The 72089-nt window shown below is 42.1% G+C and overlaps 1 protein-coding gene across 1 annotated transcript; it reads left to right on the forward strand.

Moving 5' to 3' along the window:
- Positions 1-18865: 18865 nt before the first annotated feature.
- Positions 18866-59827, forward strand: LOC311519080 (serine/threonine-protein kinase MARK1-like). Its single transcript, XM_084625307.1, has 9 exons — positions 18866-19175; positions 20254-20546; positions 25669-25724; positions 34613-34751; positions 40019-40146; positions 43375-43510; positions 45005-45182; positions 57499-57718; positions 58642-59827. The coding sequence occupies exons 1-9, from the start codon at positions 18924-18926 to the stop codon at positions 59409-59411; spliced, it is 2172 nt and encodes a 723-aa protein (XP_084481433.1). The 5' UTR covers positions 18866-18923; the 3' UTR covers positions 59412-59827.
- The last annotated feature ends 12262 nt before the right edge of the window (positions 59828-72089 follow it).

The raw sequence follows: 72089 nt of genomic DNA on the forward strand, positions 1-72089 counted from the left end.
CTGGAGTCCAGCCTGTCATCTGACCTTGACACCTTGGTCAAGTATTTTTTGAAGCACCAAGTTAAACTAAACACACGTAAGCTAATGTCACCTTGTTTCCATCTCGCCAACCGGTGAGCTCATCGACAGCTGCAGGTCCTTCTGAACAATCAATCAGCCAATTGCTTTTAAACTGTACCCTACTTATTCGGGGGTAAATCTTGACCAGTCTCTGCCCTTTTGACAACACGTCAAGAAGACACACCCGAAAATCCTGTTGACACTCACACTCCTCTCAGACTTCCCAACATTTCACAGGGTGCTAGCGCTGCAACCTTATGAACATCTACCAATGTCCTAATTATTGCACTGCCAAATACTGTGCAGCAGCATGGGGTTCCAGTCACCACTGTGGCGAGTTGGACTCAGTGCTCAACTCTGTTCTTCATATCATCACTGGTGTGCCCCAGGCAACTCCAGTCTCCAACATTCCAGACCTGGCTGGCGTTGCTCCTCTGGCATGACGGCAGGGCCCTGGCTGTGTTGCGCTGCATAAAACAGCTTACTTCACAATTTCATCTCAAAGCCACATCAAAAATAGCAGCTAAATGCCAGCCCTTTTTCTGAAATAGCTGAGCCTCTCAGACAGTACACCAGACAACACTCTTTCTAATAAACAGTGGCAACAGGTGGGCAGGATTATGCTTTGGATTAATAGTGCATTTGTTGGCAGATAGACAATTTAGATCTGCATCCCTTAGTGTATCCAGATCAGGTCTTGCAGGCCCATCAGAACAATCATATGAACCGAAAGATCCTTCTTCATTACAACAGGATAAGCTGTGGTCACAAGCAGTTTAACTAACATCTTTACCATTAGGGCTTCTTGACCTCCCCACTCTGCCTCTGTACAACCCTAGAACAAGCAGCCTGCTATCTGGTTATGGATTGCCCTCTTTTTCATCTCGATGGTGGATGGACATGCTTAATGTCTCCAGATGATGCTGCCATGGTAGAGTGACTACATCACTTACCCAACATCTAACCCATTGTTGGTGCCATCAGAAGATGTTTTAATCAATTAATTTCATTCTCAATAATGAGATTCTATATGCTGAGGTCACACATTGCCAAGTGAAGACAGTGTAACACAATCCATTTAAAAATGCTCCAGTAATAAAAGAAGCTATAAATTAGCTGAATGTTAAATACAAAACACTATGTTCATACAGTGTTAAGATTACACAATTTTACACTCAAAAGTCAGGAAATGCCAAAGTTAAAGGCTGCATACCAACACTTAATTCTGCCCCCTTGTGTGAATGTATAAAGTGAGGTCTCTCATTGCACGATATATGTAAAAACCTTAAACCCATCCAGAAATTGAAGCTAGTGCAGAAGGTGGAAGTCTGCTTGGTAAGTGGAGTGTCTGGCCACAAACATGTTAATCCAGTGATCTGCACTGGAGGCCTATGGATTAGTGAGTGAAGAATATATTGTTGGTTATGATCTTCCATCAAAAAGGTTTTTTTTCTAAATGAAAAATGCCTTTTTGAAGGATAAGAAAATGTTCATAAAAGATATACAATAAGAAAAAAATTGTTTCCATTTGTACTGAATGGATATTAAATGAAAGTTTTTTCAGTTTTCTCCCTCATCTCCCATTTATCACTTCTTAACCAAAAAAAAACCCCAACAAAATTTTAAAAAAACAACGTTGCAGGTTCCATTCAACTTGAAGGAAAACAAAACGTATTTTATTTCCAAATATTTCTCCTAAAAAAAAATTACAAGATTTCAGGAAAAGTTACAAAGAAAACAAAAAATTCCTTTCCACAATTTTTTTTTGAAGGAAACAAATGTTTTGTTTTCTTCTAAAATGTTTGTGGAAAAGAATTCCCATTTTTTGACCAGCCCATTATAAAGCTCTAAATCAGGGATCAGCAATCTTTGGCATGCGGTCAGTCCGGGAAATCCACTGGCAGGCCAGGACGGTTTGTTTACCTGCAGCGTCTGCAGGTTCGGCTGATTGCAGCTCTCACTGACCACAGTTCACCATTCCAGGCCAATGGGGGCTGCGTGAAGCAGCATGGGCCAAGGGATGTTCTGGCCGCTGCGTCCCACAGCCCCCATTGGCCTGGAAGGGCAAACTGCAGCCAGTGGGATCTGCAATTGGCCACGCCTGCGGATGCTGCAAGTAAACAAACCGTCCGAGCCTACCAGTGGATTTCCCTGATGGGCCGTGTGCCAAAGGTTGCCGACCCCACTCTAAATCTTAGGATCTACCCACTCTGGAGCTTGCCTCTCACCCTGTGTCATGGTGTGGCAGAGGGGATCAACAGAGATGCTTGTGCTGGAGCCATGTTGCTATAAATGAGAGGAGGCTGCTGGCAGGGCATTCTCTGGGATGGCTTTGGAATTCACTCCCCTCCACTTGGTCTGAAACACTCCAAGAGAGAAATCCTGGGCCCACCCAAATCAGGGGCAAAACTCTCACTGACCTCTGTGGGGCCATGATTTCACCAGGAATCTGATGGCCTTCAAAGATACACTGTGAAGCTCATCTTTTTTTCCCAGTCATTTGAATCTATGGGAGAGTTGTGAGGGTGGGCAATTGTTGGAGAGGAAGGGGGGTTTGAGTTTGTAAATTGCCTGGCTTCCTGGTGTGGGCAATATTAAACTGTACTGCTGCTGTAGAATGTATTTTTAAGTTATGGCAAGGGAGTCTAGAGTGTATAGACAAGTGCCCTTTTTAGTATTTCTATCCTTCTGAATAGATAAAAAATAAATGTTCATACTATTATTCAAATATTACAATATAACAATATCATACCATTTTTCTGTATGCGTAACAGCATCTTGTAATATTTCTTACCTTCATATAATTTTGTCATAATTAGAGCTGTGGTCACATTTGCAAATGGGCCTAAATGATTTAGGAGCTTAAGCCCCACTGAAGAGCCAAAGTTTCACTGAAAATCAACTGGACTGAGGCCCCTAAGTGCTAAAGTCATTTCTGAAAATGGCACTTAGGCACTTGTGAAAGTTGTACCCTGGTCAAATTTATTTATGTATTTTCAAAAAATGTTGCTGTTCCTCAACTGTCTTACAGGTTTTTTAAAATTCAAATGTGATGTAAAGTTTTGAAAATTTTTCATGAACATTTTTCTGCATTTTTCAATCAGCTCTACCCATAAGTAGGCGTGGCAGAATTTTTCATTTTTGGTCATTTTGATAATATTGGATCATATGGGATACTAATGGATAATACTGATCGTTATGTTTATCCATTTAAATGTTCACAGTTGTACAAAAGTATGGGAGGTGTCAGACAATGCGGGTTTCAAATAATAATTATTTAATAACTGTAGATTTGTGATTAAAGAAATAAAGCTTTATAATTGTTAAAACACGAATTGTGAACCTCATATGTCATAATATACAAAGTAAACAGATTTGAATCAAACTCTAATAAGATCTGAAGCAGCATTTTTCTTACTTTGCCAAGCTGTACATTTTTATTATTATCGATGGAAATGTTTTTCTTTAGTTTGTGTGTGTGCAGTGAAATCAACTTTTATTGACTTTTACTGATAAAAAATCTAATCCTTCCAAGTCTGTTCATAAGGGTTCACTGTTCATTGGTTACAATAAATCCTGTAACCAAAACTATGAGGGCAGATCTTGTAACCATCTGGATCCACTGAAGCCCCGGTCCTCCCATGCAGATTCATTTGCAGGATCAGGGCTTTAGTCATTTAAAATGTCACTTAGTATTTTAATAATGTTGTCAGTATTATGTAGTATACATTCAACATCCTTTTGTTTTCCTTTGCAGAGAGATATATCTGTAGCTTTATTATGGTCTCTCACAAGCACGGTCTCAGAGAAATACACTTACAGAGTTGTAATAACAGTTATCTTAAAATGATTTATTTTTGAATATTCATCATCATATACATTTTCCCACTGACTTTCTGCACAGTTTCTAAGTTGCTTTGCTATCTCTCACAACGGTTCCTCACCCACCCACTCCTGTAATAGGCCCATAACCTCTATCTGAGTTACTGAAGTCCTCACATCTTTTGGCTATTCAACACAGTAGTTTATGTCTGCACACAGTTTTCTAACCTTGTTTAGAGAAGGAAATTGGCAATAGAAAATGCATTGTTTTACTATACTTACTTTTGGATACCTACTCCCTACTACTTTCTGTAAGCTACTAACCAGCTCTTAAATCTTCCTAGCTCTCCAGAACTGAAATATCATGTAGAGTTACTCTATCATCATCCTTTTCTAAATGAATCTTTTCTATAGCTCAGTGATTTGTAAATGTCCTGTTTCTGGTTGCTTTTTTAACAGTGTAGTAACAGATAAAATGTCTTCTCAGGTTTGTCCTGGCAACATTCATGAATCAGCTGAACTCTATTCTTTTAAAAATATAAAATGTAAGAGAATTTTTTAAACAAAAAAGTGAATTACATTAACAGAAGGGAACTTGTTGCCTCAGGGGTTTAGTAATATGCTTTGGAGCTTTGCACTTTTATCACCAATCTAAATGCAATTCACATTGCTGATTGTTTGGCTGATAAAGGCAACAGTGTTCACGTAACATACTTAAGACTTCTGCAAGGCATTTGACTTGTACAGCATGACATTTTGATTAAAAAACTAGAATGATACAAAATTAAAAAGAGAGACATAATGTAGTTGAAAAAAGAAAAGGAGTACTTGTGGCACCTTAGAGACTAACCAATTTATTTGAGCATAAGCTTTCGTGAGCTACAGCTCACTTCATCCTGTAGCTCATGAAAGCTTATGCTCAAATAAATTGGTTAGTCTCTAAGGTGCCACAAGTACTCCTTTTCTTTTTGCGAATACAGACTAACATGGCTGTTACTCTGAAACCTTTCATGATGTAGTTGAGTTACTATCTTTTAAAGGACCAACTTCTGTTGGTGGAAGATACAAGCTTTTGAGCTACACGGAGCTCTTCTTTAGGACAACAGAAGTTGTTCCAGCAAAAGATATCACCTCACCTACCTTGTCTCCCTCATATCCTGGGACCACACAGCTACAACAACACTGCAAACAAAATAAATGGATTAAAAACTGGCTAACTGACAAGTCTCAAAATGTAACTGTAAATGGGAAAGAAGAACCACAAAAATGATGAAAGGATTGGAAAATATGTCTTATAGTGAGAGACTCCAGGAGCTCAATCTATTTAGCTTAACAAAGAGAAGGTTAAGGGGTGACTTGATCATAGTTTACATACTGATCAATATTTGATAATGTGTCTCTTCAATCTACGAGACAAAGGTATAGCAAGGCCCAATGGCTGAAACTAAACAAATTCACACAGGAAATAAGGCATATGTTTTTAACACTGATGGTAGTTAACCATTGGAATAACTTACCAAGAGTTGTGGTGGATTCTCCATCACTGGCAATTTTTAAATCAAGATTGGATTTTTTTTCAAAAGAGATGCTCTAGTTAAACAGGAATTATTCTGGGGGATTTCTATGGCTCATGTTATGCAGGAGGTCAAACTAGATGATGACAATGGTCCCTTCTCGCCTTAGAATCTATGAAAGTCCTTATCTGATGGCTCTTCGGTGGCCTATATGAAATGAGCTGGTGGTCTGAGGACAGTTTCCATCAGCCAGATGTTCAGTTCATTCACTGGCACATTTGGCTGTCTCAATAGAGAAGCCAAAGGCTGAATGTGTTTGGAACCACATGTGTTTTCCCTTCCCTACAGGGGATGTCTTCAGGGCAGAACTGATGCATGCTGTTGAGGCAGGGCTGCTACTCTTTCTGTGCTGAGTCCACAGATAAAAGAAAGACTGCTGTCGCCAGGGCTGTCACGGTAACACCTTCTGTTAGAACAAATTCAATGTGAAGACAAGACTGTGGCCACTCTGAGGTTTGGAAGAAGACTATTTGAAATATATTGGATGTATAATTTTTAAGTACACGCGGCAATAGTGAAACAGAAAAAAAGTAGAAGATGACTATTTGGAAACCTCTGATGTTGATGCTGAATATCTGTCTGCTTAGTCTGTTATTGACCTGAAAGTTTCCAGGCCTTTGGCATTTGTCTGCTGATGGCCCTGCCTCAGATACTAGGGAACATTTAGGAACTGACACAACCTTCAATATGCCTTGAGAAGAGACAGTCAGACTTTCTACTTTGAGAAATGGAACAGCTGCTGCAGAACACAAGTCACCAACACTACTCGTGCTTGAGCAATAAAGAGGATCCTTCCACAAAGACACACATGGTGAACACAAGTCTGACTTCTATCAATTCAATCTAAAATAGTCACAGAAGATTGTTGGGGGTTAACAAATAGTGGAAGATTATTTTCAAAGCTGGAAAATAATCTGACACACGGAGGCCTGGGGGGAACCAATAACAAATATGCTAAACTCATGAAATGTTGCAAGAAGGCAAAGATATCAGCAAGGTAAATCTGTTCATCCTTCTTTTGGTTTAAAGGCTAATCTATGAAATCACTATAGGATTGGTCACGAGTCTAGCAATTGTATGGGTTGTGAGAGTAAAAATGGAGGTTTGCAGAGACTTTTTTGTATTATAATTATTTACAAGCAAGTTAATATTTAATATAACATCAGGGAGAACAAACTCATTATACTCTTTTAAAGCATGATCCAACTCCCTTTCAAGTTACTGGAACACTCCCATTCACTTCAGTGGGAGCTGGATCAGCTCACTGATCAGAAAAAATGGAACAGAGCAGTTAGTTGTTTATACATGGATACAGACATGGTATAAATAAAATCCCATGGTCCTGATTCTATTCTAGCAGCATTGACCTCAACAGTTACTCCTGATTTACACCCGTGCTAGAGAAGAATCAGGCATCAGAACTTTATGCCTTCTCAACTCCTTAAACACACTGCAGTAAGTAAATCCTGCAGAAAATCTGCTGAACCTGTACATACAGTGACTTCTAAAATAAAGTCTATGGCTGCCAAAAGCTGTATAAGAAGTCAGAAATAACATACAGCATGGCAGGTTGTCAAGGTTCCTCCCCCACTCTGAACTCTAGGGTACAGATGTGGGGACCTGCATGAAAAAACCTCCTAAGCTTATCTTTTACCAGCTTAGGTCAAAACTTCCCCAAGGTACAAAATATTCCACCCGTTGTCCTTGGACTGGCCGCTACCACCACCAAACTAATACTGGTTACTGGGGAAGAGCTGTTTGGACGTGTCTTTCCCCCCAAAATACTTCCCAAAACCTTGCACCCCACTTCCTGGACAAGGTTTGGTAAAAAGCCTCACCAATTTGCCTAGGTGACTACAGACCCAGACCCTTGGATCTTAAGAACAATGAACAATCCTCCCAACACTTGCACCCCCCCCCTTTCCTGGGAAATGTTGGATAAAAAGCCTCACCAATTTACATAGGTGACCACAGACCCAAACCCTTGGATCTGAGAACAATGAAAAAGCATTCAGTTTTCTTACAAGAAGACTTTTAATAAAAATAGAAGTAAATAGAAATAAAGAAATCCCCCCTGTAAAATCAGGATGGTAGATATCTTACAGGGTAATTAGATTCAAAAACATAGAGAACCCCTCTGGGCAAAACCTTAAGTTACAAAAAAGATACACAGACAGAAATAGTTATTCTATTCAGCACAATTCTTTTCTCAGCCATTTAAAGAAATCATAATCTAACACATACCTAGCTAGATTACTCACTAAAAGTTCTAAGACTCCATTCCTGGTCTATCCCCGGCAAAGAAGCATATAGACAGACACACAGACCCTTTGTTTCTCTCCCTCCTCCCAGTTTTTGAAAGTATCTTGTCTCCTCATTAGTCATTTTGGTCAGGTGCCAGCGAGGTTACCTTTAGCTTCTTAACTCTTTACAGGTGAGAGGAGCTTTCCCCTGGCCAGGAGGGATTTCAAAGGGGTTTACCCTTCCCTTTATATTTATGACACGCCCCCCAAATCTCAGCTAGGGTGAAACACTGGCTGGGATTTCTTCCTGGAGCTCTAGGAAAAACAGAGTTAATAAGACACATGCATCTCTAAATATACTACCAAGTACATAAAGACTAACAATATTTTCCACATCTCAAGGACGATTTTAACCAGTTGATTCTGGGAAACTTTCACGGGAGAGTGCATCAGCCACTTTGTTAGAAGCTCCTGAGATGTGTTGGATGTCGAAATCAAAATCTTGGAGAGCTAAACTCCACCGAAGAAGTTTTTTGTTAGTTTCCTTGACGGTGTGAAGCCACTTCAGTGCAGCATGGTCGGTTTGCAGGTGGAAACGCCGTCCCCAAACATATGGGAGTAGCTTTTCCAGAGCGTAGACAAGGGCGTAACATTCTTTTTCAGTGACTGACCAGTTGCTTTCCCTCTCAGACAGTTTTTTGCTGAGAAACACTACAGGGTGGAATTCTTGATCAGGTCCTTTCTGCATTGAAACTGCTCCCACACCACGCTCGGATGCATCTGTGGTTACTAGGAACGGTTTGTCAAAGTCTGGGGCCCTTAGTACAGGGTCAGACATGAGTGTCGCTTTAAGCTTGTTAAAGGCCTTCTGACACTTTCCGGTCCACTGAACAGCATTTGGCTGTTTCTTTTTGGTTAGGTCTGTCAGTGGGGCAGCGATTTGGCTGTAGTGCGGTACAAATCGTCTGTAATAACTGGCCAAGCCTAAGAAGGATTGAACCTGTTTCTTTGACTTTGGGACAGGCCACTTTTGGATAGCATCCACTTTGGCCTGTAGGGGGCTGATAGTTCCTTGACCCACCTGGTGTCCAAGGTAAGTCACTCTGTTTAGGCCTATTTGACACTTCTTAGCCTTAACAGTTAGTCCTGCCTCCCTTATGCGCTCAAGGACTTTTTGTAGATGTTCCAGGTGGTCTGCCCAGGAATCCGAAAATGTGGCCACATCGTCAAGGTAGGCGACTGCATATTCTCCTAATCCCGCTAGGAGACCATCTACAAGTCTTTGGAAAGTGGCGGGTGCATTTCGCAGCCCGAAAGGGAGTACATTAAATTCATACAGCCCGAGATGTGTGATGAAGGCTGACCTTTCCTTGGCAGATTCATCTAGCGGTACCTGCCAGTACCCCTTGGTTAAGTCCAAGGTAGAGATGAACTGGGCCCGTCCCAGTTTCTCTAATAGTTCATCTGTGCGTGGCATGGGATAGTTGTCTGGGCGAGTTACAGCATTTAGCTTACGGTAGTCCACGCAAAAACGTATTTCCCCATCTGGTTTGGGAACTAGAACCACTGGAGATGCCCATGCACTTTCAGAGGGGCGGATTACACCCATCTGTAACATATCCTGGATCTCCCGTTCTATAGCAGTTTTAGCTTGAGGAGACACCCGGTAAGGTTGGACCCTAATTGGGTGAGCATTACCTGTGTCAATGGAGTGGTATGCCCGTTCAGTCAGTCCTGGGGTGGCTGAGAACGTTGGCGCGTAGCTAGTGCACAGCTCCTGGATCTGCTGTCGCTGCATACGCCCAAGGGTCATGGAGAGGTTCACCTCTTCCACACCACCAGCACATTTCCCTTCGTAGTAGACACCTTCAGGCCACTCAGCGTCGTCTCCTCCCTGGGCTGTAAACTGACAAACCTTTAATTCTCTGGAATAAAAGGGCTTTAGAGAATTAATATGATACACCTTAGGCTTTCGGTTGGAGGTGGGGAATGCTATGAGATAATTAACAGCTCCCAGGCGCTCCTGGACCACGAATGGCCCTTCCCACGATGCTTCCATTTTATGGGCCTGGAGCGCCTTTAAGACCATGACCTGGTCTCCTACTTTGAAGGAACGCTCTCTGGCATGTTTATCATACCAGGCTTTTTGCTCTTTTTGAGCATCCTGTAAGTTTTCTCTAGCAAGGGCTAAAGAGGTTCGGAGGGTGTTTTGTAGGTTGGTTACAAAGTCCAGAATGTTAGTTCCTGGAGAAGGTGTAAATCCCTCCCATTGCTGCTTCACCAACTGCAATGGCCCCTTAACCTCACGGCCATATACAAGTTCAAATGGGGAAAACCCTAAACTGGGATGTGGTACAGCTCTGTAGGCAAAGAGCAACTGCTGCAATACTAGGTCCCAATCATTGGAGTGCTCATTTACGAATTTACGTATCATGGCCCCCAAAGTTCCATTAAACTTCTCCACCATGCCATTTGTTTGATGATGGTAAGGAGTGGCAACCAAGTGATTTACCCCATGAGCTTCCCAAAGGTTTTTCATAGTTCCTGCCAGGAAATTAGTCCCTGCATCTGTGAGGATGTCGGAGGGCCAACCTACCCTGGCAAAAATGTCTGCTAGTGCCTGGCACACACTTTTAGCCCTGGTGTTGCTTAGAGCTACTGCTTCCGGCCATCGGGTGGCAAAATCCATGAAAGTCAGTATGTACTGCTTTCCTCTGGGTGTCTTTTTCGGAAAAGGACCCAGAATATCCACAGCTACTCGCTGAAATGGAACTTCAATGATGGGGAGTGGCTGGAGAGGAGCTTTGACCTGGTCTTGGGGTTTTCCCACTCTTTGGCACACCTCACAAGACTGGACATAGGTAGAAACATCCTTGCCCATTTCCTCCCAGTGGAATGACCCCCCCAAACGGTCTTTGATCCTGTTCACCCCAGCATGGCCACTAGGGTGATCATGAGCTAAGCTCAAGAGCTTGGCCCAGTATTTAGTTGGAACTACCAACTGTCTCTGAGGATGCCAGTCTTCCTGGTGTCCCCCAGAAAGAGTTTCCTTGTATAAAAGTCCTCTTTCTACAACAAACCTGGATCGATTAGAAGAGCTGAGAGGCGGTGGGTTGCTCCGTGCCGCCGTCCAAGCTCTCTGGAGGCTTTCATCTGCTTCCTGTTCGGTCTGGAACTGTTCCCTTGATGCTGGAGACATCAGTTCCTCATGGGATTGTGGACCTAGGCTTGGTCCCTCTGGAAGCGATATAGGGGATGGAGCTGTTTCTGTTGACTGTGAACCGCTCTCCGCTGGTGCACTATGTTGGGATTCAGGCTCCGGCTGAGCCTCTTGTGTAGGGTTATCGGCTGCTGCCAGTTCAGGTTCGGTGGGGCCCTCTGGTGTTGAGGTTGCAAGTACTGGATTCAGTGCTGACACGGGGTCTGGTGTTGGTTGTTCGGCTGGTTCCGGTTCTGGGACTGGTTCCGTCTGGGTCTCTGGGACTGGATCCACTACTGCTGTTGCAGACATTGGCCTGGGGTCCAGGTCCATCACCTCTGACTGGGTCCTGATAGAAGTTTCCGGAACAGAGCTAGGCCTCACGGCTTGTTTAGCCTGGTTGCGGGTGACCATTCCCACCCTCTTGGCCTGCTTCACATGATTGGCCAAGTCTTCCCCCAACAGCATGGGGATGGGATAATCATCATAGACTGCAAAAGTCCACATTCCTGACCAGCCCTTGTACTGGACAGGCAACTTGGCTGTAGGCAAATTGAAAGAGTTGGACTTGAAGGGTTGAATCGTCACTTGGATCTCTGGGTTGATTAAATTGGGGTCCACTAAGGAAGCATGGATAGCTGACACTTGTGCTCCGGTGTCCCTCCACGCGGTGACCTTCTTCCCACCCACACTCACAGTTTCCCTCCGCTCCAAGGGTATCTGGGAGGTATCTGGGCCTTTGGACCTCTGGTGTGATTCCGGTGCAATGAACTGTAATCTGTTGGGGTTCTTGGGGCAGTTGGCCTTTACATGCCCCAGCTCGTTACACTTAAAACATCGTCCAGCTGACGGGTCACTGGGGCGAGGAGGGTTGCTGGAGAACGGGGTGGTGGGACGATAAGGGGTCTGGAGGGTTCTTTGGGAGGTAGGTGGGGCTTTGGGCGGCCCCCGGTAATAGGGTGTGGTCTGGGGTGGTCCCTTCTGGTCTCCGCTCCAACTGCGACCAGTTTTCTTCTTCTCTGCCACCTCCACCCATCTGGCTCCAATCTCTCCTGCCTCAATTACAGTTTTGGGTTTCCCATCTAGGATGTATCTTTCTATTTCCTCAGGAACACCCTCTAAGAATTGTTCCATTTGCATTAGGAAGGGCAAATTTACTGGAGATTCAACACTTGCTCCTGATATCCAGGCATCCCAATGTTTTACAACGTGGTAGGCATGTCGGGTAAATGACATGTCTGGTTTCCACCTTAGGGCTCTGAACCTCCGACGAGACTGCTCGGGTGTTATCCCCATTCTGACTCTCGCCTTGGATTTAAACAGTTCATACTTGTTCATGTGTTCTTTAGGCATTTCAGCTGCCACCTCAGCTAAGGGTCCACTGAGCTGCGGCCTCAGCTCTACCATGTATTGGTCAGTAGAGATGTTGTACCCAAGGCAGGCCCTTTCGAAGTTTTCTAAGAAGGCCTCAGTATCATCACCTGCCTTGTAGGTGGGGAACTTTCTGGGATGGGAAGTGGTACCTGGAGAAGGATTGCTAGGGTTTGTTGGTATATTCTGCTGGGCCTTTATCCTCTCCATCTCCTCCACATGCTTCCTCTCTTTTTCCTTCTCCTCCTCCTTCAGCCGCATGAGTTCTATCTGTCTTTCATGTTCCCTTTGTTTTTCCTCAGCCTGAAATTTGGCTAATTCCAGCTGTAGTCGAGCTGAGGATTTGGCCATTCTAACCTCTCTGTTTTTAACTAACTTTACACCCGAGGTTTAGAAATAAACAAACAAAACTTGGCTGTAAAATTTTGCTGTGCTGGAATAGAATACCTATTCTCTGATAGTGATTGTCAGCCTACAGAAAAAGACAATTCCCTTGTCTCTGCTCTGGGCCCAAATTAAAGCAAAAAACCTCCAACTACTTGGAAACCTGCTTACCCAGCCCAAAGAAGAAAAAAAATTTCTTTTCAAACCTGTGCTCCTTGTAAAACAAAAAAAAAAAATCAAAATCCTAAAAAAAACCCTGCCACTTTTGTCTCCAGGCAAATGGGTAGAGCACACACCCCCTATTTACTTTTAGGAAGAAAAGAAAAAAAAAAAAAACCTCTGGGTTGGAAGACTGTGAATTTCCCTGCAGGAGTTAAGTACCCTGCCTCCAGGCAAAGAAAACCTGCAATTCACAAGATAATCCCCTTTTGTCTCTGCTTGGCCACAAAGCAGAGAGAAACCAAGCTGCTTTCAGTTTCAAAGCTGCCTTCTGGACTTCCTAAAAATTCCTTTTTAAAATCTGTATTTCTAGTTCAAAAAATCTCAACTGGATCTCAAAATGATTTCAGGTTAATCCCACCACTGTGCCACCATGTCAAGGTTCCTCCCCCACTCTGAACTCTAGGGTACAGATGTGGGACCTGCATGAAAAACCTCCTAAGCTTATCTTTACCAGCTTAGGTCAAAACTTCCCCAAGGTACAAAATATTACGCCCGTTATCCTTGCACTGGCCGCTACCACCACCAAACTAATACTGGTTACTGGGGAAGAGCTGTTTGGACGCGTCCTTCCCCCCAAAATACTTCCCAAAACCTTGCACCCCACTTCCTGGACAAGGTTTGGTAAAAAGCCTCACCAATTTGTCTAGGTGACTACAGACCCAGACCCTTGGATCTTAAGAACAATGAACAATCCTCCCAACACTTGCACCCCCCCTTTCCTGGGAAATGTTGGATAAAAAGCCTCACCAATTTGCATAGGTGACCACAAACCCAAACCCTTGGATCTGAGAACAATGAAAAAGCATTCAGTGTTTTACAAGAAGACTTTTAATAAAAAATAGAAGTAAATAGAAATAAAGAAATTCCCCCTGTAAAATCAGGATGGTATATATCTTACAGGGTAATTAGATTCAAAAACATAGAGAACCCCTCTAGGCAAAACCTTAAGTTACAAAAAAGATACACAGACAGAAATAGTTATTCTATTCAGCACAATTCTTTTCTCAGCCATTTAAAGAAATCATAATCTAACACATACCTAGCTAGATTACTTACTAAAAGTTCTAAGACTCCATTCCTGTTCTGTCCCCGGCCAAGACGACTACAGACAGACACAGACCCTTTGTTTCTCTCCCTCCTCCCAGCTTTTGAAAGTATCTTGTCTCCTCATTGGTCATTTTGGTCAGGTGCCAGCGAGGTTACCTTTAGCTTCTTAACCCTTTACAGGTGAGAGGAGCTTTCCCCTGGCCAGGAGGGATTTCAAAGGGGTTTACCCTTCCCTTTATATTTATGGCAGGTGTTTTAGTGTAATAAAGCCATGCCTTAGGTACATTAGGAAGCATGAGAATGATGTAGTTCCAGACCCTGAGAATTATTACAATATAGAATGTGACGTTGTTCTACAATTCCTACCCTGTATTTCAAACAGATTTTTTTAAAATTAATTTGCTCCCTTCACCACATTAAGGCCACCATCTTGGAATTCCCTCTGAGGAGGAAATCTCCACTTCTCAGTATGAAACTTCAAAAGGTTTTAGTCTTAAAATGCTCTTTGAGCAAATGTGGCTGTGTTCATGCCCCACCATCACCTAAATTAAAACGTGTCAATGTGAACAGTTTACAACCTGCAGGCTCTAAAAAGTAGGCCTAGCTTGTGAGTGAAGGAAGCAACTTCATTAGCTCAGCCAGCAAAGGGTTTGACATACAGTGTGTGCATTTCACAGACATTTCTTCTTCTTAGCATATGCGCAATGTGCCTCAGGTAGCAAGTGACTAGGACCCTTCACTGAATTTGGTCCGCTGCTTGGATCCTTAACTTCCCTGGCCCAGGCTGGGTACTCACAGGGAGTGCAACATAAACGCTGCTCCATGCCCCCCACAAACATTCCTTGAAGCAGAGGGCAGTGAGGGCAGTGGTTAGTGGGAAACACACCAAAGGGAGTGGATGAGATTTTCAGAAGTGCCCTGGTGACACAGGAATACAAGTCCCATTGACTTTCAATAGGGCTTGTGTTCCTAAGTCACTTAGGCACTTCTGAAAAACCCATCCTGCATGTTTTATAATACGCAACAATCAAAGGATAATTTTTGAAGTACGGCACAGCTTTTGAAGCAGTTAGGAATACGTCCTGCAATGACAGAAAGAGAGCAACCAGGAGCAAGTTTCTTCAGCTGCATTCAAGACCATAAAACCTTCAAATATGGCCACAGACTTGCTTACATCACACAAGAATATCCAGGATGATAGCTGTGATCTGCCAAACAAATTCCTGCTTGTGCTGCTAAATTCACACTGAACGTAATAGAAACAGCAGTGACTATGGACACTCCTAGCATTGGCTTTCAGCTGCCTTCTCATACCAGATTTCAGCTTCAACTGGCTTGTGTTCAAGATGAGGAATATACTCCCCAACACAGAGATATACTTACTTTTTATCCCTTTTTAATTCTCCACTAGGCCAAAAAATTTACTTGAAAATATATTTGGTAGTTTTTCTACTTCAAGATTTTTCAAGGTGTCAGGTTGGGCCTTTCCCCAACAATAGCAATAATTAGCTTAGCCAACGATCATGTTTTAAGGTTGGTTATATTTTTTAAGAGGTTTTTGCCTTTCCTCTGAAAAGTGCCAGAAATATGGGCTTTCTGCTTCATGCTGTGGTTCCTCTCTTTGTTTTTGTTTTTAATATGTTACCTCTTCTGTCTTGATTTTCAATGGGAAAGCCAATAACAAAGGAATGAATAGTGTTGCCGGCACCCAGTGCCGAGAGGCTGAACAACAGCTTGAGTGGTTCGTTACCCGGTGTGCTACACCCAATAATCACAACGGGGTGGAGAAGCAGAAAAGGTTATTTGAAGCTTCAAATAGGTACAGGGAGATTTGAATCTCAAATCCTGTACCCAGAGCAGGAAGTTACACAGGCTTTTATACATCCTTTTTCCCAGCATACTTATCCAATAGCAAGCTGCCCTAAGTATCCATATAGCCAGCCAATCCAGTTCCCAGCTAGTTCCCTGGTTCTCTGTATCATTTGTTAAACTATACAAAAAGCTGCTTTATTCAGCATTGTTCTTCCATATCTGCCCTGTGTGGCCTTGCTTAGTTTCAGGCAGTCTAACTCTGCAGCATATTGTTGCAGATCCTCAGCATAACTGCTGTGTGTGCCTCCAGGCGGGGGGGCCCCAGGACACTTGGGCCTAGTACGCAGAGCTGCTGCGAGTGCCTCCAGGCGGGAGGGGGGGGCCAAGGGCACCTGGGCCTAGTGTGAGGGGGCTTCATCGACACTCGTGGTCTTCCATCCCCTCAAGTTACCTAGTGGCCATGCCCCAGTGTCCCCAACAAATAGCAGGGAAGGAGGCACAGCCCATACTATGCACTAATCAGGAGGCATTTCTCAATTCTATCAATCCCATCCTCTAGTTTCTCTAGAAGATTCAGTTTTCTCTGGTTCTGAATCTCTGTGGGGAGCAGAAATACAGCCTTAGTCAGCATATCAACTACCCAGCATAGCAAGTGACCATCATCAGAAAACAAAACTGAAATACTTCATGAAAATCCCGAGTTTGCTCAGCTGCAGCTTATCTCTTGGTTAATGAGGGGAGTGAGTGGGTGTCAGAGGAAGAGAACAGTACTCGACATTTCAGCTGGGTGACAAGGAGAGGAGTGAGGGGCATACTAGTTAAATTATCTGAACTACCTTTCTGATGGTCATTTGAACAAGGTGCCTTTTGGTCATGGCTGACCTAGATCCTGATCCTGCAAACAGTTACATGCATGCTTCACTTTGTGCACCTGTTGCCCCATTAAAGTCAATGGGACTATTCACATGCATAAAGTTAACTGTTTGCAGGCCCTAGTTTTTCATTACAGTTTTCATCCCCTCCCTTTCACTCAGTTTGGAGACTAGTGCCCAGCCCCTTTCTGAAGTACATGAGTCATACACCACACAAACAAAATAGTCTTTACAGTCATTTAAAAACAGGCAATGCTTTTTCTAAATAACTTTTAGAAATCCTCAGCTCTCGTCCCCTAAAGCCCCTACTCTACTTGCGCTATATTGATGACATCTTCATCATCTGGACCCATGGAAAAGAAGCCCTTGAGGAATTCCACCATGATTTCAACAATTTCCATCCCACCACCAACCTCAGCCTGGTCCAGTCCACACAAGAGATCCACTTCCTGGACACTACAGTGCTAATAAGCAATGGTCACATAAACACCACCCTATACCGGAAACCTACTGACCGCTATTCCTACCTGCATGCCTCCAGCTTTCACCCTGACCACACCACACGATCCATCGTCTACAGCCAAGCTCTGCGATACAACCGCATTTGCTCCAACCCCTCAGACAGAGACAAACACCTACAAGATCTCTGTCAAGCTTTCTTACAACTACAATACCCACCTGCAGAAGTAAAGAAACAGATTGATAGAGCCAGAAGAGTTCCCAGAAGTTACCTACTACAGGACAGGCCTAACAAAGGAAATAACAGAACGCCACTAGCCGTCACCTTCAGCCCCCAACTAAAACCCCTCCAACGCATTATAAAGGATCTACAACCTATCCTAAAGGATGACCCAACACTCTCACAAATCTTGGGAGACAGGCCAGTCCTTGCCTACAGACAGCCCCGCAACCTGAAGCAAATACTCACCAACAACCGCATACCACACAACAGAACCACTAACCCAGGAACTTATCCTTGCAACAAAGCCTGTTGCCAATTGTGCCCACATATCTATTCAGGGGGACACCATCACAGGGCCTAATAACATCAGCCACACTATCAGAGGCTCATTCACCTGCACATCCACCAATGTGATATATGCCATCATGTGCCAGCAATGTCCCTCTGCCATGTACATTGGTCAAACTGGACAGTCTCTACGTAAAAGAATAAATGGACACAAATCAGATGTCAAGAATTATAACATTCATAAACCAGTCGGAGAACACTTCAATCTCTCTGGTCACGCAATCACAGACATGAAGGTCGCTATCTTAAAACAAAAAAACTTCAAATCCAGACTCCAGCGAGAAACTGCTGAATTGGAATTCATTTGCAAATTGGATACTATTAATTTAGGCTTAAATAGAGACTGGGAGTGGCTAAGTCATTATGCAAGGTAGCCTATTTCCTCTTGTTTTTTCCTACCCCCCCCCCAGATGTTCTGGTTTAACTTGGATTTAAACTTGGAGAGTGGTCAGTTTGGATGAGCTATTACCAGCAGGAGAGTGAGTTTGTGTGTGTATGGGGGTGGGGGGGATGTGAGAAAACCTGGATTTGTGCAGGAAATAGCCCAACTTGATTATCATGCACATTGTGTAAAGAGTTGTCACTTTGGATGGGCTATCACCAGCAGGAGAGTGAATTTGTGGGGGGGGGTGGAGGGTGAGAAAACCTGGATTTGTGCTGGAAATGGCCCAACCTGATGATCACTTTAGATAAGCTATTACCAGCAGGACAGTGGGGTGGGAGGAGGTATTGTTTCATATTCTCTGTGTATAAATAAAGTCTGCTGCAGTTTCCACGGCATGCATCCGATGAAGTGAGCTGTAGCTCACGAAAGCTCATGCTCAAATAAATTGGTTAGTCTCTAAGGTGCCACAAATACTCCTTTTCTTTTTGCAAATACAGACTAACACGGCTGTTACTCTGAAATCTGAGTCCCATTTAGTTGATTGGTGTTACCTGCCTGTGCACTGACCATTTGGCTGCAGTCTCATTCTATGTGAAAGGGGATGGTTTATTCCATGCTAATGCTGGGATTGTGTGTCATCAGAGCTGGCAACACTGGGGCATTAATTGACATCATGTATCAGGTTAGGTTAATAATCTGCATCTTGGTTCTGCTTGAGCAGATCTGAATGCCTGGGGGGGTAGAGATCAGTGATGAAAAGGAAGTCTCGAGGGAAAGGATTAGATACTGGATGGTCAATGGGATGTACAGATTTAATGCTCATCTTTGTTATTAATCACAGGCAACACCTGGAAGGCAGCACTGTTTAGAGAGTGGGGTCAGTAAATCTGACCCTCCCAAGGATGCCTACAGCAATCAAAGCAACTTTGGATGGCATAACAACAGACACCAGCAACCTCGAAGGGACATTACCAGAATGGGAGAAAAACAGCAGGGATGTGCAGATACCTTCTTGTTTTAGCAAAATTCCCCAAGAGCCTGGAAAGAATTTCCCTCACACCAAACAAGTTGGGACTTACCTGGTGGGCAAAATGATCAACAAAGGTTCCTTTGCCAAGGTGATGGAGGGACTACACATCCCCACAGGGGAGAAGGTAAACTCATAATGGAGTAAATTTAACTAATAATTGCCACTAATCTCACTGCATCGTATGAGATTAGTGCAATTAGGAATTCAGATGATTGTTTTTAATCCCACAAACCACAGTCACTCAGTGAACTACCACCCTATGTCTTGAAACTGAACCTGTCTGGCTTCAGAAATAGTTTACTGTTCACTTAAAAGCCAGTCATACATGTGAATGTAAATTTGTATAATTGTTTTCATGTAGATGAAACTGGACATTGAGCTAGTTCTGACAGCAAAGCCATCATCTGTTGAAAGAGGAAAAGGATAGTGGCATAATTACAACCTCAAATCTATTTTCTCCAGTAATCCTGCCTGAGTTAACTAGTATCCTGTATTTGATCCTTAAAGCTATGGAGAAATGCTTATTGAAACTACCCACTGCAACTGCAATATCTTAGACGACAGGATGTAGTTAGTTAATATATATTTTCCCCAGCTAAAATACAAAAATATGTGCCACAAGTCTTCTTTATGGAGCTGTATGATGTACTATTAAATTTGTATTTGTTGTCTACTTTATTTTTTGAATGGCTCTAAACAACATATGATATTTCTTTATTTATGACATTTAATTTTATTCTGTTTGAATAATCTTCTAAAGGGACTGATCCAAGGCAGCTAACGCCAAAGGGAGTCTTTCTTTTGCCTTTGGTGGGTTTTGGATCAGGCCCTAAGGGAGCATGTTAGAAAAAGAACACATTGGCCACTTTCCAGTATACAGTTCATTTAAAGGAAAATATTTATTTTTTGTCTTTAGGTGTGTTTTACATGCGCACCTTACCTACTGTAATCAGTGGGCTATACAGAGATACAGACATAGATATGATGTGGATATCAGATGGCAGATTTTGACTCTTGAGGGAGACAGAAAGCTTATGCTTCACTCTGGAAATGCATCCTGTCTGCAACATCAAATTGTCATGATCAGTCTAAATAATCAGGAGTTCACTAAAGTAAACTTATTCCCCATGCATTTTGAAAATAGATCTATGCTGCTCAAGTTGAAATGGGTGTTGCCAATTTGCATATATTCTACAATTTAGGTAGCCATAAAAGTCATTGACAAGAAAAAAGCCAAGCAGGATTCCTACGTTTTAAAAAATATGAAGCGGGAGCCCCGGATACACCAGATGATTAAGCATCCTAATATTGTTCAGCTATATGAGACTTTGGAGACTGAAAAGTCCTATTACATGGTGATGGAACTATGCCTAGGTGGAGACCTCATGGACAGAATCTGTGACAAAAAGAAACTGGAAGAAAGGGAAGTAAGGGAATATACCAGGCAGATCATGTCTGCAGTTGAACATCTGCATCGCCATGGGATTGTCCACAGGTAGGGTTCTTTCCCCCCTTTCAAATAAAAGTGACAAAATCAATAATTCCAGTATGAGTAGTATTTTTCTTTATGGAAATTATTTATTTCACCTGCCCTAATGATAATGATAATGTCCACTCCAGAGAAGATCAACATTTTTCAATTTTTCATCTCAATATTTTCACACAATCCCTACCCCAATTTTTTCAATCCTTTCTAATCAAGTGTTTATGATAAGTGGAGAATTCCAGGGCCAGGACAGAGGACGAATTTTATAATGTAGTTTAGGGAACTAACTTGAAAGTTTGGTTATTTTGGTTATTTTGGAATTAATTTGGGTCAAAGTGTTATCACACCAAATAAAAATAACTCAATATATTTTTTAAACACTGGTTTAGCTGTGATAAGATCCATTGTGACTTAATCTGACCTGAGTAAGGGGCAGCAGATTATTGTGTTGTCTGCAAGGCAGACCAGGGAACAAATTGCGACTCAGAGTCAAGTTCATTTTCTTGTTCCCCACTTGCTCCAGGGAGCAAGCAGTGGGACATTGCTCTAGAACAGTGACAGATTGTTTACCTTTCCATGCTGTCTTAGCAAAGCTCATTGATGAGTTGTGGAATCAAAATCAAGGCTCTACCTATGTGTCATCCACTTTCATGGATAGGTAGCCATTCTATGGAGGCTGCTCTCCTACCCCAGGCTGTGAATCATGGGGTGTGTAGAGGGCACAATGGACTAAGAGCGTGCATTATGCCTCCTTCCCGCCTTGCGCAGTGATCTTTCACGTTTTCTTTATTTTTGTAAATAATTTGTAATTTATTATAGCTTTAAATAATAATAAAAGCACCCATATATAAAGCTCTAGCCACCCTCACACTTAATCATACTTATAGTAACTTAACAATAGCCAGCAAGCAGTATTAAATATTCATCTAGCAGGTAGCATATTAACTCTCTTACAAGTGCTTTGTGTGGTGTGTTCTGCTTTCTTGTAATCCAACAGTAAATATCTGCCTGTATCCGTTGCTTTGTATCAATCTTTTTGCTCAAATACTAAAGAATTAACTGAACAAAATTACAAAATAAAAACATGGCTTAGATATTATAAGCAGTAAAGTGTCCTAACAGAAACCTCACCGACTATCCCAGCCTGACCTCACTGCCTTTGTGGGTTCCTAGCTAATCTATTTTAGGGTTTTTCTTTAGTGGCCACCAACATAGAGTTGGATTTAGATTATTGTTCAAGAACTCAAATAGCTCAGCTTATTATTAATCAAAGATTTAATTAATCAAAGATAGAGCTGCATGGTACAGATAGGCAATACATACCAATCTGGGTTGCAACTCCATAGCTCGAATCGGTTCCGCCGAATATCAGCTCCCTTCAGGGTATACTTATACACAGGTTGCTAATAACAGTACAGAAAATTCACCAGTTAGCACAAATTTTTCATCATTTTTCTTATCTGATTTTCATACCTATTTTTCAGGGTATGCAGAACTTCATGACCAATTAGCAGAGGTGCTGGAACAATTTTTATAGTAGGGGTGCTGATGATGGAAACCATGTATTTGTTATTACTCCTTCAAGCCAGGGGGTGCAGCAGCATCCCCACCACACCTAGTTCCCCCACCGCTACCAATTGGTCGAGTATCTTATCTAGTCAAAGAACACCTTTACCAATTTTTTCTAAAATCTTATCTAGATTTTAATAATTTTGAAAGTCACCAAGACTTTGTACCAGTTATCCCAATTATCTTAGCACACTGTTCATATTCCACATTATTTCTCCATGCACAGACAGAGGTTACACGCAATTCACCATAAGCTTGGCATGAGTGCAAAGCATGTTGGCAGTTTGGTTCATAGTTAGCATAAGTGCTTTGAATACAAAGCCTTCTAAATATATGTGTGATATTAGCTAACAATCCCAACAACAGTGTTTAAATTCTTCCCATGAGAACATCCTCCAGTTGTATGTAATGGGAAGGGACATTGTTTGTTTTCTTCCCCTGCTTTCCTTCTTCCCCATTAATGTGATTTTGTTGGGAAGGCTTTGTCATAGAGACATTTTGCAGCACACCCTGAAAGTAGTCAGATGCTGACTAGTCTCAGCTCCTCTGGAAGTTCTTTCCATAGGCAAACCTGTGGATTGAAAACAATTTACCTCTGCCTCTCCTTTGTTTTGTCAGCTGCATTGTCCCAGAGGAAGACAGTTGCCTTGCTGAGTCACAGGTATAGAGATAGTCACTGATACAGCTGGCTCCTGACCTGCTGAAATTGAAATTCAGGACTAAGGCTTTGAACTCATAACACAAGCAGATTCAGAGCTGGTGGAGGGATTGGATCACAGAGCTGTTGAATTCGCAGAACCTGTCCTGTTGAAGTGCTGGAGTGCTGCATTCTGAATGGAGCCTCTGAATTGTTTCTGCTTTCAGCTCCAGATACAGTGCTTTAACACTAATGCATTGAAATTTTATGGAAGTCTGGCACTTACAGCTGATTGGAAATTTTCTAACAGAACTAGGGCGCTCGTGAAATTGACATTCTTGTGGTTTCATGACTGATATTCAGTGAATGACAACAATGTCAATTTCAAATTTCATTTCAGGAACACCATATTTTGGTTTTCTGAAACAAAATTTTTCGGGGTCACTGGTTCACTAGAAAATTTTGGTAAATTTACTTTATTTTTAAAGTGGAATGAAAGCAAAATCATAAATACCCAAAGCCCTGAGTTTCAGCCATGCCCTACTGGACATGACAGATCACTGTGGACAAATCCTCATCTGAGAAGAATGGGCAACGTTTCCTAGCAAATTGGGCTTTGAAAAAGGAATTTTTCATCACTGATGCTGCTTGGTTTTCTAGCCCAAGTACTGAGTTGATCAGGACCCCAGGGCTTTGCATCACTTTAATGAAAAGAGGAGGTTGGGAGCAGATATCTTTGATGGAAGAGGTGGACAGTGACCTAGCTTGTCCTTCAAAGAGTTTCCTCCTTTGTACCAATAACCAACTCAGATTTGAGCCTGCTGCTCTTCATCCAAGTGCTGACCTCTTCAAGGCAGCCCTTGTGATGGTGTTGGTTGCTTCTGTGAAGAAGAGGCTATACAGCTGAATGTCAGTGCGCTATTGGCCATGGAGTCAGAGGTGTCCCTCTACCGCTCTATCTTATGGAGATATTGAAGGGAGTGGTAGGGACAGAGCAGATCCCTGTGGAATTCTGCAGGTGAGTTTTCAGTAAGGAGGAGCAGGTGCCAAACCACCCTCTGGGTCCTATTAGAGAGGAATGGCTAGAGCCATCATATTCCTGCACAGTCTACTCCAGATACAAAAGGCTCATCAGTACATTGTGGTCAATTGTGTCAGTAGCTGCAGAAAACCCAAATAGTGTTAGCATTGGAGATGAAACCCCTATCTGTTGCTACAAGGTCATCTTTTAGTGCTCCTAAGGTCACCTCCATGCTATATCCTGGTTTGAAACTTGACTGCAAAGTAGCCATGACATTGGCACAAGTCACATGTTGGAGCTTGGTTATCAATTGTTTTGCCTAGGAATGGCACTAGGACACCCTTGACTTAACTCTATAATATACCTTGGGACAAATAACGTTTTCTATTGAGTTTGTCACATATTTAACTAAATATTGATCCATTTTTTGGCCACTTCTAGTATTAAAATAAGGAATATTGATCATCAGGAATCCTTTTTCCTATTTTGATTGTTATTTTGCTTTCCCTTATCTCTAATATTTCTATTGTGCATCTGAATCAGCACTTCACTAATAACTTTCCTGAGACCTATAAACAATGAGTAGATCTATGCACACATATAAAACCACACAAAACACTGGATTAATCTCAAGATATTTGCATTACTACCCTGTGCAACTGCTATAGTATTATATAATTCCCCACCCTGCCCCATTCTCTCCTCCCAGTCTCCATCCCTCCTTAAGTCTTGTCTCAACTTGAGTCCTTAGCTGCCTCCAGTAAGTGCTGGTTGCAACTGAGGGGAGGCATTTCAAAGGAGCTGCTTGTTCTCCATCCCACTTCTGCCATCCCTGACCCCAGCATACTTTAGGACAGCCAAGTACTGCTCTAAACTACACCAGCTTGCAATGGTGTCCAAGGATCTCTTATGCCAGCAGGGGATCACAGGAGCATAAGAGGCTCTGCACATGCTCCCAATATCAAGATTACACCGGCTGAGGATTCCCCTGTGCTATGGAAAACCCTTGGCTACCCCTTTTGGGCAACTTCCAAGCCATTTGGCACCACCAGAGCGGAAGCCAGGTTCTAGTTCTTAGGTTTTTTGTCAGGATATCAAACATTCCCATAATAAGCACGTGTTCAGCTAAGCCAGTTTATAGTATCTCACCTAGAATTTTGACCTAGTAATCACTGTTTGCTATAAGGAGTTGACTTTGGCTAATCCTGTCTATGTGAACATTATTGCAAGGATGGTTCCATCTACAGTGTCCCTATTTCTGCCTTTCTTTGACCCGACTATTCTCCTTCACATGTAAACAGAGCTCACTTCTCAATTTACCTCCTTTCTTTTATACTTCCTGAACACAATTAAATTACTCACATCGAAAGCACCTGCAATATAATCACCTCTTTAATGCAACAGAGAAAATATACTCAATTCTCCATAAACTTGAAGTGCAAATCTGAATGCTCTATACTCAAAGTATATTTTTGCAAAGATATAAAAAGACAAAAACTGAAGTAATGCAACAGGAAAATCAATAGCTATATTTTAGACATTTTCCTTGAAGTTTTGAAGCCCTGAAGAATTGCTATGCAGTGATTTAGTAAATAGTGTACCACTATAGTATGCAAAATAATAATTAAATGGTATTGACTTAACCCAAAGATATTAACAGAATAGATGATTTTTAAAATGAGTATTCATTAAAAATATTCAGTAAGATATTCAGTAATTTTATGAAAGTTTCCATTCCACTAACTGAAACTGCAGGATCCTGTTATAATTGTGCATTCTGAGCTGTGTGGTACTACCGTTATTGTACTGAAACTTTTGTTTAAAAATGTCTGCTAAGAATTAGCATATAAATGTTAAGTTTCAAAATACATCTTAAAGTTTGCTTTCTTTCTTGATTTGCCTAGGGATCTGAAAATTGAGAATTTTCTTCTGGATGAAAACAACAACATCAAAATTGTTGGTAGGTGCATATCATCCATAAAAAAACATAGAAGGTTGATGATTCTGGTTACTGGACTTGATAGTCATAGAAAGCTACATGAACTGTCAACTATTGATTAAACTACAAACTTTGTGGGTGAGTTGGTGATTGGAACAATCTTTGCCCAAGTGTGCCTTTACACTGTATTTGTGAATTTATTCAATTTATTTTTAAAATACGCAGAGAAGAGTATTTTTGCATAGGATTCAGTTTTCTTTTGTTGTGTGTTGTAGGGGCAAGAAACAATTTAAGAATTATAGATCTCTTATGTGGAAAAGCAGAGGTGAATTATAGACACAAGCAAATAAACTTTATACTAAACTGATACAACACCAAAGGCTTCTATGGACTAATGCCCTCAATCGGACCCCTTATCATTAAACCTTTTGAAAAGAAAACTGTTTCTGTCACTAACTGAAGTTTTGCTAGAGTGCTGAAAGTTGAGGCAAACTACTGTTAAATTGGGGAAATTTGCACCAAGCAGTTAGCACAGCTCAGAAAGGCATTTATTTATTTTACAGAAACCTCATAGAATTCTGCAGACAAAATTGCCTTTGCGTAGCACAGGTTTCCTACACTTTTGAAAGCTTAACTCCCATCAGAAAAAGGAAACCAAACAGGCACATCTGGCCCACCCAAAGCTAGTCCTTCACAACCCTCTTTCCTGCCTACCCATGCTACATAGCTCTTCAGAATACAACACTTCCACTCCTTTCTTATGTGGTTTGATAAGCAGTGCAATAGATAACAATGCTGACATTTAATGTTTCATCCTTTGACCTGAGCCAGCACCCATTGAAATGACTGGGACAGTTAATACTCAGAGCTATTGTTTTAGGCTCATTAAGAACTCGGGCTCATTAAGACATTGTTTCATCAGTTACACTTGGGCTACGTTGTCAAGATTTTCTTTCCATATATAACAGCTAGAGATTTACTTTTTTAAAAAAGCAAAAGTCAAAACACTGGACAACAACTGAGAGGCCCCCTCTTGGCAAGAACTTCACACACACCGCTGTTGTCAGGATCCTGAATAAAGGTAGGCAGGATTAGTGGCAGGAGCTTTGGATTCCAGAACTGAAGTCAGGGGTCAGAGCCATATCAGTGTCAAGAGTCAAGCCAGAGCCAGAATCAGGAGGTAAGCCAAGAGTGAAAGCTAGAGACAGAGTCAGGTATCAGGCTGAGGGTCCATACCAGGGATCAGGATCCTTGCTGGAGTTCCAAAGGACAATTGGGAGTCAGAATCCAAGTCAGAGTTGAGATCAATGCCAGGCATTCAAGACGAGAGAAGCAGGGCAGTTGTGGCAGCTAGCTAGGGATTCACATTGTTACCTGGACACTTCCTGGTATGCTCTCATGAGCTTATATAAAGACAAGGAGCCATTTAGGGATCACTAAGACCACCATCACCCCAATCACTCAAGGCAAAACACCCCATGGCTTTAAACCTCTGTGCATTGTGGGTCATAGAGAGTAGGCAGGCTATAGCTGCTGCCAGGTGGTGTTGTGGGGATGTTGGTTGCCTGGTAGTCCAGCAGGCCTAGATTCAAGTCCCACCAATCACCGTACCAATGGGGTACAACCCTGCACTTTGGGAAACACTGCTTTAGCTAATAGTTTCTTACAGACCTGACCTAACAGTGCTCTGAGTGTCTTCATCTCCCAGTGACTTCAGCATCTTACAGAGCAACACCAGAGGGATTACTTACTCAAATTTGGCACGGTCCACACTTAAAAGTTAGATCAACATAGTTATGACAGACAAGGTATAACCCCCCCACAACTGAAACAGCTATGCCAACCTAACCTTCAGCGTAGCTGCCGCTATGTCAACGGAAGAATGTTTCCATCAATTTTGCTACCATCATTCAGTGAGATGATGTTTCAATGGAAAAACCCCTTCCACTGGTGTAGGTTGTTATGCCAAAACAGCTGTGGCAACATAGCTATGCCAGTATAGTCTCCGTAGCATAGAGGTAACTTTACACTAGCATAGTTATACTTGGCTTTTATTGAGATAAAATTAAACTGATCCAAAAGGCTATGTGGACTCTTATTTCGACTTTAAGCATGGGTTATTTAGGTTTAGTTAAATCTGTTCCTAATTGTAAAGAATGTGGGCGAAATCTGTATTTATTTTATAGCTGTTAGATATATATCATTGTGGGTTTGGTGATTATTGTGTTGTCAGCTAAAAAGTAGCTAACAGTTAAATCAGTCTTAGGTGTGCATACGCGGTTACTAGACCATGTACATGCTCGCGCATGTTCCCTATACCCATGCCGAGTGTCCACATATACTGTGCTGAACATGGATATAACGCTGCATACACACATCCACACTGCCGCAGTTGTTATGCAACATTAGCACTACCATTTCATGGGTGGTATCATAGGATTCTATGCATCAGAAGGAGACGCTCTAGGAACCACTTTGCTGCGTGTTCTTGCTACTATCCCAGCCGTTCACACATTTGCCAGTGGTGGTTCCTGCTCACCATTCTCTCCTGCCAAACTGGGTGGAAGACATGCATCAATGGAATGATGACGTGGTTCTACTCCTGCTCCTTAGTGCAGGACAAATGTTTATGGCGAGATGCCGGATGGACTTTGGGCAGAACTTTCTAACATGACAAAGATGGCTGACCTTGAGGGTCAATGACAATCCAGTTTGGCTCCCATGGAACAGATACAGTGAATGCTACAGTATGCTATGGTATTGCTACAGTATGCCAATGGGTTGGCCATCCCTTCTGATACAATGTAACCCAACCAACAGCACAGTTGGTTGGATTACATTGTTTTGGAAACAATGGGATGACCTGGAATTCAGAATTTCCAAATGACAACAGACCTTTACGGAGCCGTGTGAGAAGCTTGCACCAAACCTCCAGCACCAGAACACTCAATAAAGGGAAGCCATAACAGGTGACTACTGCCCTACAGAAGCTGGCAACACCAGACAGCTAATGGTCAATTGCAAACCACTCTGGGGATTGGAAAGTCCACTGCTGGAGTTGTGGTTCTGCAAGTTTGTGAGGCAACTAATACTGTGATTTACCCACGGGTGGCTATCGTAAGCAAAGTTCCAGACATAATCCCTGGATTTCAAAAGATGGACTTTCCAAACTGTACAGGGGCCATTGATGGCACCCACATCCCAATACTTTGCCCATCAAAAAGGATGAGTATGTGAACCAAAAATTATTCACTCATTCTGTAAGGCTTAGTAGCCCACAAAGACATATGCATGAATACCAACGTGTGAAACATGGGAAAGATTCATGACACCAAGGTGTTCAGGTGATTGATATTGAACTTGAAGGGGGAAGATGGGACTTTATTCCCCAGAAGCCATATGGTTCTCCATGCTATGTCTGTGCCAAATGTTATTTTGGGGGAACCACGCATACCAGCTCCTAACTTGCCTCATGAAACCATATCCCAACATGAAGTATGGTTCCATGGAAAAAGGGAATTCAATTACAAAATCAGTAGATCCAGAATAGTTGTGAGGTGCACATTTGGTAGGCTGAAATCTTGTTGGCATTGTCTACACAGCTGACTGGATGCCAATGTGGCCAAAACTGTTCACCTAATCGTCAGCTGTTGCACATTCCATGTTTGTGAAGATAAAAGGGAGCGCTTCCATCCCGAGTGGGCACAGGACAAGTCTGGTTTACAAATTCAGTACAGGCAGCTGGATCCCACACACATGCATACCAGTCCTGGTTTCCAGTGGGCAAGGGAATCAGGGATGCCAGATGTGCACAAATTTTGGCACAACAGGGAAACAGAGGATGACATCTGCCTGTGCCAAGAGACAACTTCACACCCTGTACAGCTGCTGTAAAAAACACGAGGGACCATTGGCACATACTTGTGGGGCTTCATAGCTTTGTGCAGGTTTTTGTTCCCCTGTAGTTGATGGCCATTAGACATTCATTTCTGTGACTACTCACCCATTGCAGGCAATTATAACAGGCATCTCAACTGGATTAACACCTTAGGGCTGGGTTTGCGCTGTGAAGGGTGACAGTTGTAATGCAGTCATTGTGCAATGCTGTTGTCTTAAATGTTCACACTTGTTTACAGATCTGTTATCAGGAGTGCGCAATCGCTTAAGGATCTTATCAACATTTTTTAAGAGTGGCTGTCATGGAGCACTAATCCCAAATTAAAATGGATCAAGATGCGGGGGCGGGGGGGAGGATTTAATCATTGGATAGTGGCAGATGCCTGTGTTGTTACTTTAATTGTTTTTCATTTTTCAGCCTGTGACCTAAGCCATAAAGATGTTTATCTATCCCATCTCTGTGTTCTGAGTTCTGCTGCTTTTACAACTAGCGGTGCTTTCTCTAAGCACTTAACAACACATTTTCCACATCCCTCCTGAGGACCCTTGGGACTTCAGATATTTCTTAATCTGAAGGTGAGGGGTAGGGATGGACAGAAAACTGTTTGCAGTATGATGGCACCAGACAGTTACACCTTTCCAGTTCATGTGCTGTGAATTGCAGGGCCCAGTCTCAAATCTGAAAACATTGTATGCTCATCATATTTAGGAAGTGGAGCCCACATACGTGTCAAGGAAATTATAACATTGATTCAAAGTACTATAGAATGTGTAATTGAAATATTTTTAAAGGAAATGGAAACCAATAAAACATAATGGGACTGAAACCAGGTACAACGGGCAAATGTTAATGTCTCTGCACCTGTCTCCTTGCCCTCCTCCTCCCCTGACAGGCAGGGAACAACTGGGGAAAATTGCTCTTGGGGACAAACAGGGATGTCTCCTGTGTATGTTTGGGGGCTGGGCACTTGGTGGGCTTCAGAGATTCCTGCAGGCTCTTCATTCCCTTCCTGGATGCTCAGGAGGGTTCCCTTGCAAGAGGTTTTCAGTTCCAGTGGAAGGTGTGGTCTCAGAAGTCCTGCAGGCTCCTTCCAGTAACTCACGGGGAGGAGTCCTCTGCCTCAGCAGCATGCTGGATGGCAGCCAGAGGAGGAGGTGGTTGTGGTGGCAGCAGTACATAGACAGGTATAGTGGCCACGGCAGCAGGTGCACCCTGAACATGTTTGGCCACCAGGTCTATCAGCCTCTCCATAAGGGAATGCTGCCTTTTCTTTTGGATGTGCTCCCATACCTAAGGTGTGTCTCCTGCTCCATGAATCAGTTATCAGTACCTCTTTCTGCTGAAGAGCCTGATCCTCCCATGCCCTGAGGAACTCCAGTTGTTCCTGATTCCTCCCGTCCATTCCAATGAGCAGCTCCTCCAAGGTCCTTCTCTGTCTGCCTCTGCTGTCTCTGGGCACTGCTCCTGCTGGTTAGCAGACTGGTTTCCTTCTTGGGAACCACAGGTCCTGCCATTCAAAGACAAGTGCAGCATTATACATTTTTCTCCTTTGGAGGAAGGCAAGAAATCCCCCCACATAACATAACTTTGCTGTAGAAGGCCACAATTTTTATACTTTTCAGCATTCCAGGAATGTGACTATCCTTGATTCTCAGACTTTTGCAGCCCATGAGAAAGGAGAAGAGGCTACTAATGGTAAGAAACATGTAGTCATGTTTTTAAAAAATTTTAAATTTTCATAGTGTCTCAAGGGGAGGAGGGGAAGAGGGGCAGTTCCTTCCAGGAGCTATGTTACCAGTTTGCAATTTCTTCTTTAAAGGCTGGCTAACATTTGAAGAACACTGCAGTTTTCAAGGTACCAGAATAGAAGAGAGGTGGCTTTCCAGTCCTGTGGGGGAGATCCAGTAATCTATGCCAAAGAGATGTTTCTGCTGATGGTCATCCCTCTACTTACTGCTGAATGGAGGGGTTTAGTCAGCTATGAAGGTAGACCAAGCAGATTTGCACTGCTGTTGAATGTCAAGACCCAGCTGGAGTTTCTGCTACACCAGACGTTTCCTGAAATATGCTTACAGGACTAGGAGGCACTTCACTGGAAATTGACTATATACTCAGCTAGCATACAGAGTTTCCATGCAATACGAGATGTGAACCATGGAAACTGCCCATGCACTCCACCTCATCTCACCCCCAGCATCATCGGAAAATCTTTCCCATGTCTGCCTAGCAATGGTGAAATGGCTAATGGGGGAAAGAAACACACCACAACCTTATTTCCTTCCCTACCACTTCTGATCAGCACCACAAGACCCTCACCTTTTCACAGCAAAGGGACACCACACTGTGTTTATGCAACCACTAGACCCCACCCCACACTTCCTTCTCACACCTGTTTCCCTTGGCTTGTGCAGCACGGTTCTGTGTGGAGAGAGGCCCAAAACCAGGGACAAGAATGGGAAAATTCTGTAATCTTCCAAGGGACCAAAGAAGGCTTTGACTAACTTCCTCAGACAAGCAAAGTGTTTCCTTCCTCTTGCTGGACCTAACCCCTCTCCAGCTCAACCCACCCACTGTTCTGTGTGGCTCCAATTTGTAAGGGGATGATAAGATTGGGAAAACAAGGGTTGAAGCGCTGAAACTGTATAATCTTCCAAGGGACAAAAGACAACGGTTACTAACTTTAGACAAACAACTATATGTTCTTTACCAGGACCTTTCCACCTGTCCACTCCCTTCCTCCAGTCTACATGACACCAGGCCCATCACTGCCTGATTGTTGTCCAAGAAACGCACAGACACAGGGGCACAATGATTGTACATTAATAATCTGTTTTATAGCATCTGCCAATTGCTTTAGTAGTTAATCAGAAATCAATAAAATCATTGATTTATAGCTGTGTCTTGCTCAGGACCATTTAAGGGTTGAAGTGGAGGATGGTCTGGGCTTAAAATCAGGAATGTAGCACCAGAGGAAGAGGGAATATTGCTAGGCAGGGTGGGGATCCATTGTAAGTTACCAGCCTTGGGTTCTGGTTCCTGCTTCTGCTTGGAGTTCTCCTTGAGTTGTCAGGGGGCCTTCCACCTCCAGGTAGAGGTCCAGAATCACATGCTCTTCATCCTCTGGGGTTTCTCCAGAGTCCCTGCTGCCTCCTCACTCTGGCCCTCATCAGCATCCTATCAGACAATGAGACCAATGGGGTTGAGGAGCAGGGATCATAAGCCACTTCAGGGTCTATACTAGGAGCCCTTGACAGCACATGGGCCAGCTCTTCGTAGCCCTCCAGGAATGACTGTTTAAGTCTTTTGACCTTCTGCACAGGAGCCTCAAGTGGTTTGCCGGCATGGGGCTGGTGTCTGTTCAATGCTCACCTTCCCTAGCCTCCATGACACTTCCCAGTACAGGCATATGTTCCTGTCACTCCAGGCAAAGTTGTGGAGGACAGTGTGCTCAGACCACACATTGATCAGCACCTGGGTGTGGTCAACAGGCCTAGCAGCTGCTCTTGGAGCAGGATCCATGTTCCCTTTTTCAGATCAAAACAGTGCAGCAGAAAACTGTTCTGATGTCGTCAGTGCACCTCAGTACTGTTGGTGAAAACAGGGGGACAGGGACCTTTGTAGGCTGGTAAGGGTCAGGCAGAAAAAGGTTCATTATATTATGGAAACAGGGATGGAGGACTATCGAAACTGGAGACCTGGTACATGCCCTTTGCCCCCGTCCACACTGCATATGGGTCTGGGTCCATGCCACAGCCCAAGGCATGTGCTAGCTTACTCGCCCTGTACTCACCTTCAGACAAGTTTCTGGAGTTTAGATGTGCACAACAGGGGGTTAGAGCACAGCCACATGTGTGGACACTTGTGCAGTCGCTAGCGTAGATAAAGCCTTAGTTAACTTTGGCATGCAGAAACCAAACTCAATGGTTGTAGATAGCCCCAATGGCTGGTACTCAACCAGACAATATAGGAGTTCATTCCTTTGGAATTTACTTCCCCTCATGTGGAATCAGGTATCTGGCTTATCCTGTGGATGGGAAGCAGTAAGACCCTGTCTTGTGCCCTCAGGGAGATTCAGATGGGAATTCTTAAACAAAGAGCTTTAAAATGGTTATAAACAGCCCCTCTGAGCACATAGGGGAAAAAGTGTCTGCAGAGGAGCAGGCTGTCACTTAGCCCTGGGGGAATGGGTGTGGTGATGTGCCCAGGCTTATTGGGTCTACCCATTTGAGAGATATGCCAAGTTTAGAGAAGAAAACAGAGAAAAGTTTAGGCTTTCATTGTTTTGCTATTTCTTCCCTGTTCTGTTCTTATGGATAGATCAAAACAAAGTATTATTTAACAATCTGGTCTTGAACACTACATGTTTATTCAGGTCCCAGACTCCTCAAGGGAAGTCGACAGCAGGCTAAAACCCATTTGGGCCTGCTGAGGTAATACAGTGTTAAACAGGGGTAGTATGACATGGGGTTCCACTGTAAGAGTGGGCTGAATTGTGAAAATCAACCCTGAGAGACGTACAGACCCGTTGCTTTGAAAGGGTGTTTAGGGGAGACAGGGGAGGGAGAGGCATCAAAGGTACAGCTCACCCTGGAACCATCACACTAATCCACTTTAACTAAAGTGAAATAGGCCACTTAGACTGAACTAAGATTGCCCACAGACTTTGGCATCCATTTAACTAGATTGGTTTAAATTCATATTCTAACTTAAGGAAGTTGCAGTGGTATAAGTGCACAAGCCCTAAGTGCAGAATGTTTATTCTATTTACAGATTTAGAGCACATTCAGCAATCAGTGCAATACTGTATTCTTAGAACAAAGTTACAATATTAATTATAAATGCTAAAAAATAAATAAAGGAAACTGGGAATAGTACCTAGTCGCCTCCTTCATAACATTGCTTGTTTCAGTGTTTTGGGTTTTTGTACCTTTTTCCCTGTCTTTGGCCAAATGTTAAGGATAAATAAGTCCCAGAGGAGACTACAAATTCTTTGTTTTTGTGAATCCGGCAGATTTTGGACTGAGCAATACTATGAAGTTTGAGGGTCTCTCTCAGGAGCTGTTGAACACCCAGTGTGGAAGCCCAGCCTATGCTGCCCCAGAACTCCTAGCTCATAAGAAATATGGCCCAAAGGTGGATGTCTGGTCCATGTAAGTAGATTTATAAAAATATACTCATCAGAAAGTTATGAAATTGAATGATTTAGACTCTGATAATACAGGATTTGGTGGCACTTGTGCTTTGGGGCAGCAACAGGGAAAATGAGGAGATACATGAGAGGACTGAACCCTGAGGGATACCCCAACTAGCACTCCAGGGAAGAGCATAGGATAATATTGCTCTGTTAGTCTCTATGGTTCAATTCCATGGTCTAATACTTGAATCTCTATCTTTAGTCATGGTGCCTTGCTGATATGTCAGTAATGGCCAGGAGAGTGGAGCAGTGTTGCCATTTGGTGGAGATAGGTGAACCAAGAGCTAATACAGAGCTGAGACCCATGTATTCCTGCCTTGGCTACTATGAAGTAACTGGTTAAGGCCTCTTTCCTCTCAAACTAACTCTGTAGTGTAGACCAGGCCACAGTATATATAAGAAATAGGTTGAACTCCTGGCCGCACTGAAAGCAAAAATCCCATTGACTTCTATAGGATCAAGATTCCACCCACTGTCGTCACTCTATTTCTCCCCAATTTTTGATCCTTCCCCAGGCTTTTGTTCCCACAGGTTCATCCCCTTCCTATCACCCATCTCCATTTCAACCAAAGATGACCACTACAAAAACCCCATTCTGATACATGCATAACTATCAAAGCAACTTCATGATCACACTGAGATAGCGCTTGTCTTCCATTCTCCTTCCTGCTCCCTTTCTTTTGTTACCTCTAGCCATTATGACATTATGCTACTTTTAGGCCTCAATCATGCAGACACTTATGCATGTGCTTAACCTTCGTGCACTGTGAATATTTCACTGAAGTCAGTGGAATAACTCATACAGAAATAACTTTCAAACAGAAAGGGTTTTTTGTTGCTGAAAATGACTTTGTGTGGGAAATTGTCAGCGTTAATCAACATTTTTCACAAATTTTTCGAACATTCTTTATCAATATTTTTATTAAAAAACATTTTCTAAGCTTTTCATTTACCAGAAACCCAATTTTCAGCAAGAAAAATCACAAAAAATAATGGAAAATGGACCCAAGTCAAAAGCGTATAGACTAAGGCCAGAAGGAACCATTGGTGATCTTGTAATCCAACCTCCAGTATAACACAGGCCACAGGACTTCTCTGAATTAATTTATTTACCTGTGCATATATTATATTATTCCTGGGGGAATTCTGCGCCAAAAAATTAAAAATTCTGCAAAATTTTGCATTATTTTGTTTGTCAAAATAACACAATATAATCACACAAGTTTCCATAATTTTGGTAATTTATTTCAAAATACCTGTCAGCAAGTATGTCAGTTAGTAACAATACAGACAATGATAAATATTCAGCAAATGTTTTTTTTCAAACAGATTCCTTGCTAGGCATATAAATACAGAACTCTGAATAATTCATTTAAACTACAATACAGAGCCATATTTTCTGCCGCCCCTCCTCCCCCCTCATCCCCCCGAAACAGTGCAAAGGCTTGGGGGAGTCCGGGGTAACAGAGGAGCTGAGGAAGAGGGAAGGAGTCTAGGAGTGAACCTGGAGGGTTGTTGGGTGTGGGTGGGAGAAATATCAAACAGGGGAGCTTTTTTGGGGGGGAGGAAGGGATTGTTAGGGAGCCTCCTGTATGCAGACCCTGGCTGACCCCTAGCCTCTCCCATTCAGTCAGGCACATCTGCCCTGACCATGTGTCCCTATGCCCCCATGTGTCCTTACACCCCCACTGAGACACTCACTCCCCTCATCCCCATGTGTCCCTGCACCCTCTCCCCCATCCCCATGTGTCTCTATGCTCCCACTCAGACATCCTCCAACCCCAACCTCATCTGGCCCTGCACCCCCTCCCTGCATCCCCATGTGTCTCTGTGCCCCCTCAGCCATCCCCCAACCGCATGTGTCCCTTCACCCCCTTCCTTGTCCCCATGTGTCTCTGTTCCCCCACTCAGCCATCCCCATTCCCCCATGTGGCCCTGCACCCACTCCCCCCATCCCCATGTGGGCTAGTGCCTCCACTCCCATTCAGCCCCTGCCCCAATCTGTCCTCCCGCAATAGCCCTTATGAACATCAGTCTGTGACCCCCACCTCCACCCCAGCCTCACGCTGTCTGTCCCTCCATATCCGCTGTTTCCTGACCTGGTCTGACAGGCGCTGGGCAGGCAACCTCTTCCCTTCCCTATCAGCAGCTGGCACTGTTCCCACTAGGTGAAGTGAGCTGTAGCTCAGGAAAGCTTATGCTCAAATAAATGTGTTAGTCTCTAAGGTGCCACAAGTACTCCTTTTCTTTTTGCTCTGTTCTAGTGCTACAGTGGCCCCTGGTGGTCAAAAGGCGGAACTGCAGCAACTTTCAACAGAAGTTATTTTCTGCTGAAAAAAATTATGCATGTGTGCGGTGGCGCAGAATTCCCCCAGATATGTATATGTGCATATACAAACACACAGGTATTAATCATAGACAGACAGAGACAGACATTACATGTTACAATACATATAAAAACACATCTATTCTTTGGCTTTTGGACTTAAAGTCCACCAGGATGCAACCAAGTCCACCCAATGTCCCTGAGTGATCATTTGGATTTGAATTGCTGGACACTTTGGAGATAATTGATGTATAAAAATGTATGTAAGCAGACAGTTCCCTGTCAAGCTACATATCTGCAGGTGACCAAGAGTGTAAGCTAGACCTTCATAGCACTGACTTTATAGCATACACTAACTGCACATTTGTTCTTGAGAACTATTGTGGAGGACATACCATATAACAGTATTTTGTGGCCTAACCATGACTCTTTACATCTCTCCCTTCCTGCTCTCCCACAAACATACAGGATATAGACAGTTAAGCACAGAGGAACAAATTTTATTGAGTTACATCAGTAAAAATCTGAAGTATTGCCATTGACTTCAAGAGTGCTACTCTAAGTTTACAAAGGAGTTACAAAGCTTAATTTGGCTGAGAGAATGCTGTCAGCAACTGAAACCTGATTTAGCTTAGTTCATGTTTGAGATGTCTGCAAAATGTCTGCAAAATAGTAACCTTAAAGCTATTTACTGATGTCATTCTGTCAATGAGTCACACATAAAGAGTTGTATAAAACTTATATGTGGCCTTTGGTATTTAATTTAGACATTTTTCTGTGTTTAAGACATAAAAAATTAATTTACAACTTGATTTATTATTGCTGAGACCTTCAGCATGGAAAAAGAGCTTTGACAGAGTGAAATTTTAACTCTCATGATGTTATTTCTATCTCAGTTCAACTATCATGAAATAAGTATACCAACTAGGTTGTGTAAAAGTGCTGACTTTATAGAGACTGATTGATAGGTAATGTTTGTCACCAGAAACAAAGACTTGAATTAATCCAAAATCACGTTCAGCCAACCAAATCAGATTGAACAGTAATACAACTAGGATTCCACTGAGGAAACACCAGTGCTAGCTTTGACCATAAATGGGTTTTGTGCATCAGAATTTAAACTTCTTTGGAGGACTGAAAAATTATTAGCTTTCATACATCAGCTGAATTAAGAAAACAGCTGCTATATTCAAATGGAGCCAGATATTTCAGCAAGACGGAAGAGCAGCAGTCTGTTATAGACCATAAATTTTCAAGCATAATGTACAGTTAGTTTCCAGCTACAAATGTTAAATACATTGTTGTTAAGTAACTACATTTTGTGCATTACTTTATATAGATATACATTTTTATATATATATATATTTATATTACTTTATATATATATATAAATTTATATTTATATATATATATTTTAAAAGATAATACAGTTGTAGCTCCCACCCACTCCCAAATTCTCATACATTGGGGATTTCACATCTAGTAAGCTGATGAAAAAAACTATTGCCAGTCATAAAGGCACCACTCTTGTATATCACCAACAGCAATTTAAAGTGTGTGGAAAAGGAAGTGTTCACAATGTTGAAAAGACAAATGAACTTAATGTTATATGCCATTACACATCCATTTGCACAACATGTGTTCTTTCCAACTATCAGAAAATATTTAAGGACCCTCTTTTACTTTCAGTCCAGCTAAATTTAATCCATTTTCAATGAGATTATACTGTGTATCTAGAATTTTGGATGCCACTAATTCAATCAATTTGAACATCAATGCTGTTTCACTGCAGTATTTTACACACTCACCAATACCCCCCTACTCAATATTACTCTGGCTGAAAGCTTAACCAGGACACTTTGGGGAAATATTACATTCAAGGACTGGATGTATCAAAAGATTGGATAATGAGGATAATAAAGATTTTCATTTTGAGGTGGCTGATTCAATTTTGGTCCAAGCTAGTAACTAGCAGAAGATGTCACCCATCCCATCCCATTCTTTGGTGTGATTGCAGAAAAGACAGTGGTCTTCAAATACAGTTGTCTGCATCACATGTATCATCATCAAAATTATCTGCAATAATAAGTATACCAGCTCAAACAAAATAAGAAGTGCCTGAAATTTGAAGTGAATCAAGCCTATTTCCAGGTCAATAAAGTTTGACCAGATTTTTCATTTTAACAGTCTTTGGTCATTTCTGGTCCAGTTGGAAGCAGGAATGACAGAATACCAGGCTGATGCTGTGCTATTTCGGACCCAACTAGTTCAGGAAGTGCCATGAATAGTGTGAAATGGACTGTTCACATGAGACATTCAGACCAAGTTTGAAAACTGAAGAGAGTTGGATAAGCATTCAGAGGTGTGGGTACTTACCCACACTGAATCTGTGAACTTTAATGAAATTTGCTAATGACAACAGGCGCTAACTAACACCTAGATTGGCAGTCTCTGCAAATTCTCCAAGGACTGAATGATCATCTTACCCCCTGTTGGGTGGCCATCCATGTCAAAGCCAAAGCCTTTGGTTTGGATGGGCTAAGAATGGTGCACGGTCACTGCATGTGCTGTTCTTATTTTGTGAACAAATAGCAGACTTCCACTTCCAATACAATTCATCCCGCATCTTCCACTCGAACAGATTAATATTCCCATCCACCCACAATTTATTCTTTTACTGTCTACACTGTAGGATGCTTTTCTAACGCTAAATGGCATGCATATAGAGAAAATAATTTCATTTGGTGATTCAATGTGTATCACTACTTAGAGATGATTTTCAGCCTGCTCATGATGTCAAAAGACAAGACTCAGAAACCTAAACCATGGATTTTGTTCCCAGTATTTACCACAGTTATCTGTAGCTCTGACGTATTTACTGTGTTCTTCCTTAACAGAGGGGTTAGCACATTTGCTATGCTAACTGGCACACTGCCCTTCATTGTGGAACCATTCAACATCAAGCAACTACATCAAAAGATGGTCAGTGGTGAGATCAGTCCCATTCCATCCAGTATCTCTTCTGGTAACCCACTCTTATTTTATATATATAGATATATAGTATAGATAAGATAACCTTTTTAACCTCAGTAGCCAAGTTAATGTAACAACCTCACATTAAGGAAAACAGCATGAATACCTTGTTTAGCATCCATGTTGTCAGGAGGTAATGTGATCATATTCCCATGGTGTACAAGACCCACCTTTTCCATTTTCTTCGTTCTGTTTATTACAGACAAGATCACATGCTATCTAGACTGTCTCAATCTTGCCTCAGAGATGAGAGAGACGATAACATTGTTGCCTATTCTTGAGAGATCACAGAGCTCAATTCTCATTTACACTAAAGAAAGTTAGAGTGGACATAAAAATTACACTCACTTTAAGGACCCTTTATGCTGCCAGACTGATGTAAAGTGGCCTTAAGTGCAAATGAGATTCAAACCCATAGGGTTTTGTTTAGTGGGCTGTGTGCCAGTTTAGGAAGCCATCTGTTCAATACACACAAAAGCAGAGCTGTGAAAACCTTTGATAAGTGGTGTGAAAGAGCTCCCTCACTTTTTGCTCTAAGCATAACTCTTCAAAGTTCAAACTTATTATTACACCTGGTTGACAACAGAACTTTTTGTGAAAAATCTATCCCTGTTTTTCATTTAAAAAAATTGAAACTCAAAATGTTTACACCAGCTCTAGTTATTACCTTCATTAGCAAGGCAGAGTCAATGGAGACTTTTAGGCCCAATTCTCAAAAGGCAGTTATCATAATCACTAGCTCTGGATTTGGCCTTAGGCTTTAAAAGCCAGAGATAATATTGGTGAATACGAATTTGGGGCTAGAAATCCAAAATTTATTTTCACTGGCATTAGACTTTCGACAATTCTTTTATTCAGTAGCTCTGGTTTTAGTTTACATTCTCCTTCCAGTTGGACTGATAACATTTTAGCATCATCTGACTTGCACATTACAGGTTTGGGTTGTTTTCTCACAGCAATTTTATGAGTGTAACTCCATTGGTTTCAATGCGTGTCAAGGGAAGGGTGTGAGGGGCAGGAGACACAGTAGAGCAAGACTCTGCTTTGCCCAGTTCACCACTGGCATATATTAAAGTTTTCCCCTGCTGCATAACTTTAACTTTGCATGGGGTCATGATGAGTAGAATCTGACTGAGCTCAAACTCTGTACAGATGTGTAGATGCAGTGAAGAATTCCAGCTCATTGAATCTGTCTAGATCTAGTTCAGAATTACAATGTTGAAATAACATGATAAGGTAAAAAGAAAAGGAGTACTTGTGGCACCTTAGAGACTAACCAATTTATTTGAGCATAAGCTTTCGTGAGCTACAGCTCACTTCATCGGATGCATACTGTGGAAACTGAAGAAGACATTATATACACAGAGACCATGAAACAATACCTCCTCCCACCCCACTCTCCTGCTGGTAATAGCTTATCTAAAGTGATCACTCTCCTTACAATGTGTATGATAATCAAGTTGGGCCATTTCCAGCACAAATCCAGGTTTTCTCACCCTCCGCTCCCCCCCCCCCCCAAACTCACTCTCCTGCTGGTAATAGCCCATCCAAAGTGACCACTCTCTTTACAATGTGTATGATAATCAAGTTGGGCCATTTCCAGCACAAATCCAACTTGATTATCATACACATTGTAAAGAGAGTGGTCACTTTGGATGGGCTATTACCAGCAGGAGAGTGAGTTGGGGGGGGGGCGCGGAGGGTGAGAAAACCTGGATTTGTGCTGGAAATGGCCCAACTTGATTATCATACACATTGTAAGGAGAGTGATCACTTTAGAATAAGCTATTACCAGCAGGAGAGTGGGGTGGGAGGAGGTATTGTTTCATGGTCTCTGTGTATATAATGTCTTCTGCAGTTTCCACAGTATGCATCCGATGAAGTGAGCTGTAGCTCACGAAAGCTCATGCTCAAATAAATTGGTTAGTCTCTAAGGTGCCACAAGTACTCCTTTTCTTTTTGTGAATACAGACTAACACGGCTGTTACTCTGAAACATGATAAGGTAGATGATTGCTTCCAAAGAATGTTGATGGGATAAATACCATACATATTCATGATTTGTAATGCTTTCTTATATCATTTAATCATCATAAAGGGGCTGATTAACAGGAAGTGTATTATCTCATCCTCTAGTTTTCTCCATTAAAAGCTATTGTTAGTGGGACTGTGTGAAAATTTCAGTTGTCCTAATTGATAATCTTCCTAGTTGAAGGTTAGACATGTCAGGGAAGTAATGAATGAGGTTTTCATATTTGAAGACCTGATTTCTTCTACGGTAGGTCACAGATGCAATAAATATTATGGTCCTAGTCTAATCTTCATCTAACATTTTTTTCCACTTCTAAAACTCCCCATTTAGCATTTTTTGCTCAGGAATGTGCCAAAACTGGAATATTAGCAGTATTAAAGAGGAGACTGAGTTCCATTAGCAGAACTATTTACAGACAGGGATATTTACATGTACTTCATCTGTGCGAGTTACAAATGGCTGAAGCCAAATTATTAGTTGCTCTCTTTCATGAGTGCTAAAATGTGCCAAAAGCACACAAAACAATAAATCTTGTCAGAGAGATTAGCTTTACTGTGTGAGTGAAATTACTACTGAGCAGAGGATCAGCCCAAGATTTATAATTAGAGCTGGTCAGAAATTTTTGGACAAAAAAAAATGTTTTTGAAGGAAAATGCCAGTTCATCAAAACTCAAACTGTTCATGGCTCAGTTCTGATGAATCTCCTGATTTGAAAAATTTTGGAAAGTTTTGAAATTGTCAAATAGTTTTGACAATTTCAAAACTAAAAGTTTTGTAAGTTCAACATGACTTTTTGTTTCAAAATTTTAGTAAATATACTAAAAAAGTTTTAAAATATTTAAAAGGTTGAAATTGAAATAAAACGTTTCAAAATTATCAAAAAGAAACATTTTGATTGACCACCCAATCTGAAAAATTTTTGGATCATTGGTCTGCAAAAAATTTCAAGATTTTGACTTTTCATCCTGATCTGGGATGGGAAAAAATTTTGCCATCTCAAAAATTTTCAAGGTACAGGAAAATCTTTTTTCCAGGCAGCTCTGCTTATAACCCACTTAAATACCTGACCATACCCCAGATCCTCAGAATAGGGCTGACTTTGTGCCTCTGCACATGAGTAACTTCACACTGTGTGAATAAACAGACACTACTAGAGAGGTCAAGCCATTTCATCTGAATTTCTGTACAGGAGCTGTGCACTTCATGCATTCCTTACTTGAGCCTGATCCTGCTAAGCGGCCTGCTGTTAAAGACGCAATGAAAAACAAATGGCTGAATGAAGTATTCATCAGGAAACCACTGAATTCTATTACATATAAAAATAGGTAATTTCAAATCTCTCTTCCATTTACTTGTATCTGCTCCGTGGAGTTTCAGAGGCTTTAGCTAATCCCAGTACTACCAATAATTAGTAAAATTTTACTTTATCCTTCATGAATTTAGATCTGCTTTACGTAACAAAATGTATTTGTTGCTATGTGCATATATTGCATTAATTTTTTTCTGGATATGTTTCATTGGTGACATTAAATTTCTAGATTGTTTGATCCCAGTTATTTCCTCACTACAGAATTACATAGTATATTCCCATCTGAGAGATTTTGAAAAAACTTATACTGAATTTGCTACATTGATATTATTCTCCCATATCTGCAAAATCAGGCTCTACTGTAGTTCATGTTTTCCCAGTCAAATCACTGCACCTATTAAACAGCAGAAGTGTGCAAACAGATGCAAGACACCACCAAACACTGCCTTTTCAGGCCAGTTGTTTTCTCTCATATATGCACACACATCTCCCACTCTGAGGATAAAATTTGGCCCACTGTCTTATTATTTCTTAACTGTCTGTCTCTGAAGAGGTAATATGACACTTTATACATGAATTCTCCACCTTCACAGATTTATTAATTAGTGTTTCATACTAGTATTTTCATGCTCTTCTAAAATATCTAATTTCAGTGATGGAGCTTTTATTATTTCTAACTAAGAATCATTTGATTTAGGGAAGATGTTTGGACCCAATTCTGTAGAAGTCAGTGGGTTTGCACCCACGAAACAGATACAGAAATCTGACCTGCAGTTCCTTTATGGTGGGGCTCAAACCAGCTGCACTGACTTTGTCCCTGTTTCCTGTAATACTATAAAAATGTTTGGAAAATAAGCTTTGGAATTTTTTAAATCAGATATCTAGACATTTCTATAGTGCCCCCTCCAAATTCATTCAATCTGCTTAAGAAAATACTTACATGTCTATTTGAAAGTGATTTATAATTGTAGCTTTACTGAGTAATTTTATGTATAAAAATGCTCTCCAACTTCCCTAAGATCTTTTATTTACCCCTTGAGATCTTGCAACCTCCTCAGAACTTCCCATCCTTTTCCACACACAGATTTTCTCCTTATTACTCCCTCCCAGACTCCTATGTCGAGGACCAAAAAACAAAACAAACAAACAAACAAACGAGATCATGACAGATCATTAACTATTTGCTTCTTGTCATGCTGCAGTCTTAATTTGGAAACATCCTTTCAAATTAATCCATCCACTCTGCATCAGCAGTGGAATATCTAACAATGTTGTAACCGAGCCTTAGCCCAGCAATGAACTTGGTGTTGTCCAACAGAATATTTAAGGTTGCATAACTCTGTATCTCAAAGTTTTGTATATGTAAAGTATGTTGAATATCCGGACTGTCAAATTACTTATAGCCCACTAATGACTGCGCTGCTCACTTACAAATCCATGCAACTACACTTGTACATTTTTTGGTTTTGGGGGGTTTTTTTTGTTTAAATTAACATTCCTAATTTTTCAGACTTCGTCCTGATGAACTGAACCCTGTTGTTCTAAACTACATGACAGAAACAATGGAGCTCAGGCTTTCAGATGTTATCGATGTTTTGATAAATAACAAACCATCTTCTATCATGGCTTCTTATTGCTTATTACTGAAGAAGTTGGACAAGTATCACAAAGCACACGAAACAATGAAGGTAAGACATCAATTCATAAACAGCATGTTAAGGACCAAGCTCTGTTCACCCTACTCATGTGAGCAACAAAGTCAACAGGAGGGCTTGTGTGAGTAAAGTACCCCTAAATACGTTATGTATAGCACTAATGCTGCAAACTATGGAAAAATTGGTAACAGAAGTACAGCCATGTATACAGTCTAAAGAGATGTATTCATGGCATTCTCAGAGGTGATTACTGTAACAGTTTTTTTTCCCAGAGAAAACGTATATTGTTTTCTCTACACACAGTCAAATTTGGGACTGACAGTTGCAAGGTTAATGGGAATTTGTTTCTTTACAGAACACAAGATTTTTCCAATCAGAAAAAGGAAAGTTAGTTTCTGCCTGACCTCACACCACTTTACTCCTGTGACTGGTTAGTGAGGGCCTAATTTTAAGCTCTCTAAAGTGAATGCAAGTCTGAAAAGTTACACATTTCCATTCTTGTCTCCTGTGTGCATTGTAGAATTTCTACCACTATAGTTAGGTTCAGGTTTTAACCCCGACTAACCGAGAGAAGCAAGCTAAGATTAGAAAATACTATATAGCAATAATTGCTGAGGCCACAATTAGCTAAAAAGTCTGTAAGCTTTTCTTTTACAACCATTTTTACTAAGGGGTTCACAGTTCAGTCATAAAAATTTTGCTTCAGGCAGAACCGAGGCAGACAGGAAGCCAGATTCCAACTTTTAACACACAAGTGCAGTAGGGAATGTTTCAATTACTAAACAATGCATATCAGAGGTTAGAATCCCAGTCAAAGTCTTAGCCCCGGACAAACTATATTTTGAGATGGTCCAGTTGACTGCTCTAGAAATTAGTGAGCAGAGCTTAAGTAGGTCTAGATCTGCATCCCAAAACACAGCCCTGGAGTTACACTAGCATATGTAGTGTTTCTATTCTAATTCCATCTCACCATGGGGAGGAATGGAGGTAGCCCGACATAGTCATATCTAAAATTCAAAAAATTGGTTTTATTCTTTTTTTTTCCCCAAAAAAACAAAATTTTGCAGGTCATGATGCAGTGGGTCCTTACCTCTCCTAATAGTTTCATTTAAATAAAAACTGTATTTGCTGAATTATAAATAATTGAAAACTAGCTCTTGTGGGAAGACTACTGGGCAGATCCTCAACTGGTGTAGCTCTTCTGAAGTCAAAGAACGGATGACAGTTTACACCAGCTGAGTATCTGGCCCTTTAATATCAAATCACAAACACCTTGGGCAAGATCCTGCCTGAGGTGGAATGGGAAACTGGTCATATGAACAAGGGAAAGAGATTTATCTAAGCAAATGGCAGCACCACTCCCTGTCCTGCTCACCCCTGGCATCCTAATGTGCACGTCTAAGTTGTGGAGTACCTGAAAAGGTTTTGAAGAGTTTAAGGCCAGAAGGAATTCACCAGATCATCTAGTTTGACCTCCTGCATATCATAGGCCACCAACATCACCCAGCACCTGCACACTAAACCCAACAACTGATATTAGACCAAAGTGTTACAGCCCACAGGAGACTATAGTAAGTAGCACAGGCAGAGAACAGGAAGGATCGAGGTGCACCAGTGGCCAATGCCCCAGCCAGGAGCAGCAGAAGTGTCCTAAAAGTGGGGGGCCCACAGGCACCCAAACCATGCCCCCCACACCACACCACCTCCCAAGACCCCGCCCATGCACTTCCTCTTTCCCTGAGCCCCCACTCTTGCACCACCCCTCCCCGCAAGACTTCGTCCCAGCTCATTCCTCTCCACCTCCTCCCCCCACCATTGCTTGCCCTTATGGCCGGTAAAAAGTGGGTGGGCATAGTCCTCCCACTTTTAAAAGTGGGGGGCATGGCCCTCTACCTCTACCCCCATTCCAGTGCCACTGGCCCCAGCAGTGGCAGGGAAATAATTACATGTATGTCTACACTTATGGCAGAGTATAGAGCGCAGACACTGCATGCCCAGCTAGCATTACTCCTAGGGGAATTCTTCACCAGTGCGCGCGCACATAATTAACGTGCTGCCCATATTTTTATTTTTATTTTTTTGGCAGATAATAGCTTCTGCTGGGAAGTTGCTGCAGTTCCACCTTATGCCCACCAGAGGCGTGTGGTGCTAGAACAGAGCAGCCACTCCCGGCCAGCTAGGGAAGAGAAAGAGTCTGCAGTGCCGTCTTCACAGCACCTGTTGGGCCAGGTCAGGAGACAGGGACTATGGAGAGACAGATGGTGTGGGGCTACTAGGGGGATCAGACACAGCTCATAAGAGTTAGTGGGGCGGGACAGACTGGGGCAGGGGCTGAATGAGAGTGGAGACGCAGGCCCATGTGGGGGAAGGGGGTTGGCTGAGCGGGGCCACAGAGACACAGAAGGATGGGGGAGGGGTGCAGGGACACATGTGGACAGGGGGTGCAAGGGCACATGAGGGTACAGGGACACATGGGGACAGGGGCAGATGTGCCTGACTGAATGGGAGAGGCTAGGGGTCAGCCAGGATCTGCATGGGGGAAGCTCCCTAACTATCCCTCCCAGCCCCACCCCACCCCCAAAAAACCTGTTCCATACTTTTCCCACTCATGCCCAATACCCCTCCAAGTTCATACCCAGGCTCCTTCCCAGCAATTACTTCCCTCTCACTCAGCTCCTCCATTACCCCTGACTCCCCCAAGCCTTTGCACGGCTTCTGAAGGGTGCAGGAAATATGGTTCTGTGTTGGCGTTTAAATGAATTATTACTCAGAGTTCTGTATTAATATGCCTAGTAAGGAATCTATTTGTCAAAAAAACATTTCCTGAATCTTTTTTGTTGTCTGTATTGTTACAGATCTACTTGCTAACAGGTATTTTTAAATAAATTACCAAAATAATTGAAACTAGTGATTATATTATGTTATTTTGACAAATAAAATATGCAGAATTTTGCAGAATTTTAAAATATTGTGTGCAGAATTTTTAAGTTTTTGGTTCAGAATTCCCGCAGGAGTATAACATGGGTATAGCTAGCAGAGTAGACGGTCAGGCACTGCTTAGGTGAGCAGACTACAGACTTGCCAGAACCTTGGGGTATACATCCTACATGGCTCTCGATGCACCCAAGGAGTGCCTCTCACATCTACACTTCCGTTTTTAGTAGCATAGTTTCTAGCAGCAAGGAGACAGCGGGAGTCTTTCTCCAGCACAGTGAAAGGCTCTGGGAGTGGGCAATGGCTCTAGCAGTGGGGAAAGGGGGGAAAACACACTTGCAGCTGGAGCCTTTCTTCACTGCCTTCCCACTGCCAGACCATTTCACTTCTGGGTGTAGCTACACTCCACAGTGTGAACACAGCCTGCATTTCATTGCAGCATGTAGCTACACATACCCTACACACTGCTGCAAGAGCAGACAAGGCCTAACTCAGAGATACGCAGATAATCTTAGCAAGTGACCCATATTGTGGGCTGCAAAGGAAGTGATTTTAGGAATATAAGATGTGATGTATGTGATTTTGGGAATATAAGGCACAGACCAAAAGGGACCCCCAGGGCTATTTAGCCTTGCCTCCCCAACCCCATCATAAGCAAGGTCATTGCCATTATAATGGGGGGGTAAATTCCTTCCTGACCCAGCATATGGCAATCAACTAGACCTTGAGCATGGGAGAAAACACCTTAGGGAGAGAATGCTTGGGGACACCTCAGAGCCCTGGCCCTCCCTGTCCATTGTCCCATCTCCAGCCATGGTCATCCCTGGTACTTCAGAGAAAGGGGACCAAAAAATGGAATACACTGGGGGAGGAGGGAATCCCTTCCTGACCCCTGCAGGTGATCAGCAGAAGCTCTGAAGTATGTGATTTTAGGAATATAAGACACAAACCAAAAGGGACCCCCAGGACTGTTTAGCCTTGCCACCCCCACCCCATCATAAGCAAGCCTGTCACATGCACCAGATTTATGCCTCCAGGAAACGGATAAAAGAAACCCAGCCACAGCCTCAGCTACATTCCTTCTACACCTTCTCCTCCTTCAAATTACTAGTGCAAATTAGGGGCCTTATTAAGTCAAGGGAAGTTTTGCCACTGACTTCAGTTGTGTGGGATCAGGCCTTCATGGTGCAGAAGGGGTGGGTTGGATACCTGTGCACCCTGCGCAAATGATGGCAGGATTTGTTTAGCTGCAGTTTGGATTTTGCACATTCTGTCTGGCCCAGAAAGGCATTTTCATGATCTCATGTAGATCAATATAATATATACGTGCTGCAAGGGTCAACTCATAAATCTTGTACCCAGCCCGAGTAGGAGGACCTAGTGGGGGAAGGAATCCCACCCATAGGCCTCGGAGTAGCTTCAGAGCTAGTTAAGGAAGGTTACTCAGCAAAATGGAGGAAGAAGCCTGCATAGCCCATTCTTTAAGGAGAGGGCAGGTACAATTAGGAATTAAAAATTATAATCCCCAAAAGATACTGTAATAAAAGTTTAAACCAGTAAGTCCTTAGTTACAGATGTTAAATTATTAGAAATCATATTTAAAAGTGGCCAAAATACCTCCAACATATTTATAAATAATAAAATAAATGGAAGCACAGGACTACGGCTTAATAAAATAATTAAAAACAACAAATAAATGGAGGAATTTTCACAGGAAATTCTTATTATTTTAATCACTTTTTCTTAAACCATCATTGAAACTGGTTTTCCTAAATGGGTGGATTCCCATTATGTATCCTACATGGGGGAATTAATGTAATGAAAACACCTCACTAGCATTTGGCTTCTGATCAGATTAAGAGAAAAAGTAATAGGTATTTTCACTATGATCATATATGTGTTCTGTAATAAAACGAGTCATAAATTTAAACACGGCACATGTCACTTACTACTCCAGTGGGGACAAAGCCAGGTAACTTAAGAATCTCTTGACTCGCTTAGCATCTAAGTTAGATATTAATAACAGAATCACAAAAATGACAAATGGAAAAAAATGAGTAGCCCCATTTTGTCCATGGCCTTGCCATTGCTGACCTGTTCCCTATTGTTCATTAATAAGTGGTTGGTAAAGTCTACATTTAAAAGTTTCTAGGTTCGAGCCTTCTACTAGTTCTATTTGAAGACTATTCAATAACCCAGCAGATCTTCCTGGCAGAGAACTTTCCCAGATATTCAGCCCAAATTGTTTGTTTCTTAATTTCATCCCATTACTCCTAGTTACACCCTTTTTCACAACCATAAATAATTTCTCTACCTTGGTGTTTATGCTCTACAAATATTTTTAACTAATCATGTATGTTCACCTTTTAATTTTTACCTATCCAAGCCATATACATAATTAACACTTCTAATCATTCCCCCCAATGAGGTCTCTTAAATCATAACTTGTAGTGATACAGTCCACTTGCCAATTCCCTTAACATCCTAAAATATGTATCATCTAGACTGACCATTGTTTTTTTAATAAATGTTAATATTTTCCCAGTATTCCCTTTCCTGTTCTGTAGCAACAGCTATTTTATGCTTATATCTACAAAAAGGCAAAACTCAGGCCAAAAAACATTAAAAGTATAATCAAGGAAAGAAAGAAAACATGCTATACACCAAGAGACAGGACAGACAAAGGGCGGGAGGGGAAACAAACTAGAGAGAGATGACGTTAAGAACGCCCATACTGGGTCAGACCAAAGGTCCATCTAGCCTAGTATCCTGCCTTCCGACAGTGGCCAGTGCCAGGTGCCCCAAAGGGAATGAACAGAACAGGTAATCATCAAGCGATCCATCCCCTTGCTTGAGGTCACACAGCAGGTCAGAGCCAGTCATAGAACCAAGGTCTGCTGAGTCCTAGGCCCAGTGCCACTAGACTGTGCTGCCAACACCTGCAGAGGTACCTGTTCTGAAGCTTCACTGCTACATTCTCTCTGTGTGGCCTTTCTGCTTTGGTCTGAAATAACCCAAATCCAAAGACCTGTAGAGCATGCAGCAGAGCACTCAATCTAGCTCACCCCCTCTTATGCCCCCATAAGTATTTGAAAGTCGGGGAGAGGCATGAGGATGGCTAATTGGTGGAGAGGGAGGATTTTTCATCTGTTAGTTTGTCTGGTCTTCTGGTTGTGATTTACATGAGAAGATATTGCAGCAGTTTAGTTATAATGATGTGGGTATTTGATGTTTGTATGTCACATTTCATCAAAGATGCCTACAGAGGACTCATAGATGCTCTTTTTATTCCGGATAAAGTCAAATATTTTCTATTTGTTAGTCGCAGACTGTGATTGGTTACTAAATCACACAACATAGTTTCCAATCCACAACTGAATAACAAAGGCACCAGATCTGCAAATTTATGCATGTGCTTTACTGTAAATGCAAGAGTAGTCTCTCTGAGCTCAGTAAGAATATACAGGCGCATAAAAATGAAAGCACACAAAGTAGTGTTTGCAGAACCGGAGCCTAAAACATTTTAAAACCAAGAGAGTAACCAATGTATAGCAAAGAAAAAATAGCAAATGTGGCCTGATCCAAAGCCCTTTGAGGACAAATTTTCATTGATTTTGGATCAGGCCCTAAAGGCTGAGATTTTCAAAAGGAGCCAAAGGGAATTAAGCACCCAACTCCTCACTGAAATTCAATGATACTTGGGTGCCTAACTCCTTTCAGAAAATTCTGGCCAAAAAGAACCAAAAGATTCATCAAATATTAACATAAACACTGGCAACAATGTTCATGAATGGCATATAATAAAAAGGTAGTAACATGGTCAAACCAAATAACTGCTTGGAATTCAAACAAATATTCACAAACATTATTTTTGTAATATTTAACCTGCTCCAATCAATAGATTAATCAAAAGTGTTTCCACACAAAATCAAAGAAAAATGTAAACTCTTAAGGACAAATTTTCAACAAGCCTTCTAATTTGCAACTGCAAAAATTGCAAGTGCATTCTTTTGCATGTACAACAAACTGTATTTACTTAAGTCGAATGAGCAGCTGTGTTTGCAAATGCTGGTTTTACACTCAAACTGGCATTTCTACATGAAGATAAGGGTTTTTGTGAATGCAAATAGATGCGATTCCAATTTTTGTAGGTGCAATTACAGAAGCCTGTTGAAAGTTTGACCCTTAAAAGATTCTTTCCATGTTCAAATTTGAGCCATAAACCATTGGATAAATATAACACATGGCCTGTCCTTTCGTGCATGGTAATTTCTCCAAGCAATGTTTTTGCATTATGTGTGTTCTTTTGTAGAAGAGAGCCTTAATGATTATAATTTGCCATCCAGAACTTTATAGCTAGCCCTTGTCGAAAACAGTGTTTCTGCCAAAAAGCTTCCTGCCCAGGTGCTTAACCAATTAGCTCTTAAGAGGTCTGGCAGTAAAACCAGTCATGGCAAGTTTTCTGATGTACTGTATATAAGGTGACAGCTTGCAAAATGTAAGATGAAAATTTGTTTTCTTAACAAGCAGTGTGTAAATCCTGGGAGACTATTTGATTGCTTTGCCTAAAACACTTATGACATCTCATATTCCCAGTTGATATAGTGTGGTTTTAACAATGTTGTCAAATTAAACATATTTTATTTTGTTTTTATATATACTCTAAAGACAATTTATTTAATTGTGATTTGGGCATTGCAAATGCATAGTAGGCATGGACTAACCTAAGAGTTTGAAGTTTGGTAAGCTTCAAACTTTTCCAAGCATTTTGCTAACTCACAAAATGTATTCAAGCTTTGAGAGAGCTGTTTTTCCCGAAAATTATACCCAACATTTTTCATTGGACATAAGATTAAAAACGTGTTTTTACAATGTTACAACTAGGGCTATCAATTAATCGCAGTTAACTCACGCAATTAACTCAAAAAAATTAATCACGATGAATCGCAGTTTTAATTGCACTGTTAAACAATAGTATACCAATTTAAATGTATTGAATATTTTGGATGTTTTTCTACATTTTCATATATATTATATTCTGTGGTTGAGATCAAGGTATATATTATTTTTGATTACATATATTTGCACTGTAAAAATGATAAACAAAAGAAATAGTGTTTTTCAATTCACCTCATACAAATACTGTAGTACAATCTCTTTGTCGTGAAAGTGCAACTTACAAATGTAGATTTTTTTATTACATAACTGCACTCAAAAACAAAACAATGCAAAACTTCAGAGCCTACAAGTCCACTCAGTCCTACTTCTTGTTCAGCCAATCGCTAAGACAAACAAGTTTGTTTACATTTAAAGAAGATAATGTTGCCCTCTTCTTACATACAATGTCACCAGAAAGTGAGAACAGGCATTTGCATGGCACTTTTGTAGCCAGCATCGCGTGGTATTTACGTGCCAGATATGCTAAACATTCATATACCCCTTCATGCTTCAGCCACCACTCCAGAGAACATGCTTCCATGCTGATGATGCTCATTAAAAAGATAATGCATTAATTAAATTTGTGACTGAACTCCTTGGGGGATGGGGGGGAATTGCAGGTCCCCTGCTCTGTTTTACCCGCATTCTGCCATATATTTCATGTTATAGCAGTCGCAGACGATGACCCAGCACATGTTCATTTTAAGAACACTTTCACCGCAGATTTCACAAAACCCAAAGAAGGTACCAATGTGAGATTTCTAAAGATAGCTACAGCATTTGACCCAACGTTTAAGAATCTGAAATGCCTTCCAAAAACTGAGAGGGATGAGGTGTGGAGCCTGCTTTCAGAAGTCTTAAAAGACCAACACTCTGATATGGAAACTACAGAACCCAAACCACCAAAAAAGAAAATCAACCTTCTGCTCGTGGCATCTGACTCAGATAATGAAAATGAACATGTCGGTCCACATTGCTTTGGACTGTTATCGAGCAGAACCCGTCATCAGCATGGACGCATGTCCCCTGGAATGGTGGTTGAAGCATGAAGGGACATATGAATCTTTAGCACCTCTGGCAAGTAAATATCTTGCAACACCAGCTACAGCAGTGCCTCTTTTCACTTTCAGGTGCCATTGTAAACAAAAAGTGGGCAGCATTATCTCCTGCAAATATAAACAAACTTTTTTGTCTGAGTGGTTGGCTGAATCAAGTGGCTTACAAGAAGTAGGACTGAGTGGACTTTGTTTTATTTTTGAATGCAGGTTTTTTTGCACATAATTCTACATTTGTAAATTCAACTTTCATGATAAAGAGATTGCACTACAGTACTTGTATTAGGTGAATTGAAAAATAGTATTTCTTTTGTTTTTTTACAGTGCATATACTTGTAATAAAAAATAAATATAAAGTGAGCACTGTACACTTTGTATTCTGTGTTGTAATTGAAATCAATATATTTGAAAATGTAGAAAACGTCGAAAAATATTTAAATAAATGGTATTCTATTCTTGTTTAACAGTGCAATTAATCATGCTTAATTTTTTAAATCATGTGATTAATCGTGATTAATTTTTTTAATCGCTTGACAGCCCTAGTTACAACATAAGATAGACCAACAGTTGCTAATTCAAACCCCCTAAGGGAAGGCTAGACACACAGTGGTAATAAGGTCAAAGTCTCACTGGGGGGGCTCTCTATGTTATTTTCCTGCCTGCAGCACCCAGCTCAGTATCTTTCTGCTAAAGATACTTCTAGTCCCCTGCCAGCAACAGGGTGTGTGTCTGACTCATAGCCTTCAGGATGCCTGCTGCCTGGCCTTCCCTCTGCAGCCAGCTCCCAGGCAGCCTCCAGCTCTCTCCCAAGTCCAGTCCCCTCAAACCTCAGGCTGTAGTTCCATTTTCTGACCCTTGGGATTTAGAGAGCCCTCTGCTGGCTGGATGTTCCAACAGCGGAAGGGTGGGGGCAGAGTCACAATGCAGAGAAACAAGTGAACCAGTTCATGCCATCACATTTGAAGGTGGGAACTTTAGACGTTCAAGAGCTAAAGCACTGTTGTCAGGGCAGCAGGATTCCCTTTCTCCCCATTACTCAGACTGACAGATTCTGATTTCCCTACAGTGTATTTCTAATCCCTACAAAACTCCCCAAGTTCAGGAGGCTGCTGAGAAGCAGGACAGTAATTGTGGGGGTCCTTGCTTTGAGAAAAGGAAGGAGGTTGCTGAACGCAGTGGGGTCAGGCAGGGAAGCTGCTGAGTGGAGAAGCAACTAAGCAGGGAGCAGATGCTCAGCCAGAATGAGGCAGGGAAACTGTTTGGTGGGATGTTTTCAGAGTAACAGCCGTGTTAGTCTGTATTCGCAAAAAGAAAAGGAGTACTTGTGGCACCTTAGAGACTAACCAATTTATTTGAGCATGAGCTTTCGTGAGCTACAGCTCACTTCATCGGATGCATGCCGTGGAAACTGCAGCAGACTTTATTTATACACAGAGAATATGAAAAAATATCTCCTCCCACCCCACTGTCCTGCTGGTAATAGCTTATCTAAAGTGATCATCAGGTGGGCCATTTCCAGCACAAATCCAGGTTTTCTCACCCTCCACCCCCCCCACACAAATTCACTCTCCTGCTGGTGATAGGGATGTTAGAGATGGGTGAGGTCACATCTTTTATTGGACCAGCTTCTGTTGGTGAGAGAGAGAAGCTTTCGAGCTACACACAGCTCTTCTTTAAGCTCTGTATGAACTTGGAAGCCTGTCTCTCTCTCCCTCCAACAGAAGTTGGTGCAATAAAAGACGTGATCTTACCCACCTTGTCTCTCTAATACCCTGGGACCAACATGGTTACAATACTGCATACAACAGTGGGATGCCAGCAGGGAAGTTGATTAGGGAAGAGGCGCTATGGAGCCAGATGGGCAGCTACAAGGAGGAAGAGAGTTAAAACAAATCCTTTCAACTAAGCTATCTCCAGCACCGCTTGCCTCCTCCCCTGCCTGTCCACAGCTGCCTTGTCTCTTTCCCCACCCCACCCCACCCCAAATGCACACACTGAACAATTTCCCTTCCCTGGTCTGTTTTCGTTCTTACTCCACATTCAGCTGCTCCCGTTCCTAGACCCAATGTTCTTTTCAGCGCATCCTCTCTCATTTCCTTTTCTTCTCCCCTTCCAACAACAACCCCTAGTATCTCTCCTTACACCCCCACCCCAGTAACCTGGCCTGAGTATCCCTCATCCCTACACTGGCTTCCCAGCATCACCTGGGTTTGGATCTTCCTTTTGAAGGAGGGAGCAGGAAATTCCAGGTTCCCACCTACTGCTGCTTATCATGGAGCAGCATTCAACTAGTGGAGTCAGCTAAGAAAAATAGAGGAAAAAAGGTTAAAATAAAACACTTGTTTTTTACTTAAAAATAAACTATATTATTGTCCTATGGGCAGGTGCCTCTGCAATTTGAAGCATTTTACTAGCAGATCTGGTCCTAAAAAGGTGGAGGGGAGGTGCTTGCTTGGTGAAAAACTTCGAAAGAAACAAAATTTTTTGAATTTGTTTTCATTCAGGTGAGACACCCCCTATGTGTAGGAGAAGTTAAAGTTTAAAAGTGAGAGAATTTTTTTTCTCACTTAAAATATTGCGAATAAATTATTTTCAAACTAAAATCATTAGAATTAAGAACAGGACTAACCACACTTTAAGTGGATCATTGAGGTAAGATCACTGCATTTATAGATTGCTCTGCTTCTGAGTAGACGACAAATTCTTCTGTAGAACAGGAAGAGGGTTAATTGGGGGCATGAAAAAACTCTCATATACAAAGAGATTGAAAAGACTGATTATTTACCTTAGAAAGGAGACAAACAAGTCAGGATGTGATAAAAGTATACAAAATAATGAATAATTTACAGAATGCAGATCTGGACCATCTGTTCTCCCTATCTCATAACACAAGAACAAGGAGGTATTCAATTAATTTGAAAGGTGGAAAATTCAAAACTGATCAAAGGAAATACTGTTCACACAACACACAATTAGACTATGGAACTCATTACCACATGAGGTTGTTAAAGCCAAGAATGTAATAAGATACAAAGAGGGAATGGACAACATGAATTATTGCTCCAGGTTCTGATCACCTCCTTCTGCAGGTAAAACAGCAGGAGCGGGCTAAGAGAGAGTAAATCTAATAGGGTCTCTTTGCAGACCTCTCCCTAATTGTTCTGTCAGGAAGCAGCGCTTGCCAGCTCACAAACCTTGTGGATCTTGGGGATTAGAGGGAGACCAATGAACAAGTTCTCTGCTGGCTCATTCTGTACTATATTGTGGGGAGGGGGGCAGGAGGGGATTTCTGCAGGACTGGTGGGGAAGGAAGATGCACAGTTTCATTTGCACGTGTCTGAGCTTGTTGTGTTTCATTTCCTTGTGCGTTCAAGCTTCTTTTCAATTTAAGACAAGATGAATTATGACTGTTATGTTTTCAGAGGGAAAATGTAATAGAAAAATGTGATGGCAAACCTCCTAGAAACCTGAATCAAGATGCAGATATTCAGATTTCCCAAAAGGCTGAACTGGTCAAAACAGAAAACCTCAACAACTATGACAATAAGACATTTCCTTCTGCATTAACCCCAGCAATTCCAGATGCCATTCAAGAAGATGAAATTGCAATTACTTTAGATAACCAAGAAAAGTTACCAGAAGGTACTGTACTAAAATCTATTAATGGCTTATTAATCTGAAAATGTTCCTTTAGCGCAAGTCAGTAAAAAGTGAAAATTTTATGGGTTTTTTTTTAGAAATTTTCCCCATTTTTTTTGAGGGGGAGGAGAGAGTTCAAAAAATTTAGCTCAGCTCCAGTTCTCTAGCTTCCCACAGTTTTCCCCTCATAGAACTATCTCCAGCATTACACTAAATGCACATTCTGTTTGTTACCCCAGAACAGATTTTTAAAGACTTGGAAGTGTGCGCTCCCCTAACTAAGTCAATGTGAAGGAGATTTAGGGACTGATCTTGCATTCACTGAAGACAGTGGTAGAACACCATTTTGAAACAGAGAGGAGTGTGATGGGAAAGAACAAGGTCCACCCATATCCACCTTCCTCTGCAACAAGAGATATGCCCAAGAGATGATAATCAATGCTCAAAAAAAATCATTCAATATGTCCAAGGGCCTTGCCATTACACTCTTGGAGGAATTCTTTCCTGATCCCAAGTTTTGGTGATCAATTTGAAAACTTTGTACATGTAAGAAAGAATAGCCATAACTAAGCATCAACCCAATTGTTACTCTGGAGATTAGCGATTGTGGGTGCTTCAGTCTTGAACGCCAGCATTTTAAAAGGGGTCAGATTTTCAGAGTGTTGATCAGCTCTCCTCTGAAAATCAGGATACTTTAAAGCATCTAAAGTTGGCAACTAAAATCACTAGTTACTTTTGAAAGCATACGTGTAAACTTATGGCACTATATCAAGTTTTTTTTATTATTGATAATATTGCAAAAACTCTACTAACAGTCAGCAAAATTCACAGTCCCAAGAGGAAGTACTTTCAGTAATAACTTGTTACTTTTATTGACGCTACCATTTCAGCGTGAACTGATCTTATCCATTCTATATTCCATTTAGTTTCCAAGTTTGCAGATAGAGAATGGGTTCATCTTGAACCTCCAAAATCACCAAATAAAAATAATTCATGTGAGCCAATGAATCAGACACTTTTGGATCTGCAGGAGAATTTGGATGATTATAAAGACTTAGCTGAAGTGAGGAAATCATATCTTCCTGAGAAACCACCTCCTACATTAGTAAATAACCTAACACATTCTGCAAACCACCAGGCTCAAAGATCTGCAATGTCATGTACAAGCAGAGTAACACCACGGTGTCTAACAGAAAATAGAGTTGTAGACCATAGTCCTACACCTCATCAGGACACAAGATTTAAAGACCTTCTCAAAGCAATGGATGAGACCACTCCAACCCCAACATGGTTGTATTCAGAAAAGGAAAGTCCTAATCTACTAATGATTGAAACACCACAACTTTCCCCTTTGCCCAGGCTGAGACAAGCTGCCTGGAGAGACACCATAGTTAAAAAGATTTCATGTTTGGGAACATCACAGCAACAAACAAGTGGCTCCCCTCCATTTTTGGTCAATGGCTCAAGACCACCAATTTCCCCTATATCCCAACAGCAAACACATATGGTAAGAAGTTTGAGGCAATCTAAAGAAAATCCGAGAACCTTTTTCAACAACAACATGAAGATTAAGAGAAACTTAGTCCAACTCAAGCATACCCATAAAGTTACAGACCTGAATCTTCCAGTATTATCTCCACCCTACCAAACCAGGTCAGGGAAAAAGTCTGAGATTTTAAGGTTAGATTTTGCATAAATACAGTGCACAGCAATATAAGAAAAAAAGGAGGGGTGTGTGTGTGTGAGAGAGAGAGAATATAACAGCATCTATAAACTTTCCACAAGTATAAAGCTGATAGGTTTTAGCTGAATACCATGATGTCACATGATGTCAAAGTCTGTTTAATGTAGATGCAAAATTTGAGGTTGTAAGAAGACGTGAAATTCTGTGGCCTGTGTTGTGCAGGAGGTCAGAATAGATGATCATAATAGTCCCTTCTGACCTAAATACCTATGAATCTCTGAATCTATAAGACAATTCACAATAATATTTGATTGTGAATTTTTTGTGTCTATATACATTGTTTGCACCCAAACTGTGGATCATTGTGTTAGGGCAAAAGATCCAGAAAATGAAACTGACTAGTCTATTTTGATTGTCCTAGCTGAATACAGAGCAAATGTAAACAAATTGTTATAAGGATGGAAAACCAGATTTTAAAAATCCTCTTTCCATTTTAATAAACTATAGCATTAGTAAGACATGTCAGGAATTTTTTTATATTAGCTATATGAATTTTAACCAGTGGCACTTTAACCCAACTATGTTCCAAAACAGAGAAGACCAAACTTTGCATCCAGCTTCACTGCATTAATTAATTAATTAGGGCTATACACATGTGACAAAGTAAAATGTATCCCTTTTGTTTTAAATTCCAATGATTCATCCTCCTTATTTACATTTCCTTTTTCTTATTAGTAGACTTTGGGCCTAATTCTCTTCTCAACCCAATATAACTTCCTTGACGTCAGGAGTTACTCTTCATTGATACTTGTGTGAGCAAGAAGAGAATCAGGTTTTGTGTTTGCAGCTTTGCAATGTCTATGTGAGGTGTGAGCATACAAGTTAAGGGTTACAAAGGATTTCTAAACTGTATTTGGAATGCATTGTGTGTCATCTTGTCAAGATTTGCCCTCCCATATTTCTACCAACATGACTGCCATACAGAGAACACACTGGGAAGGTCTTTGGAGGGAGATAAAGAATGAGTCTAAATGTGAAAAATGTGTAAATTTCAAATACCAGTGTGTAAGATCTGTATAGGATCCAGCAGTCAGAAAGACTGTGCAGCCACTTGTGAATTCTGCTGTTTTTTTTTGAGAGATGGACAAATTTCACCTCCAAGAGCAACAATAGAGTAAAATATTTAGAGTGATACAAAGAAGGTATATCCATGGAGCCCACAGTAATTGAATTGAGTGCTCAAGAGCCTTATTCTGCCCTGCCCGGGCCAAGATTCAGGAAGAGTATCCCTATGCAGGATAGCACTTAAGCACATGCTTCAGTTCCCCATTGAAGGCAATGGAACTTGAGCATATATTGAAAATTAAGCATGTGAATAAGGGCTTTCCTGAACTAGGGCCACACATGTGTGTAACTCCGAGAATTGGGCAATTAGCTTATATATTATCTTCATTATTAAAGCTGGATGGATATTTCACAGCCAAACTGGCTTTGTAAACATTTCCCCCCTAATTTACAAAATTTTGTTAATTCATTCTAAGCTTGTCAATCTTGTAGTCAGTTTCCTAAGGTTTTGTCAGAAAAAAAGGGGGGGGGGGAATAAACAAGATTTGACTCCATTTTTTGGTAAAAGTAGGCTGGTGGACTAGGGTTGCCAATTTTCTAATCAAACGAAACCAAACATCCTTGCCCCGTCCCCTGCCTTGCACTTCTCCGAGGCCCTGCCCCTTCTCTGAGGCCCCACCTCTTGCTCATTCCATCCCACCTCCCTCCATCGCTCACTCTCCCCCACCCTCACTCACTTTTGCTGGGTTGGGGCAGGGAATTGGTGTGCGGGAGGGAGGTCTCCAGCTGAGGGTGCAGGCTCCAAGGTGGGGGCAGAAATTAGGGGTTCATGGCTCCAATGTGGGGCAGAGGGTTGGGGTGTGGAAGAGAGTGCATGCTGCGGTTGGGTGGTGCTTACCTCAGTAGGCTTCCAGAATCGGATAGCATGTCCAGCTCCTAGGCGGAGGGGTAGCCAGGGGCTTCTGCACGCTGCCCCTGTCCACAGGCGCCACCACAGTAGCTTCCGTGGGCCGTGGTTCCCAGCGGCAGCATTCAGAGCTCCCATGGCCAGCCCTCTGCCTAGGAGCTGGATATGCCGGCTGCTTCCAGGAGCCACGCACCGCCAACTGACATTTTAGCGGCCCAGTCAGCAGTGTTGAACAGAGCCGCCAGGGTCCCTTTTCGACTGGGCATTCCGGTCAAAAACTGGATGCCTGGCAACCCTATGGGGGACAGTGGTGACATACTAAATATATGGTTCTGCTGGCGGAGAGAAGGCAAGCAGCAGTGTCTTCTAAGAAATGCAGACAACAACAAATAAGAAAAGATGTTAAAAATGTAAGAACCTCCATTTTCGTGCACCACTGGTTTTCCAGAGACCCTGACTGTACCTCATGCCTCCCTTAGTTATAGGGTTTTAGGCCCTGTTTCAGCACGGCACTCACACGCGCATGCCTAACTGTAAGCAAATGAGTAGTGCCCTGAACCTGAATTGTGAAATGTCAGAATTTTTACTTCAGTGGGACTACACATATGCTTAACGTCAGGCATGTGTTAAGTACCTTGCTGACACATGGCTTTACTGCCTACCTAAGGCCTGATTCTGCAAACACGCACTTGGGTAACTTTTCAGGGGACTACTCAAGTTATCCAAATGTGAGTTTGAAGGAATGGACCCCTAGTTTACATATATCATGTTCCAAACAATTATTTGAAATACAGAAGTCAAAGGTGGCATTTTAAAATCTTAAAGAGGAATTCCTAAGTGCTAACACAGTATTTTTCAGAAGGCAGATGGAAATGGATAAAGGCAGCCAGATACAGCATATTAAGTTCTGCTCTCAGTTGCACTCATTGACTTCAAGAGAGTTGCCTGGCATAACTGAAAGCAGAATATGGCCTTGTATGTGCATCCTGTTGCTCCACATGAGTTGTACACAATATATCAACTTAAGTTTCTTATTTGCTTACATCCCGTGCAACCCCAAGTAGACTAATGACATAGGTCAGCTCACAATTTGTACCACTGTCTTTCTGATTTTATACTACAGACCAGGTATAAAACAGGTCAGCAGTTACACATGAATTCTGACCTGCTTGAAGGACAGAATGATTGTGCCTTCCAGGAAACTTTGCTGTATAAAGTGTGGCAGCCAAAAAGTGCTATTGCTAAAAAGGCAGCCAAGGACTTTAAGAGCTAAAAGTTCACTTTTTACTTTACAAATGTTTTTAAATCAAAATATTTCACATTGTTACATACAGAAAATGTAAGTAGACAACATTCAGTGAGGACCAACAAACTGCCTTGGGGCCACATTGCCAGCCCCTCACTCCACAACTGACTCCTGTGGGGTCACTTCTGGTATGGGGTACTAGTCAGTGGGAGTAAGAGTTTCCAGCCCGCCCTTAAAGTGTTAATTTCTCAACATTAATAAAACCCATTAGAACAGATAGTAAAATTGTTTTGTGAAAAATTTGTCCCTTACTTTTAAATTTAAAAAATGTTTTTGACCAGCTCTAAAAATTACATCATCATTTTTTTTAACATAGGACCATGGTCTAATACCCATACCCATGAGATATATATATATTGTATCTTACCTATCAACTAGAACCATTGATTTGTGGTCCAGTGGTTAGGATACTGGCCTAGGACTTGGCAGACCTGCATTCAATTTCCTGCTCCACTACAGACTTCCTATGTGATCTTGGACAAGTCACTGAGCCTCTCTGTGCCTCAATTCTGTAAAAATGAGTATGAGAGCACTTTCTTACCTCCCAGGGGTATACTAGGACTTTAGGTCGAATTTAGCAGCGTTAAATCGATGTAAACCTGCACCCGTCCACACGATGAAGCCCTTTATTTCAACTTAAAGGGCTCTTAAAATTGATTTCCTTACTCCACCCCTGACAAGTGGATTAGCGCTGAAATCGGCCTTGCCGGGTCGAATTTGGGGTACTGTGAACACAATTCGACGGTATTGGCCTCCGGGAGCTATCCCAGAGTGCTCCATTGTGACTGCTCTGGACAGCACTCGCAACTCAGATGCACGATTGTTTGCCGTTGCTCTGACGCAGGGAGGGGCGACTGATGACACGGCTTACAGGGTTGGCTTACAGGAAGTTAAAATCAACAAAGGGGGTGGCTTTACATCAAGGAGTATTTCAGGCAGGACTTCATGGAGGGTTCCAATAAGAAATGGTGCACCTAAGTTATTGTTCTTATTGGAACAAGAAGGTTACTCTGGCCTCTGATTGATACATGGCTAGATTTACCTCACTGCACCTTCTCTCTGAGTGACTGCAGTGTGACCTAGAGGAATGAGACCCCTAAACAGGTGGCGGGGGGGTTGCAAATAAGTACAAAACAAATCTGGTCTATTTCTTGTTTTGACCCACTCCATCTATCTTTTACATCTTTGGCTGGCAGCAGACAGCGCAGAAGGACTGCATGCCATCCACATCTCATGGCTGCTCAGCAGAAGATGGTACAATAGGACTGCTAGCCATCCTCATCTCTTGCCTGCCCAGCAGAAGATGATGCAATAGGACTGCTAGCAATCCGTATCACCTGCCTGCTCACCATAAGATGGTTCAATAGGACTGACTGCAGGACTAAAGAGAATGACCTGATCAAGTCACTCCAAATTTAGTCCCTGCACCCATCTCTGCCCAGGCGCTCCTGATGGACCTCACACAGGCGACCAGGAGCACCTCGGACATGACGATGACGGCTACCAGTCCTATTGCACTGTCTGCTGCCACAAGGCAATGGGTTGCTGCTGCTGTGTACCAATGCAGTACCACGTCTGCCAGCACCCAGGAGACATACTGTGACAGTGAGCTGAGCGGGCTCCATGCTTGCCGGGGTATGGCGTCTGCACAGGTAACTCAGGAAAAAAGGCGCGAAACGATTGTCTGCCCTTGCTTTCACGGAGGGAGGGAGGGAACGGGGGCCTGACGATATGTACCCAGAACCACCCGCGACAATGTTTTAGCCCCATCAGGCATTGGGATCTCAACCCAGAATAACAATGGGCAGCGGAGACTGCAGGAACTGTGGGATAGCTACCCACAGTGCAACGCTCCGGAAGTTGACTCTAGCCTCGGTACTGTGGAAGCACTCCGCCGAGTTAATGCACTTAATGCACTTAGAGCATTTTCTGTGGGGACACACACACTCGAATATATAAAACCGATTTCTAAAAAAACGACTTCTATAAATTCGACCTAATTTCATAGTGTAGACATACCCTAAGGATGGTAGTATCTAGCCATGGCATATGAAAGATCTGCTGTCTCAAATAAAACCAAACTTGTATTCATTATGCTCAGTCACTGGTAGCAGTCTTTTCTTTTTTCTATATTTCACGTATCAAAGCTGTGCGCATCTATTCTGCTTTCATGAGGAGCATCTCTAAAATCTGTGCCATAAGAAGTCAGTGTATAACTATATACAGTTGGAGTTTTTTCAATTATTATTGTTATAACTAGCAGTGCTTAACTGTACCATTGTGTTTACTATGAGCCAGAGCTGACTTCAGTGGGACTGCTCATGGTGTAAGGTACTATTCAACATGAGCAAGAGAATCACAATCTGTCCCTTAGGGAAATGGAAAGGACACTCAAATTGATTGTATGGGTGCAAAATAGTATTAAAGTTAAAAGTGAAATGGAAATCTTTAAAAGAAATACAGAAAACCATGTATAATTATCAATAAATATTTACACAGCACTCAAATGTAGATGCCCAGTTGCTTTCAAAACTGTATGACAGATCATTGCACCACAAAGTTTACTATCTAAAGGCTCAACCCTGCAAGCTGTTGTGTGCCTGCTGTGAAATGCTTGGGAGTTGAAGGGGCTGCAGAGGATTGGACCTTAAATACAATCAAATACAGTGAACAATGTCAGAGGCAAATAGTGCTAGGCAGGAAGGGAGAGGGTAACAATGAATAAGACCACATGCTTTACTTTTCAGAGTAGCAGCCATGTTAGTCTGTATCCGCAAAAAGAAAAGAAGTACTTGTGGCACCTTAGAGACTAACCAATTTATCTGAGCATACGCTTTCGTGAGCCACAGCCCACTTCATCGGATGCATGCAGTGGAAAATTCAGTGGGGAGATTTTATATACACAGAGAACATGAAACAATGGGTGTTACCATACACACTGTAACGAGAGTGATCGGGTAAGGTGAGATATTACCAGCAGGAGAGAAAAAAACAAACCTTTTGTAGTGATAATCAAGGTGGGCCATTTCCAGCAGTTGACAAGAACGTGTGAGGAACAGTAGGGTGGGGAATAAACATGGGGAAATAGTTTTACTTTGTGTAATGACCCATCCACTCCCAGTCTTTATTCAAGCCTAAGTTAATGGTGTCCAGTTTGCAAATTAATTCCAATTCAGCAGTCTCTCATTGGAATCTGTTTTTGAAGTTTTTTTGTTGAAGAATTGCCACTTTTAGGTCTGTAATTGAGGGACCAGAGAGACTGAAGTGTTCTCCAACTGGTTTTTGAATGTTAGAATTCTTGACATCTGATTTGTGTCCCTTTATTCTTTTACGTAGAGACTGTCCAGTTTGGCCAGTGTACATGGCAGAGGGGCATTGCTGGCACATGATGGCATATATCACATTGGTAGATGTGCAGGTGAACGAGCCTCTGATAGTGTGGCTGGTGTGATCAGGCCCTATGATGGTGTCCCCTGAATAAATATGTGGACACAGTTGGCAATGGGCTTTGTTGCAAGGATAGGTTCCTGGGTTAGCGTTTTTGTTGTGTGGTGTGCGGTTGCTGGTGAGCATTTGCTTCAGGTTGGGGGGCTGTCTGTAAGCAAGGACTGGCCTGTCTCCCAAGATCTGTGAGAGTGATGGGTCATACTTCAGGATAGGTTGTAGATCCCTGATGATGCGTTGGAGAGGTTTTAGTTGGGGGCTGAAGGTGATGGCTAGTGGCGTTCTGTTATTTTCTTTGTTGGGCCTGTCCTGTAGTAGGTGACTTCTGGGTACTCTTCTGGCTCTGTCAATCTGTTTTTTCACTTCAGCAGGTGGGTATTGTAATTGTAAGAACGCTTGATAGAGATCTTGTAGGTGTTTGTCTCTGTCTGAGGGGTTGGAGCAAATGCGGTTGTATTGTAGAGCTTGGCTGTAGATAATGGATCGTGTGGTTTGGTCTGGATGAAAACCGGAGGCATGTAGGTCAGCATAGCGATCAGTAGGTTTCCGGTATAGGGTGGTGTTTATGTGACCATTGCTTATTAGCACTGTAGTGTCTAGTACTTTACTTTGTAAAGCTGCGTATGCTTGTTAGTTCCCATCCTCCCCGTCCCCCCTGTCCTCCACCCCCCAATTAGTTGCACTTTTTATCTCCTCTTCAGTTTGAGAACACAGAGTCAAGCCTGAGGGCAGAGGCAGATGACAAAGGAGTGGAGGTCAGTGGTTGAAGGCTAACTGGGGGAGGTGAGTGTTGAGAAAAAGGATGAAGGGTGATCGAAGCTACATTGATACAGGCAACTGGGAGTATTTGCCACCTAGCTGTCCACATTGTTTTGTCTGTAGTTATTTGAAATGGATCCAATTTTAGTACATGGCTTGGTTTTGTACAAATAAAAGGAATACTTTCGAGGGTGTCTGTGGAAATTCAATGTCAAAATTACCATGAACTGGCTTTAAACAGAGGTAACATGCACAACCGTCTTTGATAACAACAAAGGTAGCTTGCTCACAGTGTGTGCTCTCTGAGCTAGACAATCCCTTGCTCTTTACTTGCCTGCACAGAAAAGTGAGCCCCCACCTGGCTCAGCTGAATACAGACTGCTCAAATTGTGGCCGCAGTTGCACGGGGCGGGAGAACAGGAACGCTTGATATCTTCCCCATTATGAGCAAGTGCGAGCGGAGGAGGTGGCAGAGACCAGAGTAGCTGGGTAGGCACACAAAAGGAGTAAGCTACAACCCATAAGGAGTAAAGCAACGTATTGCCAACTCCTCCCAGAGCAAGGGGGAGCAAGGGAGGAATTGTGCTTTTCGGAGGCTCAATTCCATCGAACGCTGTGAGCGCTCCCATCAGTTTCTTTGGGCTACTAATCGTGTCAGGTACTTCCTGACTTGGGAATTGGGACCGTAAAGTAAGACAATGTTGATCCTTGGCCTGACTAGTTAGCCAGTATCTATGGCCTTGTCCGGTTATTTCCGTTAGGAGGAGAAATTCATTATATGAGTCAGGTGTTTATTTGGGGCAATCCTGTTTATTTACAAAGACTATACATGGTGTCCTGTTTCCTGGAACACAGTAGGAACAAACACCACCAGGCAGTTTCCTTGATTACAGTTTTGCTGCTGCTTGGCATTGCATGTGAGCTTAGTGCCTTGGACAGTGGCTTCTGTTTTCTCCACCTATCTTTCTCTATAGGAAAGGAGCTTAATTGCTTCTTCCATTTGACCTGAATGAAGGGTAACTAGCACAACCAACAGCTACAACAAGGTCTGGGATTGACTATAAGTCAAAGACATGCCCGATGGCAGCCGTCAACACCCTCCAGCACAACACTATGAGCATGGAAGCTGTTGCAATGCCTAAAGCAGTGACTCCTCCCTGAAACTATTTGCAAACACATCCAAAACTGAAGCCAATGAGGGTTGCATGCATCTATCCTAAGGCCAAATGCACCTCTGAGCCAGGAAACAATCTGCTGCTTTTTCTCAAAATCACCAAAAAGGCCAAATGCCCCTTTTGGGTTAAGTGCAAAAAACCCTTTACCACCGTCTCTTCTGGTGATGTGGTATCTATCTTTATAAACAGAGCAACAAAGGACAGTTCTTATAAACTGCTTGGGATTTATTCTTTTTAAAGTTTTGTCTATTGGGACACATGAAATGGGCGTGGCCAAGAAGGATATTTCTTGGCCTTAGTGTGTGCTATGATACATGACTCAAATTGGCAGAGGGCCCATACAATTTCCTGAGAATCATTCAGAAAACCTCAGGATATTGAATGTACATTACAACAACAAAAAGACAAGCTACTTATTCCCTTTCTCCTACACAGTATGTATATGCAACCACATCATAGATACAATCCTGGACCCCTGTATATTGTCTAATTATGTCAAAACCTCTCCCTTGAAAATGAAGGTTTCCCTTCCCCATGCCATCCAAAGTGTAGAGAGACCATTGGATTTTGAAATACAATCCTCAGGACTAGTCAGTCAATGAAAGGGAAGAAACAATGGCAAAATTCCTTCCCCTGCACTTAGAATTCCTGGAGGACAGTGCTTGCTGTTCTCACAGTTCTTTCTTTCGTATGTTTTCAAACAGTAGCACAACACACAAGAGAGAATTAAAAACAAAGTAGCCACCACAGAACATGAGAGGAAAAAAAACAAAGCAAAACAATCATACACATGCAAGCTTTATCCATTCACACACAGAAATAGAAGCTCCCCTATTCTAAGGCCTGATCTAAAGACCTGCATACAAAGGAAGTCATTTGCAGTGCACACAATAACAAGTTTTATTAGTCCTACAGATGCCAGGAACTACAACTGGTCAAAAATTTTTCCAGCAAAAGTATTTATTGATGGAAAATGTTGTTTCCCAAAATGTACATTTTCCCAGGAATATGCCAATTTTGATTACATTTTTCAAGTTTTCACTTCGATGTTTCCACATCAATATTTTTCAGGACATTTCATTTCATGAAAATGAATGACAAAATATCAAAGTTTTCCCTGGCGTGGAAATTCAATTTTCTAAACAGGTCTGCCAGGATCTATGCTATGTATTATTCTGCGCCAGCTACTGGTACCTTATCTATTAACGATTTACATGAATGCAGACCGACCATTCTCCTAGTACTTCTCAGCAAGACCCCATACAATTAATTGAGGATAGCGTCACAGTTGCAGGGCTAGTTACACCTCAATCCCCTTCCTGGTAAAGTCTGTGAGTCTTTCTGAGCAAATCTCCTCAGGTTTTAGGCCTTGTACCTTTACTGGTGGCATGCTGTCTATGTATGCAATGCATGCCCATGAAAGCCCTGAATGTGACTTTCTCACCAACTGTGCCCATTGGATGAGTCCATCTGGCCCCCAACTGGGCCTGAAGGAACCGTACATGTGAGGTCATGCCTTGCATGCAAGTGTAGAATTGCATGTCTTACTAACAAACAATGTCATGGCACGCCATGGGCCTTTATCAATCCTTGGGCAGAATTCTGTAATTCTCCCACTCTTAGACCCCAGGCTACAGCACCAGGTGACAGTACCAACACTCAAGAAGACAGAAAGCCTTCCTGGCACACACCCATTGCTATCCCCCTTCAGCTGTACAGCATACTCCCCCGTTATTATGTTCATGGCATACCAACAGAGAAGTTAGATAAAAAACGCATCAAATACTCTTTCTAGAAAGTTGCAACGTAACTACAGTACTTTTATCCTTAGAATCCAGAACAACACACAGTAACCAAAAAGAGAGAAAGAAAGCAGGCTGCTCCCTAAGGCAGAGAGGTACAACTCACCCTACCTTGTTCTGGGCTGGCTTTTTACAGACTGACTGCTGCTCCCGCATTACGTACTTCACTACAGAGCACCTCCTAGCCTGAAAGTGGGACCAGGAAACCTTCCCCTTTCTCCCCCTCCACTCCCACTCTCAAAGTGATAGCTTGCGATTCCAACACAGTCTTCAACACACCACACCCTTGGAAAAGTCTTGCTCCTTGGGCCAATTTGCTGGTTGAGCAGGGCAATGACCCTGCCTCTGCCCCTTTTGGCCCATTCAGGGCACTATGTACTCCTGAGAAATAGGGAGGAAAAGGTACTTCTGCTCCTCAGGGCTCAGGGACTACAACTGGGCTTGGCCCTTACATGGATCATGCGAAGAGGAACAGAAAGGCTTTTTGTATCTTCCCCCTCCACACACCCGCATAAAGACCAGCCACAACCTGGCCATTTTCTAGATTTGTTTCAATCCCACTGAATAGTGCATCTGCAGCCATCACGGAATAAAGCAGACATGGCCACTTCTATAAAGGACCTTCTACCTACTTTATGCCTTAACACTTCTAAAGCCAATCCACCTAGTCCCTCCATGGAACTACAGAGGGACCTGGTTAGTAGATCAGAGACAAGCGTGAATCCACTGGCCACAGATCATGTGTTAGGTGGGGAGAGCAGGAAACACAGTGTGTCATTGAATAACACAGTTCAGGGCTACAGAAACACCTACAGCTGATTTGCATGGGTGACTAGGGCAGCGATGTGCTGCCAATATTTGAACAAGTGGCTCACACAAAGATATTCCCCTTCAGTGGGTGATAAATTCCATGCCTTGGAGATGTGTGTGCCTGCAAAGAGAAGTAAGGAACTCTGGAATCTATCCACTTGTTTCTCTGTAAAACAAAAATATTCTCACAACCAAGGAAACCGGCATCACCACTTGGCAAAGAAACTTATAATAAGATGCACTTGGCCAGAAATATACTGAGTAGTGTAGAACAGCATTCAGGCTGTGTAATTTAAATGAGGAGGAGAGTGAATGCCTGGCACAGGGGTCTGAGGTACCCTACCTTGGGAAAGGATACTGAAAATATCTAATGCTTGGGGCAATCTTGTTATGATTCATGGTGATAAGAGTCATCTCTAGTGGGAAAAATTTCATGGCATCCAGTGAGAGGTAAACTCAGGAGACATGGAAATCACTCCACCCTACTTTAATTTGGTGGAAAATTTTCCCAATGGACTCCCACGAGCCCTGTTCCTAGGGGAGCATTCCATCTTATCTTATGACTCCATTTTATCCAGGCTTTCCACAGGCAACCAGAATTTGACCTTTAGGGCCCAGATCCTGCACCAGGATCCATGCAAGCAAATCCTAGCATCTGAATGGATACCCAGTGAAATCATAGGACAAAATTTCCCTCCTTGCCTTAGTGTTATATTCATTTATCAAAAACTCAAAGTCTACTTTTAGGAAATGGAATCAATTAATTCCAGCATGTCACTGAAACCATATCAGTAAGCTTAACTGCTTTGAATCTTATAGATTTCAAGATTGGTCTGTCTTTTTAACCAAAACTTTTTTCTGATAAGCAGAAGAGTTTAAAACCACAGGAAATTCATATATGTAGGAATATACATTCAGAAAGAATGGTCCCCAAGCATATCCAGGTTACTTTTGAAAAACTAGGAGAAATAAAAAGATATCTGCTTTATGCAATCCATTGTCTTTGTACTGCATGTCTAATCACACTGTCCTTCACACATACAAATACACTATGGTTAATAATTTAGAAGTAAAGGAATTTTTGTTTAGTCTCTGAAAAGTGCCTGAATAATTCAGGAGAAGTTCTGACACCAAATAGCCTTTTCAAAGCTGAAACAGCCACCCTGTGTAAAATGGTGATGAGAGATTGAAGTGACTGAACCGGCCCCCACAAGCTTCTCAGGTTACTGCTTACGGACAATACACTCTGCAAATCAGAGCCCATGAAAAGGAAGAGAGCTGCTCATATTCACCAGCTGCGTGCGCTTCCCATTAACAGGATATTAAAGACACAGAATGCGATTCAAAGCTCACTGAAGTTAATGGAAAGACTCCCTGTGACGTCTCTGGGCTCAGATCAGCCCTCTGATGCATTAAATGTTT

This window comes from Lepidochelys olivacea, assembly GCF_965140295.1.
Source record: "Lepidochelys olivacea isolate rLepOli2 genome assembly, chromosome: 3".
Taxonomy (NCBI): domain Eukaryota; kingdom Metazoa; phylum Chordata; order Testudines; family Cheloniidae; genus Lepidochelys; species Lepidochelys olivacea.

Bases quoted from the DNA above. Each gene is read 5' to 3' on its own strand.
- LOC311519080 (XM_084625307.1), top strand. From the start codon at position 18,924: ATGCCTACAGCAATCAAAGCAACTTTGGATGGCATAACAACAGACACC. The intron at 20,547-25,668 runs GTAGGGTTCTTT...TGATTTGCCTAG, and splicing joins CGCCATGGGATTGTCCACAG to GGATCTGAAAATTGAGAATT. The intron at 34,752-40,018 runs GTAAGTAGATTT...CTTCCTTAACAG, and splicing joins AAGGTGGATGTCTGGTCCAT to AGGGGTTAGCACATTTGCTA.